This window comes from Uloborus diversus, chromosome 2 (assembly GCF_026930045.1).
Source record: "Uloborus diversus isolate 005 chromosome 2, Udiv.v.3.1, whole genome shotgun sequence".
NCBI classification, from domain to species: Eukaryota; Metazoa; Arthropoda; class Arachnida; order Araneae; family Uloboridae; genus Uloborus; species Uloborus diversus.
Genome location: NC_072732.1, coordinates 108,207,004 through 108,279,092, shown reverse-complemented (window position 1 = coordinate 108,279,092; position 72,089 = coordinate 108,207,004). Strand labels below are relative to the sequence as shown.

At 33.3% G+C, this 72,089-nt stretch overlaps 1 protein-coding gene and 1 long non-coding RNA gene across 2 annotated transcripts; both read left to right on the top strand.

Annotated features, from left to right (window-relative positions):
• Window positions 1-9,404: 9,404 nt before the first annotated feature.
• Window positions 9,405-18,665, top strand: LOC129217224 (uncharacterized). Its single transcript, XR_008580200.1, has 3 exons — window positions 9,405-9,755; window positions 12,846-12,950; window positions 18,469-18,665. It is a non-coding gene; the product is annotated as an uncharacterized LOC129217224 (long non-coding RNA).
• Window positions 18,666-43,973: 25,308 nt separating this feature from the next.
• On the top strand, window positions 43,974-66,935 carry LOC129216474 (leucine-zipper-like transcriptional regulator 1). Its single transcript, XM_054850689.1, has 9 exons — window positions 43,974-44,047; window positions 44,165-44,389; window positions 44,979-45,128; window positions 47,569-47,631; window positions 52,739-52,795; window positions 57,080-57,159; window positions 61,623-61,731; window positions 63,283-63,421; window positions 66,846-66,935. Exons 3-9 carry the CDS (start codon window positions 44,986-44,988, stop codon window positions 66,933-66,935), a joined length of 681 nt encoding a protein of 226 aa, XP_054706664.1. The 5' UTR covers window positions 43,974-44,047; window positions 44,165-44,389; window positions 44,979-44,985.
• Window positions 66,936-72,089: the final 5,154 nt, after the last annotated feature.

The window sequence follows — 72,089 nt, the reverse complement described above, 5'->3', positions numbered from 1 at the left end:
GCTATCTTTGACGGCATAAGTTTCCAAAAATGTTGTGAAGTCAGATGGTTTTTCCGTCTCTCCTTGAAACGTTTTGAAAATGACGTTCTAAAAACGCGACTTCAGCCGCTGTTTGACGGACAACGTTAGGAGAGAAAAGTTCGGAGGGAAGTTTCCCACCCGAAATCTTTTTCGAAAAAAAAAAAAAAAAACTGTTGCTAATTTTAAGCTCTTCACCACTCAGAAAAAAGGATTTGCGGCCTTCCATCAGAAATTTCTAAAAACGAAATTTGGAGCCAACTGTGATGACTTTAGGTGATTTCGTGCACATCTGGGGTCCCTACCGTAGAATTTTTCTGAAGTTTAAGTTTCAAAAACCCAACTTTAAGCTATTTTTGGAGACATTGGATGAGATGGGGATTTTAAAGTTCGAAGTTGATGTCCTAAATACACACTTTAGACCATCTTTAATCATTATACAGGAAGGGTCAGCACTTGATCGCCTTCAGGAATTTGTTGGTATTGCAGTTATGAAAACTTATTAATCAATGTTAAGCTTAAAAATGAGATGTGAAGGGATAGGGTGGGCGTTATCCCTTAGAAACGTGTCAAGACTCAAGGCCTAAAACTAAACTTTTGAGCTGTTGGTGACGTTAAGTGATAGGAAGATTCGGTTGCTCTTTCCGAAAAATGTGACTTTTATTGAGGGTTTAACAACGCAATTTTAAGCTGTCTTCGGTGGGTCAAAATTCTCCGGCCTCAAAACACATTTTAAAGCTATCTTGGGCTGAATTTAGATAGCAAAAAAAAAAAAGGGAGGGGGTGAAAATGAAGCCCCTCAAAACGCTTTTTTAGGCTATGTTTGGCCAAGTTAAGGGAGGAGGGGATGGCGAGTGGCTCTCCTCCGGACATTTTCCAAAATTAAAGTCCTGAAAATTCATTTTAAACTTTGTGAGGTCGGGGAAATTTTCCTAATTTTAAGTTTTAGAAACGCAATTTTAGGATCAATTTGGTTTCTGAAAGGAAGTTGTAACTCCTTTTTCGATCTGTGCTTGAGCGACTCACCTAATGTTGACAAACTCAGATGTTGACACTCCAGGGTACGAGCAAGACTCACCCCCTCCCCTTTCTCAGATCCAGTTCTGCTATATTACCAAATTTGGATGATTCTATTTTTCACTAATAGAGGTCGAAATATGAAAGGCTTTGCCTAGCGATCATTTAAAAACCTTTCCTTAAACTGGATGACTAAATGTAAAACTCATTGCATAAAGGAATTTGTTGATATAATACAGAAGTACAAGCAATTATTATTCGAGTTGCGAATTATTTTTTTTATAAAATGAACATAAAATTCATTCTGTCTTAGGGAAAATTTTGTAGCCAATGACCAATCAAAGCAATTGTTGGAAAAAATAACGCTATCCTGAAAATGAGCAAAGAAATCTCCCACCGTTTGAGAGCTCTCTCCTTTTATTCTTGTTGTCACTTGTGAACAACATGTTTTTTTTTTTTTCGAAGGAAGAGAAAAAACAAACAATAGTGCTGATATGTTCCAAGAAAAACACATGTTTTGTATTAGAGTAAGTTTATTATCATAGTCGTACTAAAACCTTACAATTCGAAGACCTTTTTTATTTCTTTTTTGCGTCCAGTAATATAGATCAAAAACATGATTTACTTATTGGGAAAACAAGTTAAATTTTTTCACACCAAAAGTGTGAAATTGCCGCCCCCCAAAAAGTGCCGCCCGGGACGTATCGCCCCCTCCGCCCCTCCCTAGCTACGCCACTGCTCCCACCCCTCCCGATGTAAAATAAAGACATTCTTCAACTAAAATGACTAAACACTCTTTAAAAACGAAAAATAATTATTTGCAATTTGAAATATTTAGCCAAATAAACAAAAAATACAATAAATTACATTAACAGTAGCTTTAAAATGTAAACAAATGATCACGCAACTCTATTGTTTATAGTCAAATTCGCCAAGCCACCACGTTACTGTAATCCAGCCGATCAATGAGCGAATCTAACTCCGACCGATTAGCGGTCCGATTTTTTGAACGAAAACTTTTAAAACTTCATTTGCCTAATTTGTTCTTTCCACCAAAGATAAAGATCTTCCACTGCGCTGATCTTTTGGGGGATATTTCGAAAATTGGGAATTTGGCTCGGTCGGCTCATTTTTGACGTGAATTATTTTATTTTGGTAACCCTGCTGATTTATAGTAACCCCATGTGAATAGATGTTTCGATTCTCTTTGTTGAGATTTGCAACGAAAAATACCTCTCACGCAGGCATTACAGCCAAAAATTGACGCCAATGAAGAAAGATCGCCAGATTCCCAATTATCGAAATCTTCCCATCTTTCGTATAGGGACTCTAGGAAAACCTAAAGCACCGATCCGATCACATGGTTCAACTACGACGACAGAACACACGTTTTGCTTGAACCTTCCAGTACTTTGCTTTTAAAATACGTATATCACGGACCTAAAATCGTTGCTTTTAAGAGAAATGTGAAGGCTTCTCTCTCTCTCTCTCTACGTTTTCTTCTATTCTCAATTGACATATCGCAGTAGGAAATTTCATTACAAAAAGCAGCCCAGTAAGCAAAATATCTTGCCACAGTATTGCATAAAAGTTGACATGCAAGAAAAATCATCTTGCATTAATGCTGCCTCAATGTTGTTATGTTACTCCATTTATGCTGTCAGCAGGCTGCCACAATATTGACTGACAAGGTGTATGCAGCATAATATCAGGAAAATATCAAGGTAGGCTGCTTTTGTAATATTGCATACGTATTGATATGACAGGATAACATCAAGATGTTGTCATGACAGCATGAAATCAAGGTCTAGGCAAGATGATCTTGCTTTTGTAATCTTGCATACGTATTGATATGACAGGATAATATCAAGATGTTGTCATGACAGCATGAAATCAAGGTCTAGTCAAGATGATCTTGCTTTTGTAATATTGCATACGTATTGATATGACAGGAAAATGTAAGGATACATTGACATGACAGTATTATATCAGCACGTTTGCAAGGTGATTTATATATTTATTTATTTGTATTATTTTCACTTTAAACTCGAAAATTAAATTTCATTCTTTAATTATTTCTGTTATTCTTCAAGATAGTTTTCTAGCCTAAGAATATTTCCTTAAAGCTGACATCTGATTGGAAATTCGTATAAAGGTATTAATAGTTACTCGCAATTTAATTTAAAAAATGAAAGTTTCTTCGTTTTGCGTAATACTTGACTTATTTTTTGAATTCATGCTTCTAATTGTATTATAAAGACATAAAATGCCTAGTTAGGAATTCGGAAATCCAGCGCTCGAATACGCTACCTTGCGGTGATTTATAAAACTGCGAATGCAACTAAAACTTTGCCACGTTGTGTTCCATGTGTTTCTGTTGACGCAAACTCAGGCAGTTTGTTCTGAGTATTTATTAACGCAATCGATGTGTCTTAGTTTGCTTTCAGCTACAGAAATTAATTCGTCCCTTAGTAGTATTCTCGAGCTCCTCAAAATAATGTTAGTTTTCATTATTTCCTTAATAATAGGTGAAAGCGAAAATTCTGGATTAACAAACTTGGATAACGTTCTACAAGGTAAAAAATTTTATTGTTTTGTATGAATTTGTAAGAATATGGGAGTTTTTTTAATGTTAAATTAATTAAACTTACCATATTTTACAGCAGCATTTAGTTGGAATGGACAGTATGCAAAATATTTTCTTGAATATATTATCTTAGAACAAAATGAATAACCGAGAAAGAATTTACTTTATTCCTTTTATTCTCAGCTGAATGGTATCGCCAAATTTGTTTAGGGTTATAATTTTTAGTATTGTGCGAGCAAAGTAGCCTTGGCGAGATTTCGCGTTTTTAGTTAAACCATTTTCAATTTTTATCATGAGTGGAATAAAATGGTAGTAAGATTACAGAATTCGATAAGTAAAAAGAAATAATTGTCAATCAACTGAAAAGAAAACTACCACCATATATCCGTGAGAATTTTGTTGATGATTTGCATAACATGACACAATTAAATCGTAACTCAGAAATTAGAAAAATCGAAACAGAAAATTTTTAAATTAACCGATTCGGGAATTCAAGAGAAATAACTCAGCTACAAATGGAAAACAAGCGCTAGCCAAAGCAAAGCAAAGAAGTATCATCTTCTTTTGGTAATAATTTGTAATGTCATATTAAATTTTCTAGCATTAATTGTTATTCTTGTCAGGCCACAATTATTATTTAGTTTTATCAAGAATTGATAAATATCGAATTCAACATCGTGAAAATGGCTGCTTAGAACTACGAACTACGTACTTTGCATTAATGTTTGACGTTTAGTAATGCTTCTTGAATTCTCATTTCTTTCTACGTGGGTCAGAATGTCAACAAGACTTTGAAAATTAATTTAAAAAGAATAAAGCGAAACAATCATACGTACGAACAAAAATCACAACACTTTTAGCATTTTCTTCGTTACCATGTGCGTTTGTTTTAGTTTTCAATTCCGCCATTAGACAGTGACTTCAGTGCCCCCTATAGTTCGTTGGAGTTGCGAATAATTGCGGAAGTTTTTACAACACATTTAAGAATAAAGAAAGCAAAATAATAAATAAGTAAATAAATACAATAAAGTACATTTCCAAATGGATGTCAGCATTGAAAATATCCCATGGACAAAACGCATGAATTTATCTTAAAGAATAACATAAATAACCATTGAATAAAATTAATCTTACTCATGAGATTGAAGTGATAAAACGAAATTCTGGGCTTCATGTCCTTTGTTTCAAAGTCTAGGGACGAAAAAAGTTATTTTCGGTCATTTCTAATATTGATCGCACATCGTCTGCGATATGACTTCTTTAGTACTATATCAATAAACAAATGCAGTTATCAGTCATTCATAAGTTATTCCTAAAATAATTCGCAACTCTAACGAACTATAGGGGGCACTGCAGTCACTGTCTAATGGCGGAATTGAAAACTAAAACAAACGCATGTGGTAACGAAGAAAATGCTAAAAGTGTTGTGATTTTTGTTGTTATGTATGATTTTTTCGCTTTATTCATTTGAAAAGATTTTTCAAAGTCTTTTGGTTATTCTGACCCATATAGAAAGAGATTGGAAACCAAAAAGTATTACGAAAGTAAACAATTAATGCAGAACACACAGTAAGTTGTTCTGAAGCAGCCATTTTCACGATGTTGAATTCGGAATTCATAAATTTTTGGTTCGCTTCGAACGGCATTTTCATTTTGTACCGTTTTTTCTATACATAAGTACATATTAAGTTCAGTTTCGTGACATTTCCGGCATTTGTTGACATTTTTGTCACATAGTGCACATACGTGGCAGACTGTCAAGAGTAACGTTTAACACAAGATAATTTATTTCTATGACAATATGATTGGATATCTAAAGAAATCATGCATTTAATTCATTCGTCATGGAAATGATTTACCTGATATGCGAAATCTTGTCAAGATACATTATTCTTTCACACAATTTTAAAACCATAACCTTATAAACAGATTTTTGGCGAACTTTTATTTTTTATTGTTCAAATTCTTAACGTTCTTTCTGGATTTTTCAATCTGTTCTGCGATAAATATTTTCAAGCAAATTTATTTGCATACTTTCTATTTCAGTAGGATACTGTAGTAACAAAGGTTATTTAAATCATTTATGTGGAATTAGGTTAAGGAAAAGTGTCCAGTCAATGTTGTTAAGTTCGTTTTTTTTTTCTTCATCGAATTGAAAAACTGATATTTATTCAAATTCACTCAGAACAAAATAAATAAAATGTGTACTCACAGTTTATATATGGTGGTAGTTTTCTTTTCAGTTGATTGACCATTATTTCTTTTTACTTATCGAATTCTGTAATCTTACTATCATTTTATTCCACTCATGATAAAAATTAAAAATGGTTTAACTAAAAACGCGAAATCTCGCCAAGGCTACTTTGCTCGCACAATTCCAAAACTATAACCCTAAACAAATTTGGCGAAACCTTTCAGCTGAGAATAAAAGGAATAAAGTAAATTCTTTCTCGGTTAAACATTTTTCATTTTGTTCTACGATAATAAATTCAAGAAAATATTTTGCATACTGTCCATTCCAACTAAATGCTGCTGTAAAATATGATTAGTTAAATTAATTTAAGATTAAAAAAAAACTCATATTCTTACAAATTCATACAAAACAATAAAAAATTTTACCTGGTATAACGTTATCCAATTTTGTTAATCCAGAGTTTTCTTGTTTACGCTTCCACCATTTAATACTTTTTTGAAAGAAATAAGGAAAACTAACATTACTAGGGGGCTATCGCCCCCTGCTCGCTATCGCTCGCCAACCCTCGGAACTGCTTACGCAGTTCCCTGTGGATCGCTTCGCGATCCATGCTCGCTTCGCTCGCTCGCTGTATGCCAATACATTAGCCTAGCTAAAATTTTCCGTAAAAATTAAAGTTGGTAATTGCATTTAGGTCACCATCCATTTAACCAATATGAAAATTACGTTCATAATGTTAATTTGTCTGCTTTAGCCAGATTTTCGACAGTTTAACTTTGCTGTATGTAAGATGACTGCCTTGGCAATGTGCACAACTTTACCATTATAGATACAAAAGTGTCTGTCATTGCTTTGGAGAGATTGCACTTCTACCTGTTGGTCCGCGGAAGGTATTTTATTTCCCTTCTACCACCCATTGGAAAACCAATGAAGGCATTCCCCTATCCGCCACCTGGGGACGCGCCCTCTAGGGGTTACAGGCTCCCCCAAGGGATGTATTTACATTATTTACACTCTTATATATTTACATATTTACACTCTTATATATTCTAATCTGAGAAAACTTCCTCATATACACAATTAAAAATGTCCCGTTTGGGAGCCACAACTGACACTGCTTCAAAAGATCTTGTTCTTGATAATGCCACATAGAGCTGGCCATGACTAAAAACAGGCTCAGAGAGCACCAAACATATTTTCTCAAACGTTTGTCCTTCTTGTTGTTATTCTGAATCCTTGCCACGTCACGAACAAAAAATGGTTTAACTAAAAACGCGAAAACTCGCCAAGGCTACTTTGCTTGCACAATACTAAAACTACTATAACCCTAAACAAATTTGGCGAAACCTTTCAGCTGAGAATAAAAGGAATAAAGTAAATTCTTTCTCGGTTATTCATTTTGAACTGAACTGTCGTACTGAAGCAGAGAATAGACGACGCTCAAAGCGCCTACGCGTTCAAAACAACATTGCCGATGAACATGATTGTGGAGCAATGTGTGAAGAATGCGAATTTTGTGGTGCTCTTTATTGGCAGAAAGAGCGTAATACTGCAAATAAATATACTAAATGTTGCCATGACGGAAAGGTGCGGTTACCGGCATTGTGTGACGCACCTGATCTGTTGAAGGAACTGCTGACTGAAAATTCCCCAGCCGCTAAAAATTATCGGCAGCGAATCAGAGAATACAACTCTGGAAATGGCTCGTCTTAAATTGGATTCAAGAACGGTTTCCTGCCTTCTTTGAGCTTTTCTTTGCTGATTAAGGTTGAAATGGGCCACAGCCCGACTCAAACTCATCTCAAAAAAAAAAAAAGTTCGTTGAGTATTCTGTGATTCAAGATTTCAAAACAACGTAGAAGTTTGTTTACATGATTTATCGGCGAAGTGTTGCCAACAGAGGTTTAGAAATTCACCCCTTCATTTGCCGGCACGTAAGAGAATTATATGTATAGATTTTGAGAAGCTCGAGAATACTAGGCCGAGACTTGGCTGCCGGCTGGCTGGCAGCCGAGTCTCCACAGCTAGGATGCCGGCTGGTTCACGTGACCCGTTTGACGAGTTTTTCACGTCACTGTACGGCAGCGGAAACCGAACAGATGTTTGTTTACAGATTGGAAGTCGTATTGTAGCTACGTATCAATTCGTATATATACTTCAATGTTACTTATTTAATAAAAATATCGACGAGTTCATGATAGTTTGAACCGATACCGATACAGGTTTGTACTCTGTGATTACCTACTGCTACCATTAAATTTGTTCTTTTGTTTGTGAACGAACGAGTCTATAAACTTGAAACTTCTCTTGAAGCCTATTTTTTTTCAATCCCTTTTATTAGTGCTGTCATGACACTAAAATGAAGCTTTCCGTTTGTTTGCTTGAATTGCTCACAGCAGGCTTCGTAATTGTCCTGATTATCCTGATAAAAAATATTTTGTCATGAGTATTAACTTTTTGTCCTGATGATCCCAACAGGTTTTCAGTTTGTTCCTTGGGAAAAGTACCTAATTTATTCAAGGTCCTTAATCTGAACTTCAAAAGGTTAAAATTAGCAGTTCCCTAGTTAACCAGCAGTAATTAGTAGACTCCGGCAGTAATTGGTAATCCACTGCTTTGCTGATTTACCTACCCGCCATTGGAAACTGATTAATCAGTACAAACATTTTCATGTTAAAAGCAGTGGTGTTCTCCATATACGTTATATACTCTCAAACATTTTTTAGACATATAACGTTTACCCTCAATCTTCAAAAATTTTCATACTGTGGTATATTATGTATATGATCGCATACACATTGTGCGTAATGGATTACTGGGAGTATATAAACATCTAAAGAAAAAACATGACTGGTTAAAGGTATTATCGCATAGAGGATGTATCAATGCTTATTGAATTTTAGCCGATTAATCGATAGATTCTGTTTTGTATTGTTTTGCTAAACACTAGAAATTATGCTGAATGAATTATTTACACCTAACCAATAGTTTTGAACTCCAGTTGGTATATTGCATCTAGCTGTTATCTCACCATTTGATTCATAACTTTCAAGTATGGTAATGTTATTAACAATATATTGATACTCAGGGGCTGATACAGAAAACTATTTGGGGGGGGAGGGTTAGCTGAAGAATGACGACCCCCGTGAACGAACCTACGGTTTTAGGTACGAAACATTTCAAAACCTGCTTGCGGGTAAATAAAAAGCATCAAATCAGCCTGGAATAAGACACCTAACTGGGGATAAACATTGCAAATTGATTTCATGAGGAATGGGATGAAGTAGTTCAAATGTTTACTTTTAAAAATAATAAATGAAGTGTTAAGATACTGTAATCATCTACATTTTACACATAAAGTTCTCGATTGTTTAGGGGGGTATGACCCTCCAGCTGCCCCTTGTATCTGCCACTGTTGATACTTTGTTTGAGAAAAAAATAGAAGGGGACAGAGGAATCACTGAGTAAAACTCGAAATGGAACAGATATTTTAAAGCTAACAAGGGCATGAATTTGAAAAAAAAATGGACTTTTAGAAACTTGTAACAGTGTCGAGTTGTGAGCCCTACAATTTGCATTGGTCTTTTTATGACAAATTTCCAGTGCAAAAAATAATAATAATAATAAATGAAAAACATGTGTACTAAACTTGTTTGCAATATCTGATGATATACATTTCATTTTGCTACTGAGTGCAATAGTATATATGTGCACTACTTTTTAAAAAATGTTAAGTGTTCTGATATTTTTGTAATTTTGTGTCCTGATTTTTTTTTTTTTTTTTTAAGCCACTACAAAGTCTCTAGAGATATTTCAAGATTTCTCTCCTCAGTCATGGATTAAAGAACAGAAATTCACTACATAATTGCCACAATAGTCGGAGCTTTCCCGAGTCTTGCTGTGCTATACTCTCCTGTTTGAACAGATATTTGACCATAAGTAAGCCTTACACTACCTATTTAGTGCCGATTTTTATGATATGGTTCTATAATAACCAAGGACGGATGCAAGGGAGTAACAATCGGCTCCTCCTTGAGCCGAGATGCAGGAACTGTCCCTCAACCTATTTTTGTTTCTCTAGTTCCAAAAATGTAATTTTAGATGATCTATAATGTTGTGAAAAAGTGGGCTCTCTATGGGAATTTTTTCAGAATTGTTGTCTTGAAAATGCAATCGTAGCATGTTGCTTAACACTTTAGTAATATTAATCGGAACACAGGTAGTTTTTCAAAGTTCCAAAAACTCTATTGTAGATGACATTATGTGGGATTCGGGAGATCCCCCCTAGAAAGTATAAATTGAAATTCAAAAAAGCAATTTTAGGACACCTTTGATGACGTTTAGTTAAAGGAAAGGGTTCAGGACGTCCCAATCCACGCCCAACAAATAGAAATAAAGCAAAAGAAACTTAATTTGTGAATCATCGGTGATGTTAAAGGGAGGAGGTTTTGGAATTTATTGAAAGGTAATCATCTGGATCCATCCATGGCAATAACCTACAGTTACCATTGACTGATAACCCATGATCTTACTATCATGTTTACTGACTTAATCTTAATTTTTTTATGATACTAACCATTTGACAAACTATTTCAGTTAGCACATCTGGAAAATGTATGTGTATAAAGAAGTGGTCATTTGTTGGTGCTAGGGGGTGGTGTTATTCAGAGGGGTTATGAAAAACCAGGCTTATTTTAAAAGAGGGTCACAAAAAAACCCTCATAAAGAAGGAGCATGAGAAGTTATCCAATTCATTACAGAAAAGGAATTAAAGCAATTATACATGTTATGCTGAATGTTTTTCGAATGAATTAGCAATAATTTTAGCATAAAGCCAAGATCTCTTCCAGCCTTCAAGTTTTTTAAGCGGCCTTGCCAGTCAATTACAATTTCTGCGGAAATTTTTTTAATCCTCATTGTATGCATTCAAAATCTTGCAGGTGACTAAACCAGCAATACCGGATTAGTAGCTGATAGGCTGCTTGCGGCCCATCAAGCTCTTTTGTTAAGCTAACTATAAAGACTAGTGATGGGCATAATCAAGATCTCGGGAATCAAGTACTTCTGATAATCGAGACTTTTTGAAATCGGGAACTCGAGTGATTGACTGCTGGGGTATTTTGAATTCATATCTCACAATGTTTCAAATTGAGATCTTGAAATGTTTCAACTGCGTTTTTGAGTAATTAAAACTCAAGTTTTTCAAAATTGAGTTGACTTCTATAGGGGTGCCCACTAAAAAGAGGGGGAGGGTCTATAGCACAAACAGCACCACTGAAATTTAAAGGGGCTTTTTATTGTGAGGGTTGTTTTGTCTTATTTTTCGGTGCGAGATCAGTCTCTTTCTAAATGAATAATCTGTAACATTTGAGAGGGTGTGCACCTTTGTAACTTGGGGGAGAGAGATGAATTGAATTCTTAAGTTGTTTCTGCAGTAGGGAGGGATGCCATCAACCTGTCATATAGGGACTGTGGTGGCCTGATTGGTGAAGCTTCTGACTTGTGACCAGAGCCCCTCCCCCCCCCCCCTCCTCATTCTTGAAACCAAAACTGGAAATCCACTGAGCGGTAAAGTCTGGAAACTTGCTACTTTGACGGAGTTTACTTTAGATGCGGAATTTAGTAATTATTCAGTTACAAGTTTTGCAAATTCAGCCTGCTGGTGTATATTAGTAATTTCGGTTTAAACACTGGCATTTTTAGTACCAAAGCTGACAACCATGGCTTAATTGTTTTCTTAACAGATCTTTATGATATGAAAGGGATAAGAGATTTAATCTCAATGGGTCCTTGCTCCAAATTAGTAAGCATTTCAGAAGTAAGGAATTAAGAAGTATTAGTTCTACAATTACATTCGTTCAAATTATTTCGATGAATATCAATGTGTGGTTATTATTTCTAATACTCACTATGCTAAATTTGTATGCTGTATCAAAGGTCAAATATGTATTTCGTTGAGTTATTTATAGTGCAAGGATAAAGGTTATGAAGATTTCAAGAATAGAATTATTTAGTAAGCACTAGAAAAATAAATTTTTGAAGTGTAATCAATGCTGTAGTTGAGAGAAACATGTTTGAGGGGGGACCACCTTTTTATATGTACTCTGCACTAATTTAAAGCCAAAGAAAAAAAATTTCTCTGAAATATTACCACACAGTAGCTTGTACAATTTATTTGTATATTTATGATGCAATGGGACTTGATGGCTTTTGGAAATAACTTTTATGTCAGTTTCAGTTTTTTTTTGGGGGGGGGGAGGTGTATTGATGTAAGCAATTAAGGTTAGTAAAACCGACCCCCCCCCACCCCTCCGAATCCTTCAATTCATTTTAATTTTTTACTGGAATTGTTTGCTATATATGTTGTTATGCCCTTTTCTTTAATTTCCATTTTTTACTCAGTAAAATTTTAATACTGGTCGAAATTTTAGATTTTATTAGTCACTGTTATTCTAATTGGAGCTCATTCAATTGCAAATGATTGACCAAGTACTATACCCATTGTAGAGACTGCAAGTTTTTTTTTCCTTGACTTGTCTCATTTGCAAAAAGAAGTTATTCTAAGCCATTTCATGAAAGTAAAAAGAATCATGTAACGTTACCACAACATAAAAATAAAGCTTATTTTCATCTAGTATTTATGCTGTGCATATATTGTGTTGTTAGCACTATAACTAAACAAACTAGTCAAATCTTATTCAGAAATAAAACACTCCTGATTGTAGTGTCTGGTTCTTACTATATCACATGCGATACATCCCCTCTAAGCCCACCCTCAAATAGAAAAAAAAACATTACTCTTTTCTACTTTGTACTAATCAAAACAATTATTCAAGTTCATTGTACAAAATATTAAGCTTTCATTCTTTGCTTGGGTCTGAAAGGGATAATTTGTAAACAATGTTACCAGGAGACACTTTAAGAAGAAATTCTGTCAGTGTAAGTGTATGCCGGATTTATTTCCTTACTAACATATTTATATCTATAATTGTATTTAAATTAAATATTCACTCTTTACTTTAATTGTAGAAAAATAAAACTGCTTCTTGTAATTTCCTGCAACAGTCAGATATCTCTACTAAAGGAATCTACTGCTGTGAATACTTGTAAAGAGGTCTCACACTCAAGAAAGGTGTAAGTGTAGTTTTTATTGCCTTAACATTGAAAACAGCTTTTTTTTTTCTAATTCAATTCTGGTCCAATTGACCTTTTTGCTAAGTGTTGACTTTTGAGCTGAAAGTTAAAATCTACTACTTACTTTAATAACATTGTCACAGGGTTGGCGAGGTTTTTGACACTATGGTAAATACCATGGTTTTTACCATTCTGTCCAAAACTGCATTTTTAATGAAACTATTTTGTGAGAAAGTATCAAAAACAGAGCAAAATGTGTCAAAATTATGTTTTAAATTGAATATTTATTCAATGTGGACTGGACATTCAAGTATAAATAATATATATATAACTTATTTGTACAGCTTAATCTATTCTAGGAACATAGAAGTTTAATTCTTTATTAAGAATTTTAATTTGTTCGTCCGCATGTTTTTTTTTCATAATAGTTCGACATTTATGCATGCATGCAAATGTAAGTGTTCAAAATATAGTGCAATAACTGACTTAAATACAATAAATGACGATTTTTTTGAAATTGCAAAATGTATTAAAAATATGAATTTCAAAAAGAAATTTTCACAAGTTAAAAAATATAAGTGCATATTAGGGTGGCCCTTATTTTTCAACTTTGTGAAAATGTAGCTCCCACCCCCCTATTTTGTTTCAATGGACAAAAAAATAATGTGTGCAAATTATTAGCTCAATCGGAAAAGTTTAAAGGGTGCCTCAAATAGCATGAAATTGTCGAAATTTCACCGAAAAAACATTTTATTCATATGTTTTCAAGTTTAAAAGCAAATTTCTAGCAGATCTGGATTTTTTATGGCCTTATTTCCTGTCACAAGTGTTATTTTATTCAAACTGCTTTTTCTTGAGATTTTGTTCAGCTTTCCTGCTTTTCATCTGATTATTTTCTGATTCTGACTCTTTCGAAGCTTTTTCCCCAAGACAACGCTAGTGACTCATGACGTTTTTGCAATCATTTCTACAACAATCTAACCAAAAGCTTCTCTGTGAATATTTAGCCGAGTTATTTTTGTAAGAACACATAAATTTATGAGTGTATTTAAAATTAAGTAGAAATTTAATTTAGTTTCAGTTTTATTAACTTCGTTAGCATGCAGTGTTTTCTATAACATGGCATTTACTTTTGTTGAGTGAATGTAAGAAAACACTTATGATTAATGTATAATTGATATTACAAAATAAATCTATATATTTTTTTTTCATGTGGTTAGATAAACTAAATTTGTAACTCTATTTTTATGAAATGTGTATCCTTTATTTAGTTTCTAACTAAGTATAACATTATCTTTTAACTTTAATTTTCACTTCGTGCGGAAACTCTGTTTTTACAAAATGTGCATTGTTGACTTATTTTCTAACCAAGTACAGCATTGTCTTTTATCACTAATTTTCACGCTGCTGGTAACTTTGGCCTGATTATTGTGACGATCAAACTAGGCTTGTAACATAGCACCAACATCTACAGGGTTCGTACTCGATTTCAAAAATAAAATGAAAGCATCTTGCAGGAGTAAAATGAGATTTTGAAGGAGTATTATAGTGCAGTGCATAAATATCACTTTTTTTCAACATATTTGACCCCCTTCCTTCTTTGTCAAAGTGTCACACTACACCTTACTCCTGGCCTAGTCACATGTCATATTTTTTGTAAACATATTGTGTTAATAACTGTCGTGTCACTTTTTCTCACCCTCTCTCTCCCCTTGTCACAATTTCATGAACCTGTCTCCCCTTCAATGACATCACTTGTGAAGGATCCCATTTATCATGTCAAAACTGCTATTTACTAAACAATTTTTTTTTAACACAATCACCAAAAAAACTTTCATGTATTTTTAAACATTTATACAGTAATTAGACAAACTGACTTTTACTGCTGAGAGTGTGGTAGGGAAAAAAGCAATAATCATAAAACTTTAAAATATAAGCGTATGAGAACTATAGTTTCATATAAGTCATCTTAGTCATCTAATGTAATATTTTCATTTTCAAATTTTATGACTTCTATAAGCAATTTGTAAATCACATCTTTATGAAAAATAAATAAATATGCGAAAATACTACATTAAAATTTCAAAATAAAAAGCTGTAATTTAATAGTAAAATACACTAAAACATTGATTTACTTTGTAAATCTTACTTGATCGACCTACTAAATTTGAAAAAAAAAAAAGTGTGAGCTGTTGACATTTGTTTCCTTTCAGTCTTCCTCAAACTGTTCGATTTCAGGAATACTTATATGTCTTTCTTAGTTTCAATGCCCTTTTTATGCTCAGTGATGTCTTTTTACAGGCAAATGTTTTTCTCCTACAAACAATTATTTCTTCCAGATAATATTACTTTTCAAATGACAACCTAAGAATTTCTCTTAACCTTCAAATTTTATGAACTCTGTTAATCAATCTGTAAATTACATCTATATAAAAATTAAATAGCAAAATATACAAAACTGCTACGTTACATTTATTTATTAAAAAAAAGAAAGTGTTTAATTTAACAATAAAATATGCCAAATCTCAACGTGTTTATTTTTCTTTCCCAGCTGCGATCAACTCAGTTGAGACAGAATCCCCCCCCCCCCTCTTTGCCCTTGTGGCGAAGCTAATAGTTCTTGATCAAAGTATTTTAAAAGACTGTCATAGAGGATGGTTATGGAGGAGTGATGAAGGAGTTTGAAGGGCCCTTCAAAACAATTTCCTAAATGAAGAAGTTTTGAAGGAGCGTACGAACCCTGGTCTACCAGTAGCTGTTCACGCAAGTTAAGAAGAGATTTTTATGTAGATCTTCTCGATTACCTCTCAAATTAAATTATTGTAGTAAAAATGCCATCAAATAGGCAAATTTTAAGCATTTTTTTTATTTTTTACAATGACAAAAAAGCAAGAAGTACAGCATTATTGCTTCAAGAATTTCTGTTTCCTGGCAAAAACTCACCAATTCCTACTAGAGGGATGGACACTGAATTGATAAGTTAGCCTAACTCTATAATGCATGAAATAATTACAGATTTTTTTTTTTTTTTTTTTCAATAATTTCAGGTTAAAAAAAGGAGGAGAAAAGATCTTTTTTAGGGGAGAGATTTGAAAATACGGATTATTTCTCTGACAGTGCATGTACATATGCTTTGAAAGACATCAAAAATGAAAATAATAGGAAATTCTGAATTCTTCAGTGCAAAAAAGGACCCCCGGGCTCCAAAAGCGCAAAGCACTTATGAAGAAATGGAATAACAATGGCTCATCAAAAGCTTATTATAGATGCATAAATATAAATATTAATTAAAACTAATTTATATTTATGCATCACGAATATTGCAGTAAATACGAATTGATTAGATTACACTTTAGTTCTAGCATACTTTTGGGCAGTTAAAGACACTTTCGGACAGTTTTAAACAGTTTTGGACAGTAAAAACCACTTGTCCTGTCCTAAACCAGTTTTGGACAGTCCAAAACCCAACCCTGATTGCAACACATACATACAGTCGGATCCCTCAACAACGCCATCCGACTTTCGCAAAATGACTATAAGGCGAGTTTTTTCCAAAGTAATGAATTTTTTTATTGCTGACGCAAAATGCTTGCCTGCAACATGAAATTTTTTGGAAAGGAGCTGCGTAGGCTTCGTTGACACTAAATATTGGTTTTGTGAATGGACTTTCATCCCTTTAACATCACTGAAATCAGAAGTTCACACACTGTATTAGTCTAAACCTAAGCAATGCTTTGTTTTAGTTTATACAAATAACCTGGGCCGGATTTAGACTTAGCGGGGCCCTAAGCTGTTTCAGGTATGGGGCCACCTGATGTAGTTTGGACAATGTTTCTCTCAGTGGTGTAAGATGCATTTTTTTAATTTTTTTCTCCTTTACTATGTTTGTCTCTTTCATCTGCTACATACAGCAATACTTTTGCTTTTTTGATTGCTTTTTCCCTGGTGTCCTTTTGGGATTGGCCTTAAGAGGGGGAATGATTTCAAGAGCTGGAGACCCAGGACTCCTCTTTAAGTTGAGTATAGAATATCCCCAATTGTAGGGGGTGCGGGTGTTTCTCCCCTGGAGGAAAGTTTGAAAAATAGATATTAAGTTCTGCATTTTGAAGCCTTATAAGATGTAGTTGGAACTACAAAAATAACAGGACAGAAATAGGCAAACAAAACTTTTTTAAAGTTATATACTTTAATTAAGATAATACGCAAATTAAGATAATGTACAGTAGAAATTGTTTTTGATTTGACGAATCAATGACAGAAGTTGACAGAGAAAAAGAGTGTGGGAAGAGAAAAGACAATACATTGGCTTTCGATACAGTTAGTTTTTAATTATCATTCCAACCCACCAACAAATACAACGAGTTAAATATAAAATGATCAATTGTAAAAAATGCTTTAAAACATATGGTGTACAGACTTAGAAAATAGGTAACAAGACAGTAACATACTGCCTATTTGAACAATTCCTAATGTATGCACTTGTTAAGAAATAAAATTGGAGCCCAACTTTGCTTCGGATTTTCAAAGACTTACTAATTATTTTCAAACGTTGATAAGATAGAATGGCTCCCAAACGCGCTTTTTCATCTAAAGTTGGCGAAAATGGAAAGAAAATGAGAAAGCTTCTGACCATTAAAGAAAATGTCAAGATTCTCAATATGCTTGAACAATTAATAAGTGGATTCAAAGTAGTACAGCAATCAGGTATGAGTGTATCTTTGATACGTGTAATTAAAATTCAAGAAAAGGAAATCCGTAAAAGTTCAGAACTTAGTTTTGATACTGAAACTCGCAGAGTAATGTCTGAGCAAAATACAATCATAAGAATAGAAACTGCTCTTTCATTGTGACTTAAAGAGGCCAGAAAGAGGGGTGCTCCTACACTTTCATAAACCATCATCTTCATCCTTTTCAAAATTATAATTACGTTTACGATATCTACTGTTCAGTGCTAATATAATGCAGCATGGTAAGACAAAACAACATTAGAAGAAGCACCAGTTTGCAAATTACAGCAGACACGTGTTTCGGCGTTACAGGGAATGCCTTTTTCAATGCAAAAAATAATGAGTTTATGGATGAAAAGACATCCGACAAAAGATGGTTTACAAAGATGCAGTATGGTTTGTACGGTACTTAATGTAAGTACCGTACTGTTTTAATTCATGTCTCTCATTGTTCATTGATTTTGTGCTTTGTAGTAGTAATTTATGTTAAATTGTAATGCTTTAATGCTTAGTTATTTAACGCTAAAATGCGGAAAAAAATCATTTCTTTATAACAGATACGGTAATATATAGTTAAGAAATGTTTTTAGACAATTTAAGGGGCGTTAACACTTGTCTGAAGTAATTAGGTATGCTTACAAAAAATTTCTAAACATGCGTTGTTCCACAACGCGAAATTTCGACTTGTGCGAGGGGTCTTGGAACGCATCCCTCGCATAAATCGGGATCCGACTGTATTTTTATTATAACTTGATGCCTTTTTAAAAAGAATTTATTTTCCTTTTAATTAGTTTATAGTTCTGCAAGAGATTTTGAATATTTTGGCCAAGCTTAAAAAGACGGCAAAAAGCTGAAAAGAGAAGCAAAGTTGCTACAGGAAAAGGTGGAGATGAATGTGATGTCCAAGAAGGCTCTCAAGTTGCAGCTGCAATTGGCGATATTAATGCTGCAGAACATGAATTTGTTTTGTGTCTGTCAAGCATTAATGGTTTGATGCAGTTAAAAGTTATGCATTCGTAAGTATAGCAAAATTCCTGAAATTGGTACCTTATAATTTTGTAACTTACCTTTTCTGAAAGTTGTGTAATAGTAAATATCTAAAAATTCCACTAACTTTTTAATGACGAGAGTTTATTCTAGGAATGCACCAATTCGTTGGTAATTAGTCATACTGCCGATTTTAATGGGCAGGAAAATTATTTTTTGAATAAAATTATATATTAAGTATGCCTAGAACAAGAAACTATGGGTGAATTTATTATACATAAGTAAATATTTTTTTTTATTGTTTAAGAACCATAGTAGGTGGTTATATGCAGCCTGACTCAGTTCCCCTCGCTTCCTCTCAAACTTTTGACAGAATACTCCTATTCAAGCAAAAAAAAAATGTTTTCCAGTTATTGTACTCTTATTTTATACACATAACTACAACATTTTACAATTTGCTTTCAAAATTACACCCTTTAATTGAGCAAAAATGTTATTGTGTCATATGTTTTTGTTTTTAATGCAGGTATTTTTTTTTTCAACTGAGAGAGCAGTAAAAGCCATTATGATTATAATTAATCAGCTAATGGTTAATTGGCCAATTTGCTTATCAGTGCATCCCTAGTTTATACACTAATGAACTATTTGATGGCCAAAATAGCAATATAACTTGCTTGAGCATGTTTTCAAAGTCACAAGGAATCTCTTTTTCAATAGAAACACATGTGAGCTTATGAATGAAGAGAAATTCTGCAAAAATAGATTATGCATATTTACGAAAGTCTCTGAACTGAAAGTTCTAGTGAAACATATCTTCATTAATTGTGACCCACCATGTTATCCTAATTGAAATTTAATAATATATGCCTATTTACTGATTGAGGAAATTAGGATCATTCAAAAAAAGATTTAGAACTTTTTTTGAAAAATGTGAAAGCCCATACAAATTTTTGAAAAAGAAAAAAGTATGTATTATGATGTAGATTTATTGCATACCAAAATATATATAATGACCTGTTGACAAAATGTATAATATACTCTTACTCACCAATAAAAGGTTTCTAAAAAACTTTGACTTTTGTCGGAGTCATATTTTTTATTTAAGTTTTAAAAGGGGCTCTCATTGGCTGTAAGTCTTTAAAAGAACTTCAGTTGCAAAAGTTTTCAAAATCTATTCAGGCAGTCAGGGCCGGATTTGGAAATGTGGAGGCCCTGGGGTAATGAAGGAGTGGAAGCCCCTAATCAGGGTTCCAAAAGATCATCATATTTTCGATAATATTAGATACTTTGATATATATATCCGAATATTTTGATATATATGTATATATCCGATATTTTCAACCCTTGCAAGTTAGGATATTTTGTAAAAATTTTATTGTGGGGGCCCCTTTGTTGTGGAGGTCCCGGAGCAGTAGCCCCGCCTGCCCTCCCTTAAATCTGGCCCTGTAGGCAGTATCCTTTACCTAGGAAAATAGTCCGTCTACTAGACCATCACTCACATAACTGGTTCCTTCATTTAACCAGTTACTATTTTCCTTGTTTGGCAACTGTTTTGCAGACTTTTTTATTTAAAATTCTACTTAAACCACTATTTTTAGACCATAACTTAGTGGCAGCCCTGTTTTGTTTATCTCGGCAGCATCAAAAACTTGGCAATCTGATATTTATCAATGGGAACAATGATATGATGAAAAAGGATGGCTTATAAAAATTGTTTTTGGTTGAGACATTTTTTTTTTTCCAATTCTGGTTCATATTTGATCTACCATCGTAAAAATGTTATTGAAGAAGGGCTTGATTTGGAAAACGTTCAGTTAGGCCTTAATCATCGATGAAACAATTTTATGATCTTAAATCATCTCTTGAGAATTTCTCAGCCAGGGATTTTACCTGGGTGGGAAGGCCGAAGGACCTAAGTTTTGTCATGTTTTTGACTACTATATTAGAATTGGTAATATATGTTATAACGAAAGGCTCTGGGGACTCAAAACTCTCTTTGCTGCCCCACTACTTAAGTCATATTAATAAATTTTGTTATACATAATTTGTATCTTTTGCTATGTGTAATATATAGTTCTTACTATGCATTTATTTAGCCTATTTCACTGTGTAAATTAATGTGTAATTATATCTTAAGTGACTAATTGTTTTTTTTCTTTAGCTAGTGTAAAAATTAAGTACTAACAAGCAGAGACTAATTCCATTAGCCATCAAGTCAGTAATGTGCTAGCTGGTGCTGCTGATTGGAACTTGCATCGTTCTAGAAAAATCGAAAAAGGATACTAGACTTGCAAATCCGAATAAGAAGAAGAAAATGTATAGATGCAAAAAAAAATGTATAAAACTTTTTTATTCATAATAAATTGGTAAATATATAAATTGCTCCAAAATATTCTTTTTGAAGAAAAGAAAACAAAGAAACAAACTTCCTAAAATAATTGGCTGCTTACCGTTGGAAGCTCCCTATTAGCCATTAGAAAAGATTTTATAATCTTGTAGCGCATGAATGCAACATGTTTCCTATTTTTTGTTTTAATGGCTTTACTTTTATCATTTAAAAAAAACATTCTTACAGAATTAAAATATCAATGAGTAGAATAGGATGTTCGCATCTGATACTTAATCTTAATACATTCAGGGCCTGGGTTAAGCGTAAGCATGAGAAGCACAGGCTTTAAGGACCCCAAAAATTACAAAAATATATATAAAAATTTCATAATGGGTGTTTAAATTTGTATTGCACTATAAAATTTTTCTAAACATTTTTATTCAAGTATAAGTTTATTGCTAGCTCTGTTTTAACAAGATTTACGAGTTCAGTGGAAACCTAACTCTCTCCCCATGGATTGATTAAACTATTTGGAGTGATGTCTACTCACTATCTGGAGTGATGTATGAGATCACTCAAATGTAACTGTGTTGGTACGGATCGAACTATTGCTGCTTAAGGCATTTATTTTGTTTCTGTTGATTTACAATGTTTCAAAATGTTTGAATCTTTTGTATTTTTTTTTTTTTAAATGTAAGTTTCAAGTTACAAATACAGAGCTGTTGATATTTATCCGGATTATACAGGCTGATAAATTGACTAGCACCTAATTTGCTGGGCCCAGAGCCTGTTCTGAGTTTTCACTTTTGTATCCGTAATGTAAAAACAATTTCTTATTACTATCTAGTGTTTCATTTAGTTAGAAGCAATACTTAACATGTAACTAACAAAATACATGCTGAGCTTGGAAACCAGTTTGGGGGAAGGAAAACACTTAGTTTAAGATATTCAGTGACATTATCAAAACAGATATACCCCGAAATTTTTTGAAATTGCAGTTACAAAAACCCAGTTTTGGGTAATGTTTGAGGGAAGAAAGATTGGGGCCAATCCCTGGGAATTTTTTGAAATTGAAATCTTCAAAACACAATTGTGATAATATCTTGGGTAACGTTTAGGGGACCGGCAATCTTTACCCATTGAAGCTCTAAAAACGTAATTTTGGTTGACTTTCAATGATGTTATGTGGAAGAATTTTCGGAAGCTCTTCTCCTGAAAATTTTCAAAATTTAAGCCCTAAAAACTAAATTTCAAACAATCGTTAATGGTAGAGAAGGGGGGGGGGGGCGAAGAAACATTCCGCCGAAAATTTTTTGAAGTTAGCTTTTGAAAAGGCAGGTTTTAGAGGATTTTCGGTACTGTTTGTGGGAGGAGAGATTTGGGGCCACTTTTCGGTAATTTTCGGCGACGCTCTGCCGGAATTTTTTCCAGAATTGAAGCCCTGAAAACGAAAGTTTGAACGATCTTTGGTAATATTGGAGGGGGAGTTCGAGCACAACTCGAATTTTTCCGAATTGAAGTCCGAAAAACGAAATTTTTCGCAATTTATTTTTGTGAAGGTTCGAAAATTTCCCCCCGCTGGCTGCGGCCTTGCTTGAAAAACATCCCCAGCATTTTAAGATATAGAATTAATCCTTCGGGGTGAATGACAGCCAAAATGTGTCTTAAGAGCGTACTAAAAAATACATGCTCAAAACTTGCTCCAATATTTAAAATTTATAGAATCCAACAAACGCAGTAGCATTACTACAAGAAGGGGGGTGCTACTTGAATGGGTTTAAAAGTTAATTAAAAGTATAAAAATTTCATTTCAGAAGTTATTTTCAGATTTTTTGGTTGTATTAAACGTTGCATATTTATTTTGATTAGGTAACATCCTTGCTTTAAATTTAGAATTCTCGCGAAAATCTTCAAAAATCCCGGAATAAACCCAGTTTTTTCTTTTCTTTGCAATACTACTTATGACTGAAAGGTGGAGGGTGAACGACCTTGGAAACTAATACGAACGAAAGCAATATTCCACAACAGTATTGCCCAATAATATATGCAGGGCCAATGTCACTTGGTTACCAAAGTATCTGCCAAAGTTGCGAAAAAACTTGCCGGCAGTATTGCCCAATATAATTACCCAACATTGAAAAACTTTACCGTTTGGTGGCGGCCGACCCAATTAGACCGATAATGACGAATTTTGTTCTACAAAATTGGCCAGCCCTGCATCTGCCAGTGTTGCAAAAAGCTTGCCGACATGCATTGACTAATTTTGTTCTGCCAGTATCAGCCAATACTGGCGTTGTGTAGTGCCCAGTATTGTATAAAGTAAACCGTTTGATGTCAGCTATCCTAACTTTACGTGATATTGGCCAGTCTTCCAAACATCTTGTTTGCGACATTTTTTCATTGCACACTCTTTGTCGTAGATGGAACAAAACCCAGCGCCGGAGCGGCAACTTATGAAGGAGAAAATTTTTAAGTGCACTGCGCACCTTGACGAGACCTGGGAGAGCATAAACATGCGTTTAAAGGCATTTAGTTTCGAAAAATTTCTGGGGAACAGCCTCCTGATTTCCTAGCCCCTCCCTCTCTTGTCAGAAAAAGAGCTAAAAACCCTAGTAGCACATGACGTACGACAATATCGTAAAAATACCAATGCTATATCGCTGTGTCATCGGGTCACAATACAAAACGATGTCTAATCTGACAGAGCGTGCGCTATTGTGACAGTATCGTTACGCGTCATTGTAACGATGACGCAAGTGTCATTATGCAGTCATCCTTTCCCATAGTTACGATATCTTCCTATATCGTTTATGCGTCATTGTAACCATAACGTAAGTGTCATCGTGTCGCAATGAGAGAGGGGTGTAAAATTTCAAAAATTTGAAATTTTTAAATAAAACTGGATTATTTTTTATTTATTCCATTTTATTCATAAAATAACAGTACAGCTTTGAAATATGACTATAATAAAAATAATTTTGTAAAATATCGTTTCTCGTAATATCGTGACGATGACGCGCTATACAGCAAAAACAGTATACGGCAATGACGTACAGATGACGCCGCGGTATGGTGTGCTACTACGGAAAGCTATCTTTTTAAAACTTGAACTTAGAAAGGTTTCGAAATGGCAAGTTTGAGCGACGAGCATGTTGGGTGCTGGGAACATTTTGGGCTCCCAGCACATTGGGCCCAATGATCCCATCGCCCAAAATGCTCGGCGCCCAAAGTTCCTAGATCGGAAAGGTTTACGCTGGAGAGTCACTTACCTTGCCTCTTCTTCTCTGACCTGGCTCAACAGAGCCTAAAATGGCGCTTTTGGGACATCAGTAATTTCTTACAATTTCCCAAGCGATTCCCCCTCCCCCGTCTTGTAATAAAGTCAAAGATAGCTTTAAAATGTTTTAAGGTGTAGGTATAAAGACTCCCAAAGTTAATTATTACCTAAAGATAGCTTTGTTTTTAGAGCTTAACTCTTCCTTGGACACCCCCAAACCCTTGTACGTTGAAAGGTGTCCGTAGGAGAGTACTCTCACCCTTCCAAAGTTTCGCTTATACAGGCTAAAATTGCGTTTTTAAAATTCAATATGAAAAAGTTTCAAGAGCAGCGCCAACCCTGACCTTTTAAGTAATACACTATAAAAATCATTTCTAGGCCTTGAATTTCAGAAGTTTTCCGGGGGAGGTGTTCCTTTATTCCACCTCCATTTCTCTTGCGTTAATACCAAAAAAAAAAGTCAGACATTGCATGCTTTTGATTTCCATTATGAAAATTTCCAAAGTAGATCCCCCTCTCATTTTTTTTTCAAAGATAGCGAAAGATATATAGCAGAAAATTGATTTCAGTTTCGATACCGTTACAAAACAAAGTCCCGTTTTAAGGTGCAATTTCAAAAAAAATTCCGGACTAGAGCCACTTAACTTCTCTTTCAGTAACAAGACATCCCCTTAACATCACCAAAAGATCATAGGCGGCTGTACCAAAAAAGGGGTTAAACGAAGTCTAGAGGTGGGGGGGGGGGGGGGTAACCACTGAAGCTTTTTTATTATTATTATTCGTGAAATTGGGCTATAGTATTCCTGGCTTCAGAGGCGTAGGAAGTCTATAAACGTAAGGGGAGCTGGGGCTCAAGATAGGGATCCAAGGGACAGAAGCAGTAGCGCCACCAGATTTTTTTTTTTGGCGGGGAAGGGGGGGGGGAGCACTTGAAAAAAATTTCTTATTTGAAACGATTGTCGATCCTTTCGTCTTCCTCTCCCTTTCCCAGTAATGTTTTCAATCATATCTAATATATAAATTGAGGCAGTGAGAAATAAAGGGATGTAAGTGGATATCTTCAACTTTTGAGTAAAACGCGTTTAAAGATAACGTCTCAGGTAAGCCTTCATTAATATTTTTTCTAAATCATGCTATACAGCAGCACCAACCAGTGCTACTAGTATTATCTCTCACCCCAAGACAGAGGAAAGGTTTCTCTACTATTTGTACTGGTTATCTCCAAATTTTTAATTTTGCTACTTACATCCTCTTGCTTCTCACCGCCTCAATAGTATATGGAGAGAATGAGGTGATAAAACTTCTGGTTTTTTTGGAAGGGGGTCGGTCAGTTCTCGAAGATGAGTACACATCAATAGGGGGGTCCTGGGGCTTCAGTCCCGGAAAATTTCCGAAATCTTAGTTCTAAAAACGTAGTTTAGACGGTCTTTGGTAATGTTAAAGAGAGAAAATGTTCGAATGCCCTCCATGGAAAATTTTCGGAATTTATGTCTTTAAAGCGCGAATTCAGAGCATATTTATGACGTTAGGGAAAATGATATGACTCAAGGATTGTCCTCAATCGCTTTACATCTCTTTCCCAATATTTCAAAATTTAAGTTCCAAAAACGCAATTGAAGACAGTCTTCAATGATGTCAGGGAAAGGGGGAGATTCTAGGGCTCTCTGGAATAAGACATAATTGGTACTTGGTAACTCGGCCGAGTAGTGAAAGGCCAAGTACTCTAATGAAAGGCCGAGTACTTGGTACTCGGCCAAAGTGCTACTCGGTATGTCTCTAGTTAGAGGCATAGCAATGTTTTGAAATTGAACGGAATATTATATAATCTATCATATTGTGGAGGGCAAGGTGTTCAGTCATGGGCTCTCTTCCGCGAATTTTCAGGATATTGCTCTCTAAAAACGAACATTGCAACGCTTTTTAATAATTTAGGAGGTAGGGGAGGGCTTCAGCAGCGTAGCATTTAGAAGACTTTCTTTTATGAGAACTAGAAACAAAGGAGAAGAGAAACAGTGCGCCTGAAATGTGTTTAAATAAAACGTTCGTTGTATAGTTCAGATAAATGTTAGTAAAAGTACTTCAGAGAAACTATGAAATATTGTTGGTGCTTTTTTCTAACAATAATAAGTGAAAAGGAACATTTTTAACCGTGAAAATGGATATGAAAAGTTTCCCAGAACCTCAAACATTTTGAGGGGTGCTCAAGTGCTCTCTTCCACATGCATTTTTTTTTTTAGCATGAAAACATATCTGTGACAAAAAAAAAGCCCTTAATTTTGAGAAAACAAAAAAAGAAGAATAAATATAACTTCATAAAGTCTAGATGTTCAAAAAAAAAAAAAATTTGTTTTCACTAAACTCGCAGTTTTTAACATCGTAACAGTATTATAAAAGTTTTTTTTTTTTTTTATAAATATTCTAATGGAGATTTGATTTCACTACCGATTTTGTTTAGTGAGAATTTTTGTTTCTATGTTGTAGTACCTTAGAATTCTTTAAATTATATTTATCTTTGCAAATTTTTAACTTCATGAAAAAAATCAATCCCTCACGGTTTAAATATAACAAAATAATGGATAAAAAGTTTTTTTTTTTTTTAGTTTCTACCGTGGGATAGTTCTGGATTTTTTTTTTTTTTTTTATTTTAAATTATTATCACAGCAATGCTATGTATCCGCAAAAGTAATTTCTGGGTATGTTACTGATTTACGTTGTTTCTTCTGACAATATTTTCAATCAAAAATAATAAATAAAACTTTTATAGAATTTTAAAAATTTGTTCGAAAAATATGTATATCAGGCTTTTAGTCTATGTCCCCTGACAGAAGATCACTTTTGGTTTCGATAGACCATCAAATAATGATATTTTCGCAATCTGATCGTATCTTTTGATCGGAACGTGGAATTTAACACCCGAAACATACGATCATAATCCCTCGAAAATTAGTTTAGAACTATTATTTGTTCTATAACTGCATTGCTAAACTTTTGAGAACTCGCTAAAGAATTTTCTTTGATCGGGGCTGAACTTTTTATGAAGAAATGAAAAAAATAAAAAAGAGAAAGAAACGATGGATAAAAATGCTAAATAAATTTGTTTGTAAATTGGACTTTTTTTCTTTTCTTCCTCTGCATTGTTTTTTTTTTTCTTTCTTTCCTTTTCTTTCTTTCTTTCTTTCATTTTTTCTTTTTTCTTTTTTTTTTGATAATTGCAATAAACAAAAATATTATATGACCACTCAGTATTTTAATCTAACTTTCGTTTCATATTTTGCAAGTTTGTTTTAATCAACGAATTTAAAAGGATTCGCCGGAGATTCTTTAGATAGCGTCCGGAAGGTCAGATGTTGTTTACCTTAGAAACCTTCTTTTTGATACGTGTCTGGAGCACCTTCATATTTAAATACAAAACTGGCTCACGATTATCTCTTTTTAGTGGAAGTGTGAGATACAAATGGCATGCAAAAGTAATAACATTAAACTGAGCTACAGTGTAATGTGTAATACACTTGCGAAAGACGAGCTCAAAGTGGAAAGGGCGGAAAACACCCCTAGGTAGATAACTTGTCTTCAATACTTTTCTTTTTCTTCCGGGAATCGAGAGGTTTGAACAGAGGGAAACACAAATGTACTGACCACTCCATCTCTCCCCTTTCTTTGTTGGTTATTATGTGGAAATTCCTAAAAAAGGTAGATCTCATTTTTGAAATCAGGTTTTTGAGATAGACAATGTACTGCAAAGAGCTATACGGTTAGAATTTTTCCGGGGGAGCTGAGCCGGTCTGAAATATTATAGAGGGAGCTCAAGCTCCCCCAGCTCCCCCGCTTCCGACGCCTATGCCTGGCTTTTAATACTACTGATTCAATTTACTTCTTAAACTGCAAAATATGGCCTCGAAATTCGGGGCGGAGAATCACTTTAGATTTTTCCTTTCAATTTTAAAATTCCATTTTTATGAAATAAGATGAGTAATGTCCCTTTATTTGGAATATTTAGTTCATACTTTCGTGAAATAAATCAATTTACTCTATAAAAAATTAAAAAATCATTTTTCAATCGGTGTCTTTGTTCATCCTCTTATATTAACGAAAACCACCAAAAATTGCAATTTTAGTTTAACTCGTTACCTTCAAATTACTAATAGATTCACCTCCCCCCTCCCTTTTTCCTGCGATTAAATCTTAAAATTTTATTAAAAAACTTGAAGGAATCAAAATGGTGGATTCAGGGCCTGGTTTTAGTGGTGATCCTTTCCAAAAAAGGAAGGGGGAGGCCGTCATTTAGAGATTCAGGAGGAGCAATTGCCCCCATCCCCCATGTGCTAGGTCGAATCTTTGTTTTTTTTTTTTTTTTTTTGAAGTTCGAAATTTTATGTCAATGAAACGTTGCCCCAGAGGCTGCGACTGGGACTGAAAAGTGCGGGGGGTGGGGGGGGGGGGCAAAAAGAAAAACCTAAAAGCCATAGGATTTTTAGCGGTAGCAAAAAAAATGAAAAAAAAAGTGTAAAATTTTGTTAGGGCTGGTTTTGAGAGCAGATGAGGGGTAATTGATGTGAACTCACTTATTTCTTAAGATGTTGATGAATTTTGTACACAATAACTTTCTTCGAAGAAACACTTAGACTTACAATAGTTACCAGAAGTTTTTTGAGATGTCACAAAAGGTTGGTAAAAATTTCATTAAACAACTACACTCCTGTTTGTGAACATTGCAACACCATGAAGGAAGCATCATAGTTGAATAAAATTCAATACCCAGTTGATTGATAATGGTACAAATAAATGATTACATTTTCAAACCAAACAAACAATAAAAAGAGATAGAAAATTTTGTGGGGCCACCACGCGTCGCAATAAGAGCTGCTACACGACTCGACATGGAGTGAAACAAAGTTTGAATATCTGCCTGCGGAAGAGTATTCCATATTGTTTGTATGCGCAACCAAAGTTCGTCTGTCGAAACAACAGGACGAGGATCACGAGCGAGACGCCGCCCAACGAAATCTCACACATGTTCAATCGGTGACATATCCGGGAAATATGCAGGCCAAGGAAGAAGTTGTACCTGCTGCGAATCAAGGTAGGATTTGACAGTCCTGGCGACATGTGAACGGGCATTATCCTGCTGGAATACAGCCCCTGGCAATCCTTCAGGAAAGGAATAACTTGGGGCTGTAAAACTTTGTTTATGTATCGAATACTGTTCAAATTGCCCACAATTCGTAGCAATTGTGATCGTCCATGATATGGCATCCCAGACCATAACTCCGAGTGTTCGTCCATGTGGCGTTCGATAATGCACTCCGGAATGTGCCGTTCACCGGTATAGCGCCTGACACGAATTCGGCCATCATGGTGCCACAAATTGAAGCGGGATTCGTCTGTAAAGACGAGCTGCTGCCAATCAGCACGCCAGCTCCTATGCACATTGACTCATTGTAGCCTCAGGCGGCGATGGTTTTGCGTAAGAGGAATCCTGTATAAAGGAATCCTTGCGCGCAGCCTACGCTGTAGCAAACGTCTCCGAATTGATTAAGCACACAATGAAACACCTGTAGCTGTTGACCACTGTGCTGCCAATTGTCTAGAAAAAGCTGTGCGGTCTGTCAGCGCCATACGCACCAGGTGTCTTTCATCGTGAGCTGACGTCACATTTCGGGATCCACTCCCAGATTTCCGAGCTGTCCGACCTTCGTCCGTCCACTGCTTCCAAACATGCATGATTGTGCTGCTGTTATGCTGCACAAGAGCGGCTACTGCACGATAAGACAATCCAGCTTCACGAAGGTGAACTATTCTGCTCCATTCAAACTCCGAAATTTGCTCAAATTTCGCTTTCTTTCGTCGAAGAGGCATAGTAAAGATTCAGTTACTCTAGCATATAACCACCGATAATCATACACGCCTCGCTACAGCCGTCTACTTATATTCGGTTCGATCCGCAGTTCAGAGGAAGCTGCTCAGCATACGCATGCGCTACCGGTCTGCAATTCTGATCATTTGCATATCATGCCGTACTTTACATTTCCTGCAATTTTCAGCTCACTCGCGTAAGTCATTCGTGGTGTTGCAATTTTCCCAAACGGGAGTGTATTTAAGTAAAACAATTGATTTACTAATATCTAAACAATGAATACATAAACCAGCGGTTCCCAACCCATGGGCCGCGGCCCACAAGTGGGCCGCGAACAATATGTTACTGGGCCGTGGACACTGGTAAAGAATATGAACCAGGACTGTTGGGGCCTTAATTTTCGTTTTTTGCAAAAATTCACTTATTAGATGTACCGTCACTCAAAAACTCCACCTGGCTTATCGACAATAAGGAACTGAAGAATTTTCATGTTTCTTAGGGACTTCTCCTATCATTGAAGATGAAATCTAATGAATCAGAAACTCCTTTAAAGAAAATAGCCAAACGAACTAGCATTAGCTTCAAGTTTAAAGTGCTCCTCCTTTGCTGAACTGGCATTACAATTCAGTGTAATTGAGAGACTAGAGCTGCTTTTCGACAACCTACTATTTGAATGAGACTTTTTATTGCAGTTTTCAAAAAATATTGTAGAAATGCATAGAATGTAGCGAGCTATTTAAGGCTATCCAGTTTCAATGCAGATATCAAGTCCTTCGTAACAGCATCAAAAATCCCATGGAGCTTTAACTTTGATGACTTGTTTTTGATTTTCCTTAGAGCTGTACCAGCTAAATGAATGCAATAAAAAGTTACTTTCTTCCTTAAAAATTATTTTAAAAATTGTTCTTGTATAGTAGTTATTTATATCAGTGGTGTAACATAAGGAGAGGAGGAAAATGACATCTCCAGAACTCGTTTTTAACACACTTTCAGTCCAAATACGGTATATTATTATTTACACTTAAGGACAGTTATGAGCAAATGCCCCCTCCCCGAAAAAGTAAATTTAGACTGTGCAAGTAATATATAGTAGTTATTGGGCCTCAATGGTATTTTCTTCAAACTTGGTGGGCCGCAGAACTAAAAAGGTTGGGAACCGCTGACATAAACTAAAAGTTACTGCTTGTGATAAATAATGTTCCGTAAACAGATATACAAAGTAAAACAAAGAATTATGTTCAAAAAATTTTGACATTTTTATTTTTTATTTTTAGATTTGGTTTCTAAATTGGAAAATAAAATAAATAAATGAACCATAGAAAAATAACCCCCATTCCCCCCCCCCCCCGAATCGCCGCCACTGCGTTGCCCTTATAACCTCACATGCGCCACGAAAATATTTAGGCGTCCAGCAAAAGGTATAAAATTTATAGTTCTTTTCAAAAAAGTTATTTAAATAAAATATCAAGTTCAAAATTTAACTTAAATTTGAAAAAGTCTATATATTGAGCACCATGTGGGAGACATTAATATATTGCAGGAGAACTAACATTTCTATTCAACGCTTATCGGCTTAACTGTTTATATTGTTCAGCTTGATAACTTTTTGAAGGAAATTTCAAAATATAGGTCTCTTACGTGTCACCTAAATATTTTTGTGGCACATGTGGGGCCAACTTTTTATCATCATGAAATTTCGAACTGCAAAAAACTTTTTTTTGTTTCGATACGGCCTAGTACAGTGCTGGTTCACACTTTCAGGCTCAAGTCGGCACGGATTGTTGTTGTTCAAATTATATGAAACTTTTTTTGCAATTGTTTTTGCCCAAAAGGAAAAACATGAGGCTGTTCGTCTTGAAAAATCTACTTTCGTTTTCTTTTTGGGACACCCCAAATACGCATGCGTGTGTGTACACAATGCGATATTGGCATTCTTTCCATCTTAAAATTTTGAAGCTTTTTTTTCGATTGGGTTCAAAGCCCCCCCCCCCCAAGAGAAAAACGTCCAATTCCCTCACCCCCCCCCCCCTCATGCGGGGAGGACAAGGCGATCAAGCGCTCTCTCGCGGAAATTTAACGTGGACCAAAACGCATTTTTAAGCAGGCTTTGCTTAGAGGATGAGATTATTATAGGGCACTTAGCCCTTGTAGCAAACATATAATATAGGGAAAGTGGGATCCATTCTCTTAAACTTATTAATAATACTTACTGCAAAAATTCCTATAGAAGTGTGCACTTTAGGTGAAAGTATAATTGAAGTTTAATGAGCATAAGTAATAAACACTAACCTGGAAACGCTTCTATGAAAAATGTTGCTTGAACTCCCTAAAACATTATTTTTTGGAATTCTGTGACGCAGAAAACGAAGCCCAAAAATGTGCAAAACCAACTATACTGTGATGACAGGATTGCCATTTGCCACTCACTTATAGGTAAAAAATTCTTCGAGTTTACCCTGTGTGAGTAGCAGCATCACAACTGAGCAAACACTAATCCAGTATAATTTCGATTTAACGATATCAAATTTACGGATTCCCTCAATTAAATGATACATTTCACTGGTTCGGATTTAACTTTATTGAATATATATATGCTGCTCGATTTAACGATAACTTTCTCCAGTCCCTTGGCAATTGTTAAATCGGTGTATTTGTATAAGAAAATGAATGTCCTAAAAGTTTCATAAAAACTTTTAGGACATTAATTTTAGGACGGAGGGAAAATATAAATTAATAAATTAAAGAGGAAATGAAGAATTCATTAAAACTGAAATAAATAGCATGGTGACTGAATATTTATATATTTAACTTTTTATTTTTTTTAAAAAAAAGCTCTCTTTAAATCATTCATTGCTTGTACCTTAAAAGAAAAACACTAAAAGTTAGCAGAACAGTATATTGAAGACTAATCTCATGATCTCTAAATTAAATTAGCATAAAATTCAAGATGCATGTCAAATAAAATATTCAAGACCATTTGATTTTACGATAGATATTTTAAAATTTACTCAAACAAAAACCTGGGGAAAAAATGTGTATGTTAAAGCAAAATTGATTTTTATTTTAGTCTATTCATTTAATTTTAACTTTTATTTAATTATTAGTAGCTTATACATTTAGCAATTTTTGCAACTTCCATTTCTGAAACGTCCTGCAATTTAAGAAAATTTGCAAAATTCCCTAGTTTTTTCCTTTTCTTCGCGGGAGGGGGGGGGGGAGATTTTGAATTCCTTGTATTTTCTGGTTTTTCTATGGTATGGCAACCCTGCATGACATGATTAGTGTAAATAAGTACAAAAGCTTGATGGATATTTAAGTTTTACGGGTGTGACCCACTTTCCCCAACGAACAAAATCTAAGAAGACATAATATAGTAAACTTTATTCTTCATTCTGTTTTTAATAACGTAGTTGACTCTCTTTTGTCCTAAATGATAAATAGCTGAAAAAAACTACCAATGAAAACAATTATTTATTTTTTATTATGTTATTTTTCCATTATATTGATTAAACTTTTTGGAAAACCAGAACTAGTTAGTGTTCCAAATATTTACTGGCGAGTTAGAAAACATAAAGCATAGTAGTGACAGAAATGTACATAATGTGATTTTGTAGAAATGGCAGTCTCTGGAACCTTGAAGTGAGAATCTTTACTTATCCTTATCAAAAGCTAAAATTGAAGGAAACTGACATCCTGAGTTTCCAGTCAAAAGAGTCATTGGGATTCTACCTTATTCCCGAAATATAGCAGCCAACTAATTGTTTTTTCGTTTATCTTGATGGTTGTGTAAAGTCATCCCTGGCTAATTGATAAAATTCTTGATAATTTAACTTTATCACTATCTTTTTGCACTGAGGAATTCTTTTCTCAACTTCTCTGATAAAGAAAAATTGTGACAACATAAAATAGGTCAGTTAGAATGAGTCAAAAAGCACAAGCAGAGGAAATGGCAGTTAATGAAACCCAATTTCTCTGCTATGTGCCATTCAGTGGGTACAAAAATATAAGCTTCTTGGGAAAGTGGAGTGAAAAAAAACATACATTATGAAATCAAATTTATTAATACATGAATACATTTTAACAGAATAGAATACAGTAACGGCTTTGCAACTTGTTCAATCAGAAAAAAGGTTTTTTAGTAGTAACTGCAACAAAACTATCTTTTTTTTCCTGCAATTGTTAGTAAACAAGTTCCTATACTAATTCATCCTTTACACTTCCAGTTAGTTCTAATTTGGTTACAGTACTTTTACTACTGTTGCATTTTTTCTCTTGCTAAAGCCTTTGGTAAATAAATTACCTTTCGTAGCTTTCTGCCATTTGCACCTATCATCATTATTGCATTTTTTAAAATATGTTTATCTACTTTAGAAAGTTTATACTTTCTACTTGGGGCTAATTTCTTCAATATTAGTGAAATTAATATTGCTTGGAGAGAATTATAACATAAAAAGATTTATAAACTAGTTCACACAATGATTGAAAATATTTTTTTCATCATACAACAAATAGATAAGTGTGAGGCATATAACTATATGATGTTTGCTGCAATATATTTAAAATGTGTTTCTGGAATTTCTAGAAATTTTTCTAGGTCAATCTTTATCTATCCAAAAATTAAAATTCAAGAAATTGATGCCAGTTATAGTAGCTTCAAGTTAAAAGGGTTTCTGATAATCGACATTCTTCCTTACTTCAAAACAGCTCAATAATCTAAACAACGCTAACTTTCTTACTAATCTAAACTCACCAACTTATAAAGCATTAATTGTAATTAAAAGAAATACATAGGATTAACGTAATTTAAAACATAGAGTACGAGTATTTAAAACACAGTATTATATTAATAGGAGTGACTTAACAGCATGCAGTAAAGTGAAATATAAACTGTTATAACAATAAATAAGATGATTTAGGACATGAAGACAGCTTTTTGATCCAGACCAAGAGCAGAACACGTCCAGGGGTACTGCAACAATACTTTGAATGTAAGGCACCAAGAGAAAATGTGTCGACGAGGATGCACTGAAAAATACAAGCAGAGGAAATAGTAGCTAAAATGAAACCAAATCTCTCCACTATGTGTCATTCAGTTTTGAGCAGTCACAAAATTTCAGGAACCTGGAGGGTAAAAAAGAAAGCATTCATTTTTCAGTTAAAATATATAATAAATATAAATCAATAACATATAGTTGATCTTAATTTGTTCAACCAGAATATTTTTTTTTTTGTAGTTTTTGCATTAAAATAGTTTTTTATCTGCTAATATCAGAAAACAAACCTTTTGTAAAATTTAATATTGATTCGAAAGATCTCTAGTTTGAAAAATACACAAAGAGAAATTAGAATGGAAACAATATCAACAAAACAAAGGTGTTATGCAATTCAGTAAATAATATAATTATTATTCAGTAAAGGCTTGGATTCCTGAACAAAAAATTTACTTCACCTATAAATGAAAGCAACACAGCACCATAAACTAGCATAGAAGGATACAATTTTGAAGCAATGCATTACATTTTGTAATCAAGGGTCCACTGTACATGGTTTAGGGCCCTGAAGACCACTGTTCCTTGATCCAGACCGAGAGCCGCGCACCCCTGGGGTAGAGAATAGAAGAATGTATGGCACCAACATAATATACGTCGATGAGGAAGCACTGAAAAACACAAGCAGAGGAAATGGTAGCTAAAATGAAACCAAGTCTCTCCACTACGTGTCATTCAGTTTTGAGCGGACACAAATTTCAGGAACCTGGAGGGTGGAAAAAAGCATTCATTTTAAAGTTAAAATACATGATAAATACAAATCAATAACATATAGTTGATCTTAATTTTTACAAACAGAACTTTTTCAATAAAATATTTTTTTATCTGCTAATATATATGTCAGAAAACAAACCCTTAAACAAAATCATTCTCTTCACTTCCAGTTGTTTTATTTATTTCATTATACCAGTTGAATTATGTTGCATTACTTTGATTTCAGTTATTCTTTTGCTTAAGAAAATTTCAGTAATTTGCACCTAACTCATGCTTTTGCAAATTTTTAATCCGATACTCTTCCTAGACCTAGAAACACTTCTTTGAGCCACTTTTTTCTATTCTAAAATTTAAACTTGATTCGAAACATCTGTAGTTGCAACACAAACTAGCAAAGAATCATACAATTTTGATGCAATACACTACATTTTATAATCAAGGGTCCACTGTATATGGTTTAGGGCCCTTTGAGACCTGCTACATGTTGCTGTGCTTGAGTCCCAAGTGGAGCTGATATTTTGTTCGACTCGGGTTGCACTTTCTGAAGAAGAAAGGCACCCTTTACGAGGAGAAACCCCTCGGCTCCCCTCATGTGCCAGTCCGTTAGCAACTTCATTTCCATAAACATTTACATGTGACGGTATCCACTGAAAAGTAATTTTAGGACGTCTGTAAAAGTAATGTCTGTCTACCTGTTACTATCAGAAAGATTTTCATAACATACAGCACTAGCCAAATGTATATAAAAACAGCACATTTAAGATCCGTTACAAAATGACATCACTATTCACAGAATACAGCAAATTTCTCATTAAAGAAAGTTGAAGAATTTACAAAATACAGCAAGAGAAACAAATTGAAAAGAAAAGAGTATTAACAGAACAAATTTATTTTCCAATAAAATAAATACACATGTATTCAGGAAGAATTGCTTTTTATAATCAATGACATTTTAGTAAATTAAGGTAGCACAAGTAAAGATTATGTATTAAAACAAGGATAAAATAATTACTAATGTACACACAATTGTTCATACTATATAATTCACATTTCAAAACTATTTCCCCCAGAAATATTCCAATTAAAAAATTTGTTTAATTAAGCTGCAATGTCTATAAAGTAACACACACAGGTAGGTTACAGGATTTTAAATTTCTCCTTATTAAAACACATAATTAAACAATAATATTATCGAGACAATTCATACGGAGTGACTTCCATTAAAATGCAGATACTACTAAATATTTCACTTTTTACACATATTAATTTCGTTTGAGATGTTAATAAGAGCAATTAAAATGACTTACATCGAAAAACTTTAAATTCTGGTTCATTCTTGAATTGCAAATATCAATTTCTTACTTCAGTCGTTACATCGGAATGACGGGTCATAATCAAGAAAAAACACACACTTGGTTTCGTAATTTGTTCAATCAGGTTTTTTGTATCTCTCACTATGAGATAACACAAACCCTTTAAAATAAAAACAATCCATTCTCTTCTCTTGAAATTGTTTTATTTGATGATACCAGTTGTAACTTGTGTTGCAGAACTTTGATTTCAGTTGATTCTTCTGCTAAGACAGTTTTCAGCAATAAGTACCTAACTACTGTTTCTGCAAATTTTCAATCTGATCCTCTTACTAGAGTAAAAATCAACTCTTGGAGCTACTTGTCTCTATACTTGAAAGACCTGCAGTTTATAAAATATACCAACAGAAATTAGAATGAAAAGAATAGCAACATAACAAAGGTATTAGGGAATTCAATAAACAATATAAATATCATTCCGTGAAACCTGATTATCTTAACATACAACATTTTCCAAAAATAAATAAAAGCAACACAGAAATATAAACTAGAAACACAGAGCATATAATTTTGAAGCAATACATTACATGACAATTCAAGGTCCACGTGCCACAGTTTAGTGCACCGAAGAATGCTGTTTTTTGATCCAGACCAGGAGCCGAGCACCCCCAGAGGTATTGCAGCGATATACGAATGGATGGTAACAAGAGAAAATACCTCGATCCATGGATGAGAAAACACTGAAAAAAACAAGCAGAGGAAATGGCAACTAAAATGAAACCAAATCCCCCTGCTGTGTTTCATTCAGTTTGGAGAGGACACAAAAAACGTACTTCAGGAACCTGGAGAGGAAAAAAAGCATTCAATATAAATCAAAATTTATAATCAAGAAAAAACACACACTTGGTTTCGTAATTTGTTCAATCAGGTTTTTTGTATCTCTCACTATGAGATAACACAAACCCTTTAAAATAAAAACAATCCATTCTCTTCTCTTGAAATTGTTTTATTTGATGATACCAGTTGTAACTTGTGTTACAGAACTTTGATTTCAGTTGATTCTTCTGCTAAGGCAGTTTTCAGCAATATGTACCTAACTACTGTTTCTGCAAATTTTCAATCTGATCCTCTTACTAGAGTAAAAATCAACTCTTGGAGCTACTTGTCTCTATACTTGAAAGACCTGCAGTTTATAAAATATACCAACAGAAATTAGAACGAAAAGAATAGCAACATAACAAAGGTATTAGGGAATTCAATAAACAATATAAATATCATTCAGTGAAACCTCATTATCTTAACATACAACATTTTCCAAAAACAAATAAAAGCAACACAGAAATATAAACTAGAAACACAGAGCATATAATTTTGAAGCAATACATTACATGACAATCCAAGGTCAAAGTGCCACAGTTTAGGGCACCGAAGAATGCTGTTTTTTGATCCAGACCAGGAGCCGAGCACCCCCAGAGGTATTGCAGCGATATACGAATGGATGGTAACAAGAGAAAATACCTCGATCCATGGATGAGAAAACACTGAAAAAAACAAGCAGAGGAAATGGCAACTAAAATGAAACCAAATCCCCCTGCTGTGTTTCATTCAGTTTGGAGAAGACACAAAAAACTTATTTCAGGAACATGGAGAGGAAAAAAAGCATTCACTATTAAGTCAAAATTTATAATTAAGAAAAAAAAAACACACATGGTTTCTTAATTTGTTCAATCAGGTTTTTTGTATCTCTCACTATCAGAAAACAAACCTTGTTTCATTTATTTCACTATACCAGTTGCATTTATGTTGCAGAACTTTGATTTCAGTTTTCATTAGTCTTTCGCTTAAGAAATTGAATAGAAAAGAGCATTAGCAGAGCAACAGTACATTTCAATACAATAAATACACGTAATTTCAGCAAGACTTGCTTTTTATAATCAATGACATTTTAGTAAATTAATATAGCATAAGTACAGGATTATGCATTAAAACTAAGATAAACTAATTACTAATGTACTACACATAATTGTTCAACGTTCATACTACATAATTCACATTTCAAAATTATTTCCCACAGAAATATTCCAATTAAGAAAATTTATCATTAAGCTGTAATGTCTATAAAGTAGCACACACAGAGGCTACAGGATCTTAAATTTCTTTTCATTGAAACACATAATTAAACAATAATTGAGACAATTCATATAAATTCTATTTAAATGCAGATACTAAATAGTTCACTTTTTCTACACATATTAAATTTGTTTGAGATGTTAATGCAAGTAATTAAAATAACTTACTTTGAATTACTTTACATTTTGATTCTTTCTTGAATTGCCAATAGCAATTTCTTACTTCTGTCGTTCGGGCAGGAATGGTACCTGGAAATAAAGAATATTTTAACAAAACAAATTCCAGAAATTGATTCCTCACCTAAATCAAGTCAGCAAAGAGAGCAATGAATTTTTTTTTTCTGATATCATAAAAGGCATAATAAAAGATAAGTAATTAATGCATTAAAATAAAAGAAGGTACCTTGCCGCTACCCTCATTGCACGTTGGACAAAACAAAGGTGTTTTACAATTCAGTAAATAATATAATTATTCAGTAAAAATTTGGATTCCTGAACAAAAAACACACTTCACCTATAAATAAAAGCAACATAAACTAGCATAGAAACATAATTTTGAAGCAATACATTGCATTATATAATCAAGGGTTCACAGTACATATTTTAGGGCCCTTTGAGACCTGCCACATGTTGCTGTGCTTGACTGTGTGCGCTTCGTAGTAAGGCTAGTACCATTTGATCTTCCAAGCTGATTGCCATAAGTAAAGCAAAAACAGGGTGGGTAGCTTTTTACCCATGTGCAGGAGTCCGTCTCTAAGCGGAGCTGATATTTTGCTTGACTCTGGTTGCAATTTCTGACGAAGAAAGGCACCCTTTACGAGGAGAAACCCCTCGGCTCCCCTCATGTGCCAGTCCGTTAGCAACTTCATTTCCATAAACATTTACATGTGACTAACCACTGAAAAGTATTTTTAGGACGTCTGTAAAAGTAACGTCTGTCTACCTGTTACTATCAGAAAACAAATCCCCCCCCCCTTTCTAAAATTTATCCTTTTCACTTCCGGTTGTTTTATTTATTTTACTTTTCCAGTTGCTTTACCCTCTGTATTACATTATTCTTTTGCTAAAGCAATTTTCTGAGACTTGATTTTCATAACAAACAGCACTAGCCAAATGTACATAAAAGAGCACATCCAAGGTACAAGATTAGTTACAAAATGACATCACTATTCACAGAATGCAGCAAATTTCTCATTAAAGAAGGTTGAATAATTTATAAAATACAGCAAGAGAAACAAATTGAATAGAAAATATTATTAACAGAACAAAGGTATTTTTCAATAAAATATATACACATATGTTCAGGAAGACTTGCTTTTTATAACCAACGACATTTTAGTAAATTAAGGTAGCATAAGTAAAGGATTATGATTAAAACAAGGATAAAATAATTAATAACGTACACACAATTGTTCATACTACATAATTCACATTCCAAAATTATTCCCCCCCCCCCCAAATATTCCAATTAAAAAAAATTCTTTAATTAGCTACAATGTCTATAAAGTAACACACACGCCTAGGTTACAGGATTTTAAATTTCTCCTTATTAAAGAACATAATTAAAACAATAATATCGAGACAATTCATATGGATTGGCTGCCATTAAAATGCAGATACTACAAAATCTTACACTTTTTCTACACATATTAATTTCGTTTGAGATGCTAATGAGAGGAATTAAAATGACTTACTTCGTATCACTTTAAATTTTGATTCTTTCTTTTGAATTGCAATTCTTACTTCACAGTATTCGTTACATCGGGATGAGGGTAACCTGGAAATAAAGAATATTTTAACAATACAAATTTCAGAAATCGATTTCTCACCCAAATCAAGTCAGCAAAGAAAGTGTTGAAGCTTTTTATTCTGAAATCAAAAAAGGCATAATTAAAGATAAGCAATTAATGCGTTAAAACAAAAGAACATACCTGACCATTACCCACGTTGCACGTTGGACGCTGGAAGATCCCATTCTTGAGCGGAAAATAGGGGGTATAGGAATAAGATGACATCACCGGCCGGCAGCATAAGAAATGTTTATATTTTTGGAGTCCGGGCAGCCGGCAGCGGAGTCACTTCGAGAATACTACTAAGGGACGAATTAATTTCTGTTGTTGAAGGCGTTCTTATTAGACATGTTGAATGCGTTACTCAGAACAAACTGACCGCGTTTACGTCAACAGATACACGTGGAGCGCAACGTGGCAATGTTTTAGTTGCATTCGCAGTTTTATAAATCACCGCAAGGTAACGTATTCGAGCGCTGGAGTTCCGAATACTATTCCACACTAATAACCAAATCCCGGTTATCACAAATTTGCCATTTCAACTGCGCTTGCGCACGGACTTTGCTTTTTGGGCTTTCTGTTTTAAGATTTCGTCAAAACTGATCGGAATATTACAAATATCCGTCTTTTGCGGATATTTTACGTTAGGCGTAAACAGCTTAGTATTATACATTTGTATTTAGGTTGAGGGTTCGGCTTTGTATTGGAAGTGATGCTGCAGGTCGAGTACGCTCTTCTGAGGTTAAAAATTTGGCCCTGAAAAGGGCCTTTGTTTGATAGAAAAATCAGACTCCGAATAAGTAAATAATTAAGACGCAAAACTCAATCTTTTCCGAGGCGTAAAAACTAAATCAAAGAAAGCTTTGTAATTTCTAATTTTTATCTGTTCTTATCTCATATTCGGAACTCCAGCGCTCGAATACGCTACCTTGCGGTGATTTACAAAACTGCAAATGGAACTTAAACATTGCCACGTTGCGTTCCACGTGTGTCTGTTGACGTAAACACAGGCAGTTTGTTCTGAGTATTTATTAACGCAATCGATGTGTCTTAGTTTGCTTTCAGCTACAGAAATTAATTCGTCCCTTAGTAGTATTCTCGAGTTTCTCAAAATAATGTTAGTTTTCCTTATTTCTTTCAAAAAAGTATTAAATGGTGGAAGCGTAAACAAGAAAACTCTGGATTAACAAAATTGGATAACGTTATACCAGGTAAAATTTTTTATTGTTTTGTATGAATTTGTAAGAATATGGGAGTTTTTTTAATCTTAAATTAATTAAACTTACCATATTTTACGGCAGCATTTAGTTGGAATGGACAGTATGCAAAATATTTTCTTGAATATATTATCGTAGAACAAAATGAATAACCGAGAAAGAATTTACTTTATTCCTTTTATTCCCAGCTGAAAGGTTTCGCCAAATTTGTTTAGGGTTATAATTTTTAGTATTGTGCGAGCAAAGTAGCCTTGGCGAGATTTCGCGTTTTTAGTTAAACCATTTTCAATTTTTATCATGAGTGGAATAAAATGGTAGTAAGATTACAGAATTCGATAAGTGAAAGGAAATAATGGTCAATCAACTGAAAAGAAAACTACCACCATATATCCGTGAGAATTTTGTTGATGATTTGCATAACATGGCGGCACAATTAAATCGTAACTCAGAAATTAGAAAAATCGAAACAGAAAATTTTTAAATGAACCGATTCGGGAATTCGAGAGAAATAACTCAGCTACAAATGGGAAAAAAAAAAGCGCTAGCCAAGCAAGGCAAAAAAGTATCATCTTCTTTCGATAACAATTTGTAATGTCACATTGAATTTTCTAGCATTAATTGTTATTCTTGTCAGGCCACAATTATTATTTACTTTTATCAAGAATTGATAAATATCGAATTCAACATCGTGGAAATAGCTGCTTAGAACTACGAACTACGTAGTTTGCATTAATCTTTGACGTTTAGTAATGCTTCTTGAATTCTCATTCCTTTCTACGTGTGCCAGAATATCCACAAGACTTTGAAAATTAATTTTAAAAGAATAAAGCAAAAAAATCATACGTACGAACAAAAATCACAACACTTTTAGCATTTTCTTCGTTACCATGTGCGTTTGTTTTAGTTTTCAATTCCGCCATTAGACAGTGACTTCAGTGCCCCCTATAGTTCGTTGGAGTTGCGAATTAACAAATTTAAATGTTTTTCATTAGTTTGAGCAAGAGTTTCGAAATCAGCGAAGTCCGCGCGCAAGCGCAGTTGAAATGGCAAATTTGTGATAACCGGGATTTAACGTCGAGTATCAGGAGGGAGGGGGGTTAACTGTATTTTGAAAACGTAATGTCATTATGCATTTTTACTCCTAATATAACGCTTTTTTCCCCCTGCAAAATGCATTTGAAATCAAACCCTTTGCCTCCCCCTATCCCTCGAAAATTTTGAAATGACAGACTGGATGCCAACAGAGGCGCCTTACAGAGTCTGTATAATTTTATATAGGGACACTAGGACTCCCTAATCGGAAGTCACTGTGACCTTCCCAAAAAATCCATATTCGGCAAATTTTGCATGACGATCGACGCATTCGACGCCTAGTGCCTTTCCTTATTAATTATGGCAATGTGTGTGCATGCTCATGTATTCAGTCAAATTTGTAGTTCATTCGGCAAGGCTGGCATGGCAAGTTGAGAATCCTCACCTCCCCCCCCCTTCCTTCAAAAAAATTTAACCTCGGAACGCCCACCATTTCCAAGGATTGTTAGTCAAAGCACATTTTTAAATCTACAAAGCAATCATTAATATTGATGCGGAAGCAAGTGTCACGTTCAGCCTTGGAAACTTAAAATTTTTAAAGATAGTGAACTCATTTTGGCAATTGTTTTGGGCATCATGTACACAAATATGTCGTCGAATCATTGAACCTGTCAAAATTTTGAGTTAGTAAAATTAGTTTCTTTGCTCATTATGTTTTGTACTGTTGTCACATACGATTCTTCAAATGCTTCTTGATGCTTTTCGTTGGTTTTAATTTGAGTATGTTTAAACTTTTTCAGATATCAACAAATCTTGACCGCACAATTTCATCAATGTTGATTTGCATCTTGGATGTACACATGCTCACTACCTTGGAATTATCCTGTTTCAGATTTTTTCCCAATGGCCTGAAGCAATTATTATTCTTTCTTAATGAAATAAATATTTCCACAGTAAAATAAATTTTCCTCGTCCCGTATTGAAATGAAATAGTCCGAGTTGTTCTTTGGAAACCCTAAAATAAGGTATGTATTTCTTGCCGTGTGTGTGGTTTTCAAAGCTATAATCTTAATTAACATCTTTTTCCATTTTTTGAAACTTATTTAGATTGCTTTATAAAAGCTAATTTTCAATTCAGGGCCAGAAAAAAAAAAAAAAAACATTTTTGAGGTTCTTTGTTAATTATTTCTCAATTTTCTCATTCCTTCTTTTGCATTTTCAATTCTTTCTTCTTCTTACCCATTGCTGTTTTTAGCATATTTTTCAAACAAAACATCAAAAATCTTTTTATTACTGAAACAAAACTACTATTGAAAAATACTTGGGTTTTGAATGCATATTCTGTAGATAAAAGTAAAAAAATCCTTTTCAACTTCAAAATGTTTGTTAAAAAGTGCCCTTTTAATTGACATAAAATGCCCTGGTATCTGGAACCACTCTTCTCTTAGTTCAGTGTGGGGGAAAGCACTTAAGTTTAGTTTCAAATGGCATTTCATTATCTGAACCCATCAGATCAAGCTATCAGTTTTTGTAGTTGCCTTTAGTGTCTTGTTTCAATTTTCTAAGCTAAAATTTTTTGAATTCTATAAATATTGAATACTGTTTTATTTCTAGTTTTAAAATGGCTATAGCTAAACCTCTTGGGATGGAGTTTGACAACAGCTGGCCAGAAAGTGCTGAGTGTCTTACCCTTGACTTTGGACCTTTTGAAACGGCTCATCGATGGAGACGTATGCCTGAGTGTGATGAGTTTGTTGGGGCTAGGTGGGTAATTTAATAAAAGTGAATCTTGTGACAAATTTGTTTCATTCATAACTGCTAAGTTTATTAACCAAAGGAAAAAAATGATGAGTTAACAATTTTAAGATTTTAAACTAATTTATAAAATGTATCACAATTTTGAATTAAGTAAAAGAGAGAAACATACATTATTTTAAATCAGAGTTCTTTGATATAAGTGAGAAGATTAAACTGTAATGTCTTAGGTTTATTCTCCAAGATTTTTGATTAAAGATGCACCAAATACTTGGTTAAAACTCAAACCAAATATGCGGCTGAATGCCATATATTTGGTTAAAATTTTAAAACTGTAAAATTGGTAGTGAACATCAGTATTCAGAAGCAGGCAAAAACGTAACAGGCTGCAACCTAAAAATGCATAACACCTAATGTTCTTTCACTATAACTTACTGTTGTTAAACCTTGATTACAGTGATTAATTGTTTAACTGTTACGTTGATTAGTTTTTTTTTTAACAGTCTATATATATAATTCTCTTACGTGCCGGCAAATGAAGGGGTGAATTTCTAAACCTCTGTTGGCAACACTTCGCCGATAAATCATGTAAACAAACTTCTACGTTGTTTTGAAATCTTGAATCACAGAATACTCAACAAACTTTTTTTTTTTTGAGATGAGTTTGAGTCGGGCTGTGGCCCATTTCAACCTTAATCAGCAAAGAAAAGCTCAAAGAAGGCAGGAAACCGTTCTTGAATCCAATTTAAGACGAGCCATTTCCAGAGTTGTATTCTCTGATTCGCTGCCGATAATTTTTAGCGGCTGGGGAATTTTCAGTCAGCAGTTCCTTCAACAGATCAGGTGCGTCACACAATGCCGGTAACCGCACCTTTCCGTCATGGCAACATTTAGTATATTTATTTGCAGTATTACGCTCTTTCTGCCAATAAAGAGCACCACAAAATTCGCATTCTTCACACATTGCTCCACAATCATGTTCATCGGCAATGTTGTTTTGAACACGTAGGCGCTTTGAGCGTCGTCTATTCTCTGCTTCAGTACGACAGTTCAGTTCAAAATGAATAACCGAGAAAGAATTTACTTTATTCCTTTTATTCTCAGCTGAAAGGTTTCGCCAAATTTGTTTAGGGTTATAGTAGTTTTAGTATTGTGCAAGCAAAGTAGCCTTGGCGAGTTTTCGCGTTTTTAGTTAAACCATTTTTTGTTCGTGACGTGGCAAGGATTCAGAATAACAACAAGAAGGACAAACGTTTGAGAAAATATGTTTGGTGCTCTCTGAGCCTGTTTTTAGTCATGGCCAGCTCTATGTGGCATTATCAAGAACAAGATCTTTTGAAGCAGTGTCAGTTGTGGCTCCCAAACGGGACATTTTTAATTGTGTATATGAGGAAGTTTTCTCAGATTAGAATATATAAGAGTGTAAATATGTAAATATATAAGAGTGTAAATAATGTAAATACATCCCTCGGGGGAGCCTGTAACCCCTAGAGGGCGCGTCCCCAGGTGGCGGATAGGGGAATGCCTTCATTGGTTTTCCAATGGGTGGTAGAAGGGAAATAAAATACCTTCCGCGGACCAACAGGTAGAAGTGCAATCTCTCCAAAGCAATGACAGACACTTTTGTATCTATAATGGTAAAGTTGTGCACATTGCCAAGGCAGTCATCTTACATACAGCAAAGTTAAACTGTCGAAAATCTGGCTAAAGCAGACAAATTAACATTATGAACGTAATTTTCATATTGGTTAAATGGATGGTGACCTAAATGCAATTACCAACTTTAATTTTTACGGAAAATTTTAGCTAGGCTAATGTATTGGCATACAGCGAGCGAGCGAAGCGAGCATGGATCGCGAAGCGATCCACAGGGAACTGCGTAAGCAGTTCCGGGGGTTGGCGAGCGATAGCGAGCAGGGGGTGATAGCCCCCTAGTATTTAATATTTCTTATGATGTAAAACTTCAGCAGTTAAAATATTACAACATTTAAGAAGTCCAGGAGTTTCCTTTAGTATTACTAGATGTAACGTGCCAATGTCCATACTAAACATTTAAAGGAAGTCCTTTGAATACCCCCCTCCCTCCCCTCTGATATAAAATGATAATTTTTCTTTAATTAAAATGCTTACACACCCTTTTCAAAAAAAAAAAAACTGTTGTTTTATTTTTCCTGCCTTTGAAGGATTAGAATTCTCTCACGGCTCCCTAGTCAATCTGTATTGTGTATAAATATACCATGGACACTTTGTGGGGCCCCACACCTTTTTCTGTGACACCCGATTTGAGAACACCTGTTATACATTGTTTCTTAATATTTATGTGTTTCAACTTTTTATACAATGTTGGTGTGTAGCTGAAATATGCAAAACAAAAGTGATTTATTCTCTCCATGTAATTTTTTATTGCAATTATTTTATTTATTTACTAATTTATTAATTTATTTTTTAGGAGAAGTAAACATACCGTCATAGCCTATAAAGATGCTGTATTTGTTTTTGGTGGAGATAATGGGTTAGTTTTTGCATAACTGTCAATAATGATTTATGTGTGAGAGTTCCACAAAAACTTTGTTGTATTATGTGCCTCATTTCTGTTTTATTTCAGATATTTCTTTTGTGAGTAATTGATTTGGTAAAATTAACATGGATGAAAAAGGGAAAAAAAATTGTAATAATGAGCAGGCCTTAGCAATAACTTTAATTCATTGTTCCCATATTTACCTTAATTCACTGTATTGCATGCAAACTAGTGTTTCTTCCAGATATTTTTAAGAGGGTACTGTGCAATGCCCCCTTTCAGGCAACCTTCAATGAGCCCTGCCCTCTTTTTTTTTGAATTTCTCAATGTGTCCTCGACCCTTTAAAATTTATCAAAACTTTGTCTCAAAAGCAAATTTTCTTGCTCAAAAGTTAAAGCTTCACTTCAGCGTGGCTTTAAAATTGATTGGAAATTATTCTACAATGGTTTGTACTTTTTTACTACAAAATTATTTTGAAAAAGTTCTCTTGAAAGTGAAAGTGTGCCCTTTTATCAGGTAGCAGCCTGCCCCTATTTATATCTAGGGGAAGCGTTACACACATTGCTACAAATCAAAGACAAGCAAGTGACTGGATGACCGAGTGATTAAGGTGCTGAACTGCAGCTCCGGAGGTCAACAGTTCGAACCTCGGCTTTGACTTTCAGAATCTTTTTAATTTGAAGTGCTTTCTCAAAGTTCTGAGAAAGTGACCAAATATGTTATTTGTGAATAACCCTAATGTACATGTTTCTGGCAGACCCTTCTTTTTTGCAATCAAGAGGGGGCGGAGAGATAGACTCCCCCCTCTGTGGATTTTAATGACTTGATGTACTAATTGTGCATTTTTGTTTATGTTTTTCCTATAAAATGCATAAAATTCTCATCCCCCTCCCCCCAAACTTTGAAAGGACTGGTCTGGTCTCTGAAATATTCTTACTAAGTTCTTCTCAAAAGTTTGTCTTGCACAGAGGGAAGTCAGTTGCGATCTTGCCAGCCTGATCTCTCATCTGGTTGAAATAATTACTGTTTCCATTTCCTACATTGTTTTCCTTTAAGGGACAATGTTAAGGGTTTATTGCTATTGCTTGCAGTTTTTATTTATCATGCTATTGGCCTGTTTCCTTTATGTTTTGAGTTAAATAATAATTTTTAAAAAAAGGTACAGTGAAACTTTATTTATCCCAACTAAATGGGAACAAAGCTAAACTGGAGAACCGAAAATGCGTATAATCTGAGTCATATGGATGATAAATAAAATAAGTCTTTAATTAGGCAGACTTACCAATTATTTTATTAAAAAAATTCTAACAAAATTACATTAAATCTTTTATGAGACATTTATGAATATAAAAAATTTTCACATTTCATAACAATAAGTCGGTCTTCAGTTTCAAACATGAGTATGGTTTGAATGAAGCTTATCTATATACGCATAAACATTTTTAAAAAGGTCTACAAATAAGATCCAGATCTACAAGCATTTCTTCTGTATCAAGATAGTTGCAAGATTATATAATAACAGGGTTCGTACGCTCCGGGAAAACCGGGAATTGTCAGGGAAAATGACACTGTCAAAAATGTCAGGGAGTTTTCAAATTTTGTCCTCCAAAAATTTTTTTTCCATTTTTTCCCAAGGAATTAAGTACCATGAGATCTAGTCTTCGTTTTTATTGTGATTTCACGAAAAAAATTGTAAATTTTTATCTAAACCGACGCTGGCACTTAAAAACTGCGATCGAAAAATGAACGTTTTTTTTTTCACAACGAAACATGCGCCAAAAGAGCGAAGATTTTCTTGCATGGATTCAGTGAGGGGAACGCATTTCTTTCTACTGCCTAAAGTTTTAAATGGGTTGCCACAACATTCTGTTCAGTTCAGGGCTCGTACGCTCCGGGAAAATTTGGAATTATCAGGGAAAATGACATAGTCAAAAATGTCAGGGAATTTTCCAAATATGTCCCCAAAATTTTTCTTTTCCCAATTTTTTCCCAGGGAATTTTGTTTTATGAGATCCAATCTTCATTTTCATCGATGTATTTAAAAAAAAATTGTAACAATTTTAAAGCAATGAAAAAAGTGGCGATCCAAAAAATCTTCAGCAGCCGCTATTTTTGGCTCTCAGTAGTTCCCAAAGAAAAAAAAAATCAGGTGAACAGCAATTATGCACAAACTCAACAGGAGAGAAGACAATTTACTGCTTCGGAAGCACAACCTGTAGATGGGAGGGTCGATCGGGGAAAATCGTTTTTTTTTTTTTTTGATCGGAAAATCATTTCAGCTACGTGTGAAACGTAGTCGCCATCTTTGGTCATTCACAAGATGGAAGTAGATACGATCCTAAAATGCCTAAGTTTCTAAAAACAAAGCAGAACTGGATGTTTTCTTTAATTGAAAACTGATGAAAATAAAAAAAAATGGTCTGCAAATTGTTTTTCTATTATTATTTAAAATAGTTTTCTTGAGAAATGAAAATTTTTGTTCTTAAAACTTAATCTTATCCTCACTGCCTCGGACGCAAATGTGATAAAAACTTTTCAATGAATTTTAGTTTCATGAAGATTTATTATTTTTTAATTTTCTTCATGCGACAAATTAAAAAAGTTATTTCTTACTATTTTTGGGTATAGCCGCCATATTTGGTCATTCCCAAGATGGAAGTACACAAGACTTTTTAAGTGCCTAAGTTCCCGAAAACGGCATTGGATGTTAATTTCAATGCAAATTATTGAAAACAACACAAATTGTGCTTTTTTTTCCGGATAATTTGTAATTATTTTCTGGAAAAATGCAAAATTTAATCTTCATAACATTTTTTTGTTTTAATTGATTTAGACTCTTATGTGCTAAATACTGACTATTTTGCTTTTATTGTAGTTTTTTAAGGATTATTAATTATTTATTACTACTTTTATACTACAAATCCAAAAATCTATTTATTATTTTAAAATTTTCACTTTGTCGCCATATTTGATCGTTTGCACAATGGAAGTAGACTTAAACTTCCAGAAACAGAATTGGATGTTTATATCAATGTGTAATATTGAAAATAACATTAAATGTGCAAAAATTTATGAATTTTTAAAAAGTAACTATTACTTTCTGGAAAAGAAAATTTGAAATTTTAATGTAAGCGTCCTTTAATATGTGAAAAAAAAAAAAAAAGATTATTGGCATTGGCCTATGATCGGCGGATGTTGATTTTTGTTACTATGCATTACATGGTATGCCAATTGATGCAACAAGTTGATCATATTTATACTGAAATTTAGCTTTGCATTTTGCTCAATATGTTTTGTGTAACCTACTTATAAGAAATTAAAATGTATTGTAAACCAAAAGCGGATGCTAAAAGGTTGCTGCAGGACTACAGCAAAACGCTATAATATTACGCGTGACATCAAAGAAACGCTAAAATAAGTTGAAAGTACTCTGTTTTCAACAAATAGTAAACAAATTAAAACAATTTAGAATAAAATGGGAACTGATGTGATATACCCCACTCTTGGCGACTTTTTCCTGTTGGCGCCAAGAAAGCGTCGCCAAGAAAACGATGTATGACGACATATGTCATACATCGTTCTTAGCGATGCTTTTTTAGCGCCAACAGGAAAAAATCAGATAAAAAAACATGATCAAAGCACTTCAGAACACAATATATATAAAAACAACATAAAAGCACAACAAAAAACATCACGAATATGTGCTTTAAAAATGTACAGGGCCGGGGTTTTTTGTAAACATATTAAAATACAATGAAATAAATTATTGTATTAATTACAAGTCGAAATTAATGCATTAATTTTTTTTTCATCATTTCTCCGGGATACGAGCCCTCGGTCTCATAGTACTTTCGTAATGAGACCTCGGCTCGCCGGCCCTGCCTCGGTCTCAGTACGAAAGTACTATGAGACCTCTGGCTCGCCAGGACCTCGCTCCGCTCGGTCCGTTATCCCTCCGACTGTTAATATACATTACAGTCGGAGTATGGTCACAGTTATGTATATTTTCATGGAGACACCCAAGGGTGGCTCCTTCCGTTCAGTGTACAATAATGACACAGTTTTAAGTGTGAAATATGCACCATTATTGTGCAGATTTATTAATAAAATTCAGCATTTTTAAGAGTACAACCGAAAGAACTTTCAATTGTTAACATAAAATTCAGTACCTAAAGGAGGCACGTTAATAGAATGTCTAAATAATTCGTGGCACCGATAAGAATTAACTTTTAGAACAAAATAACCATACTATTTCTGTAAAATTAATTTACATACAGTAAAAATAAAGTTAAAAACTACAAGAACCCCTCAAGGATTTGTAAAAACAAAGAATTTTGGAAGTGAGAGGTTTAACTTTTAATTAACCTTCAAGTTTAAAGAAACTGGCATTTTCTAATGTTTTTACTTCAAAACACAACTACTGAATTTAAGCTAACACAAAATAAGCATTCCTGTAAGGTATATCGCACGAAACAACACCACGTATCTCTTCTGCGTGAAACCCAAACAACCCAAGTAAACAAGTTTGAACAGATCTGTAAGATTGCCTTCGGGTTGCTAAACACAGGTTAGTTTGGCCAGGGATGCCATGCATAAAAAATTATCGCCTCATTGGCGAGAAAAATATTTTAATTTTGTGCAAAAAAATCGAATGTCGCCAAATGGGGGGCATATCACATCTGTACCATAAAATGTTTAAAAAAAAACTTAAAATTTTGACAGAGAAAACAAAGGGGAAAAAAATCCAAGATTTTTTTTTTTTTAATCTAAGGGGAGAAATTTCAGTTCTTCTGCATTCCTACTTTAAACAATTTTAATTATTTTGAAAATATTACTATTTAAACTTAAATTTTGAATGAAGAGAGTAACCTGGAATTTTCTAAAAAATAACCTGGAAAACCTGGAAAAGTCAGGGAACTTTTTTTTAACCAAAAGTGTATGAACCCTGAATAATCAAAACCACATTAATTTAATGCAACACTATTTTGCTCATAAATTACTGTAGTATAGTTCATAATTTTTATCTCAATGAATTTTGCTAAAAAGTATTTTTATTTATTTATTTTCATGCTTCAAAAATTTAATGCTTTGCTTTTGCAGGAAACATATGTTGAATGACCTCTTAAGATTTGATGTGAAAGATAATTCTTGGGGAAGGTAAGCTATATTACGTTTTACTTAAACTTGGAAATCAAAAAGATTCTCAGTTCGAAGTTTCAATTCTGTACTTCAGAGCCAGAAGGACGCAAGTCCAAAAATTGCAATTTTCTGTTTATTGGTGCATTATAAGTAGAAGCCTATTCCACATCGAGCCATGTGTGCGCAATTCTTTAAAAAAAAAAAAAAAAAACTCTCAATTTTTTAGCAGGTTTAAAAGAGCCCATCCTTTGCATGGGCAAGAAAAAAGTTTTGCCTCTCTACGGTAAAATTATCATAATGTTGCTTACATTCCTCTGTCTCTGAGGTACAGAATTGATGCTTGCAATGAATTTTTTTTAAGGTGTGTGGTAAAAAACTCAAAAGTTCACTGGTTTTCACTGCTATAATATGAACTGTTAATACAACTCCAAAAATTACGTAAAAATTTAAAAAATAATAAAAATAATATTTGCAATATGTTCAGTAAGTTACCACGATAGCCTTTTGCAATATGCTTTAAGGTTTGACCATTTGCTCCATGTAACTTTTTGTCCATTGTTCTGAAACAATCCTTTCATAACTTTTAGTTTGTGATACTGTAGCCTCTACTTATTTAAATCACAGTTAATTTTATTACTCACTAAATCATGTATAAATTGTTCAATCATCTCAATAGATTTTTACAATGAAATAAATAATCTCTTTTTTGTAGACGATAATAGAACAATGCACAAATTTGCAGACACATGTTTCCTGGTTACATAGAGCCCCTTTATCAATGCAAAAGATAGAAATGGAGAAAAGATACGTGACAAAAGCTACCTTTTGCTAGATATTTTTTCATTCAATAAATTATCTTCTTTTGCATTAAAAAAGGGGTTCCTTGTGAACCCGAAACTCAAGTCTGAAGTTTCCTGCACATTTGTGCAGTTTAATATTTCATTATTATCTAACTTTTCAGCACAAAGGCATTTACTGATTTTGTGTGTGTGTGGGGGGGGGGGTACTTAGTGTGCAGTGCATCCTGTAGAAAATGAAGTTAAGAGAAGAATCCATAAAGCAATGTACAGAAGATTTTACAGTTGGAATTGCGGAAGATTATGCACAATGCATGATAAACCGTAAAAACTTCCGTAACTTTAATGTAAGCAGAATCCGAAATTTACAGGGCAATTATAGAGTAAGAAAATATACTTCATGTACCCGACTACTCTGAAATGAAATAGAAAGGATATCTCAAAATGGGTTCTTTATAGATTTAAAGACTGAGAATCAGTGTTCGCGCTCAACTATCCGTAACTTGGGTCCCAAGGACCCATTAATGAAATAGATTTGGGTCCTTTGGCGGAAAAAATGAGTCCCTTAAATTTTAAACAGAAAATCTTAGCACATAATTGAATAATATACAACTATTTATACTTAGGGAAAAGAAACTATCCACATAGTTATTTAAAAAAGGTATGAAATAAACTAAATTGGTTAATTTTGCCCTTTTTTTCTGTGATTATCATATGTTCAAATAATACACTTGCAAGATTTAGTTATTTGAGAAACTATTTAGTCAGTTACAAAGAGGTAAACTCAAAATTTACTTTCAAGTTGGATTTTACCATGAAATAAAAAATAAATGCCTTTGATTGATCAAGCAGAAAGCACTTCCTTAACCTTTGCTTTCATGAACATTTTTCTAGGTGAAAAAAAGCAACTAGCCCCCCCCCCCCCCTCCATCAATTATCAATGGCAATTTCTTAGAAATAGAAAAAAATCGCAAGCGAATTAACACAACGCAAAAATCGCGATCGCAAAAACGAAACATTTTCTCACATGAGTATGAAAATTGCTCATTTGCAATCTTAAATTGGAAAATTTGACTTCATTGTGACTCTTTTAAAATATCTGTGTTGGCTTTGGTGCTACTTTTAAAATTTCGCCATTTTCAAAATGGCGCGATCGATTAATACGTGACTTTTGCAAGTCCAAATAAAAATAGCCCCTCAGAAATAGGTGAATTACTAGAAAATGAACAAGGTTAAAGTGCTTTTGTATGAAATTCATATTCATAAGTAATTTAACAAGAAAAATGTTAAGTTCAGAACTTTGTGTTTTGCGCGATCGGGAAAATGTTCGCCATTTTTTTTTCACCCATCCTTTTATTGAGGATGCAAGATAATAATTTTCAAAAGTAATTCTGGTTAGGTGAATGCAAAATAGATAAGCTTTTACTACTCAGTTGTCCTGTATCAATCCTGAAGATTGCATTGAAACCACTCTTAATTTTGATCTTTATTGTTGTTTTCAGGAATTTCCCCAAGATAAAAGTTGAGGGAGAACTTATTCTTAGAATACAGTACAATGGGCTATTTATGAACTTCCAATATTTTGCTCCTTGAGCTCTGCCCAGGAGGTCACTGTAAGCTCCAGTCTTATCACTAAAATTGCATTGACTGGTCAACAGTAGGGGTGTGTTTGAATAGCTGATACAGAGATAGGGTCATTTTAATCCTTTTCTGTTGATTCTTCTGGTCATTGAAGCTTAAAAGCATTCACTAGATAGATCTTCAGCATTTTCCACAATTTTTTTTCTGGTTTTTATCTTTTGGGTGTTCTGGGTCCCTAGGACCCGAATTTTCGCGGAAGTTGCGTCCCTTTCCCGCGAATTTGCGTAAAAAACCCGCTATAGCGCGTAAACGCGAACCCTGGAGAATAAATAAGATTTTGAAAAGCAGCTCAGCTTTTCTCTGAAGAATTCTAAACAATATCATGGGTCTATGAAAAAAGATACATTAAACTTGAGAAAGTTTTAAAAACCAGAGACTGTGCTGGTTCTTTTAAAAATAAATGTTTTGATGTAAAGGTGACTTATTTTTACTTTCTTCTATATCTAATATATAGAAGAAAGTATTGGATTCGTGCAAATTTTCGAATTTCGAATTTTGACGGATTCGAACGTTTTGAGGTGTGCTGAGTTCATTTCGACTATTTTTGGAAAATGTCTGTCTGTGTGTGTGTGTGTATGTATGTATGTGTGTGTGTATGTATGTGTGTCACGTCTGTGTGTGACCAGTTTTTTGTGGCCGCTCTACAGCAAAAAACTACCGCATGAAATCGAACGAAATTTGGTACACATATGTGCCCGTATGTGAACTTGTGCTCATTAGTTTTTGGCGCGAATTCCTCCAAGGGCGGTGGAGCAATGGGACGTTTTTTGAGTTACGCGTGCTTGCTATTCCTCAGGAAGTAACTGGCGGAATCAAACAAAATTTGGTCCATATGTTGCCATTAACAGGAGCAGGTGCTGATTCAATTTTGGTGTCAATAACTCAAAGGGGGGTTGAGCTATAGAACGTTTTTTGTCGTCAATTGTGACTGCTGTATCTCAAGAAATAACGAACGGAATCAAACAAAATTTTTTTGACAAGTAGCCCTTAGTGGGTATAAGAGCTGATTTTATTTTGGTGTCAACAGCTAAAAAGGGGGTAGCGCAATCGCCCGTTCTTTTTTTCCATTGTGAGTGCCCTATCTCAAGAAGTAATGCTGCGTTCTGGTTGAAATTTGGAATATATGTGAATCCATACGTAAACAGGCTTTGGTTCAATTTTGACTCCAATCGCTCCAAGAGGTGTTGATTTTTTTTTTTTTTTTTTTGCGAATAAAAATAGTTTTATTAATGCAACAATAAGAAAGATAAATCGTAATAGATTGTCGTCTGCGTATTTCTCGTGATTTTAATTGTATGGAAATGATCGGAAATATTATCTCAATGATTTAAAATTTTTAACTGTTGCCACTAATGTTTGTTAATAAATAAAATATTTGTAATTAATTCAAGTAAGGCTTTTAAAGTAACTTTCAATTTTCGCTCTTTGTTTTGTTTTTACAATAATTCAGACATTGGGATGGTCGTCAAGTTTTTGCATGTGTAATTCTGTTTCTGTTAGGAATATTGCTTCCTCGTCAAGCATGGGGAGGGATCAGAAAAAGGAAAAATATAGAAGAAAGTTTCGTGATGGCCACAACATACTAGTTTCAAGTTTTGTTTTCTGAAATAAAAACACTATTTCATGTTTCTATCTTAAATTTATCAGAATGTGTATGTATACTGTTGTCACTTGCTTAATGTTAAGAAATTTTTTAAAATTTAATTAAACAAAATCTTCTCTGTGCTTAGATTATCAAAAAAAAAAAGAAAAGAAAAAAAAGGAGTATATACATGTATGTAAAGACCCATCAATTATTTCCTGTATCTGTAACAAAGAATTCATATTTTCTACAACCATTTCATGTTAGATTCTTTTCTTCCAGAGCTTTTACTACTGGAGCTCCTCCAGCACCCAGATATCATCACTCTGCTGTGATTCATGAAAACAGCATGTTTGTTTTTGGTAAATATTTCCTTTTTTTTCCTTCATTAATTTTTCATTTTTCTCATTCCATTTAGGTTTTTATGTGCAAATAATAGTCTAATTTAAAATTAAGTAGCCTTAATTTCATAGACAACTGGCAATATTTGACTCACCATTTTGAAATGGGGTCATTTTGTTATTGCAATAATTAGAATCCGGGTCAACGAGTGCCAAGGCAGGCAACTTGTCAGTTTGGTCACTTCCCCCCTCCTCTCATAAAAATTATAAGACTTACACTATTCTGATTCTGATCCGGGCCCCAAGTCTCCAACTGGGCTGACGTGTCCTCTTGTCGGTCTTGTTTTGAATTAGATTTATTTTGAAGCTGGAACCAGAGTCATCTTTGGAAGGGGAGGGGGCGTGCAATTGCTGACTTTCTAAAATGTTTCCTTTTTTGACAAATTTTAAAACAATAGAGTCATTCCATTCCAAATCAGGCTGGCAGGTATGAAAAGTGTCATACGAGCATCACCTATTTTTTTTGAAAAAAATACAGTAGTTACAACTAAGGTACGTATGAACTATCCCAAAAGGATTTTGCAAGAAAATTTTTTTTTCTTCAGTTACAGCCTATTAAAATTCTGCACAAAATCCGCCATTTTGGAAAAACCGGCAAAAACACTCCATTTGAAATGGACACTATTTCAAAAGTATTTAACCTATTCGAATAATTATTTTTTCTAAAAATAAATAAGGACCCATATATCCTCTAGACATCGTTTTTGAAAGTTTAGTTAGGTTTTTTGATAAAGAAAAAAATTCATTTTTGCCGCCAAAAAACTGCATTTTTACCAATTTTATGATTTTTTTTCTCCATGAAAAATTTTTTTTTTACTAAACGGAGATGGCGGTCTAAAGCCCTTATATGATAGTTTCATAACATATTTTATTAGAATCCTTGGATGCATACAGCCTCGTAAATAAAATTTGAAATTTTGAAAATTTTCAAAAATTAGCGATTTTTTAAGTGATTTTACTCAAAAAACCCATTTTTTAAAAATCTAAAAATTGGCTCATTTGAACCCCATATAATGCTTAACTAGTGGATAGACACTGCATCGGGTATTTTTTCCCATAAAATGTTTTATGATTTTTTGAAAGTGACCTTATCGCCCATGGCATGCATGTAAAATAAAAATGTCTCATAATTTCAGTCACTGAAAATCTGATTATATTAATGCCTAATAGCTACAAAAACGGTGCACTTTATCAGGAACAACTAAAATCTTACTGACTTTTAATAATATATCAGTAACAAACTGCTTTTGATGATCCAGTCAATTCGTCTTTTTGTAAGACTCTGTGTGTAGCCTATAGATAGAAGAGCCTTTGGTGATTATATTAATGACTAGCTATGATAATGATGTACTTTATCAGTAACAGTTAAAATCTTTCCTTTTTTTTAAATAAATATTAGTTTATTTTGTCTCCAAAGCTATGCATTCACCGTTACTTTCATATGCAGCAACAAATCATATTTTTTCTCTTTCAATAGTCATTCTCTTCAACTCAATTACATGACAGGGGAAATCATCAAAGGGAAGAACAATACAATGCATTTAAAACGATTAATTTTAATTTCGTGAATTGGTTGTCATTGGCGGATGTTGTCACATAATTTTTGGATCCTACCTCGTATGATTACTTTTATATGTAAGAATATTTATACTAAATTCAAACCGCAAAACTCACTCGTAGTTTAAGAATTTAAAAAGCCCACCTGTTTTATGAGAGAAGTAATCAATTGAACATGGTTGTAAGTTGAGGTAACTAAACAGATCTCACCAACGGTGACTATTATAGCCAGGGATCCAATTTCTAACAAAAGAAGTGCAGGATCCCTATAGTCTTCAGAACTTGTTTTAATGCTTAAGTGGCCTGAATTCGGTCAAAAATACAAAAATTCGAGTAAAACAAATAAGGAAGTATGGGAGCTCAGCTCCCATAACAATTAGGCGCTGATCAACAGAAAAATATATTTATATAACGAAATACAAAAAGGCGAATTGACTGGGTCAACAGATATTTTGAAAAAAACTGCTGGGTTTTATTCAGAATGGCATAGGAATGATGTGAAAAAAAATTGGACTTCATATTCGAATTCAGTTTTGCGTTATTTTGGTTTTACTACAAAATTTCAAGGTGTACGAACGCTTTTGTGAGCCACTGAATTAGTCATTAATATAATCACCAAAGGCTCTTCTATCTAAAGCCTACACACAGAGTCTTACAAAAAGACGAATTGACTGGGTCATCAAAAGCGGTTTGATATTGCTATATTACTAAAAGTCAGTAAAATTTTATTTGTTGCTGATAAAGTGCAACATCATTGTAGCTATTAGGCATTAATCCATTAATATAATCAGATTTTCAGTGACTGAAATTATTAGAAATTTTTATTTTACATGCATGCCATGGGCGATAAGGTCACTTTCAAAAAATCATAAAACATTTTATGGGAAAAAATACTGGATGCGGTGTCTATCCACTTCTTAAGCATTAATATGGGGTTCAAATGAGCCAATTTTTAGATTTTTAAAAAATGGGTTTTTTGAGTAAAATCACCTCAAAAATCGCTAATTTTTGAAAATTTTCAAAATTTCAAATTTTATTTCCGAGGCTGTATGCATCCAAGGATTCTAATAAAATATGTTATGAAACTATTATGTAAGGGCTTTAGACTGCCATCTCCGTTTAGTAAAAAAAAAACTTTTTTTTCATGGAGAAAAAAAATCTTAAAATCGGTAAAAATGCAGTTTTTTCGCGGCAAAAATGAATTTTTTTCTTTATCAAACAAAACCTAATTAAACTTTCAAAAATAATGTCTAGAGGATATATGGGTCCTTATTTATTTTTAGAAAAAAAGAATTATTTGAATAGGTTAAATACTTTTAAAATAGTGTCCATTTCAAATGGAGTGTTTTGCCGTTTTTTTCCAAAATGGCGGATTTTGTGCAGAATTTTAATAGGCTGTAACTGAAGAAAAAAGAATTTCTTGCAAAATCCTTTTGGGATATTTCATATGTCCCTTAGTTGTAACTACTGTAATTTTTTCAAAAAATCGGTGATGGTCATGTGACAGACCCTGCCTGATCTGAAATGGAATGGCTCAATACTGTAATATTGATTTTATTTATTTATTTTATTTTATTTTATTTTTTTTTTCAGTTTTTACTGAATTATTACAATGTTTCAAATCATGATTATAGATGCTCCAAATTCCCCAGCCTCTTCAAGACTGTTCTGGTGAAGTATCAAGTCAATCTGAACAGTTGTTTTTAAATTCATGCATTTTGAAACCAAACAAGGGGCCTGCACTGAAATTTTGGGATCTGTCACAAATGAATTTTACTGCCCCCCTCCGTATTGTCTACCCCTACACCTTTACATATATTTCACCTCCAGTATAAAATCTCAGTTGCCCTTCAGACTCGGGCCCAGGCCAACAGGTGTCCCTTCTGTACCCCTCTCTCCCCCTTTGCATGCCCCTTATTATAACTACCCTGTATAAATACGAGGTAAAATTTGCTGACTCGAAATATTTGTCAGTGTAGATAGCTGCATACTCTCCTTACTTAGAAAATTTTCTCTGACTATTCAAGAACATAAGTCTTTCAATAATAACAGAATTTTATTTTTCTTCAGAATGTCTTTTCATTTTCCCTTGTCCTTTAAATTGAAATAATATTTTTTCAAGATAACTCAACTGTAAAATAAGTTTCATAAAAAGGGGAGTTAATATGTACTGCTTTATAACATCTTTCACTGTCTCTTCTTAAATTTTTACTTTCTTCAATTATGGAATTGAGAAGCTAAGAGATTTAAGTGAACTTTCTTAAGTTTGGAGAAAAACGCATTTGAAGTTCAGATCCTAGGTAGCCTTTCATTGATTTTTTTTCTAAATCATGCCGTAAAGCAGAACCTACAAGGGCTACTAGTACTATTACATCTTTTGCTCCAAGACAGATGAGATGTCTATTTATTTTTATGAGCACTTTCAGTAAATTTAAAAGTAAAGTACATTGCATTATTTGTAAGAAATTCCATGTACAGTAAAACCTTTCCTAATGGACACCCCTCAAATGTGGACACTCCTCTTATGCGGACATTTTTCAATACCCCCGATTCCAAGACAAGTAACATTATTAAACCCCTATCCTGCGGACAAAAAAAATTTGTCCCGTTAGTGCTCGCATTTGAGGGATTTTACTGTATTTCAATTTGTAAATATATGAATTGTCTTTCAATGCTTTTAAAGTTGCTTTATTTTTGTTTAAACTTTTTCTAGAATTTTTTTCAAAACTTTGCTTTATTATTGCTGACCGAAATTAATGCAGCAGCACACTGTATATGTGCAGCATTTCCTCTCTCTCTTTTTTTTTTGCTTATTTATTTTGTTTATTACTGACTGTAACTATAAAGATTTTCCCTTGTATTTTCAGGAGGATATACTGGTGATATTCATTCAAATTCCAATCTTACAAATAAAAATGATCTTTTTGAGTATAAGTTTACATCTGGTCAATGGGTTGAATGGAAATTTGAAGGAAAGTAAGTTTACAGTAAACTTACTATTACAGTATATGAGTAAATTACTCATATTTTCAATGTATATTTAGCTTTTGTGATGCGTGTTAGAGTTTTCTTTTGTTACCTTCTTAGACTTGTAAAAAAGAAATAATTGATGTTTAATTTTTAGAGTCCTAGCATAGAAATATAATGCTGTTGTAAAATTAAGAGAAAATGAAAGGAAAGTTCTGTTCATTTACCATGTAAAAATGTCAAAAGTTCTAAGCTACACCTGTAATAAAGAGTGGTACTGAAGCAAAAAAGAGAGGAAAACTGAATAATTTTAAATTTAACTAATAAGACAGATATCTTGGAAAACTGTTGTTTAATTAACTAAAATAATACTTTTAGAAGTGAAATTGATTGGAACATAAACAAAGTAATGTGTAATAACTTTGCAGAGTTGCCAATTGCTCCGCATTTTATGGAGTTGCTCCGCAAAAATGGTCCAACTCCGCGACTCCACAAAGAAGTTATTTTTCTCTGCATCTTCCGGCCGAACATTTTAAAGCTTATATTTTGCTCTTTTTGTGTCAAACATGTTAATATGGAAATTAAAGAGGCTTATACTCTAAAAGATTGAAGCTGGTTTTTTTTTTTTTTTTTTTTTGGAATTTAAGAATAACTATTTCTATACTAGTGCTTAAAATTATTATTAAAGCTCTAAAACAATTTTAATTTAGTGGTTTTAGTTACCGTTTTATTGATTTTTATGCAAAATACTGAACTGCTCCGCAAAATTTCAAATTGCTCCTCAAAATCTCCGCAGATGCTCCTCAAATTGTTCCTCCAAGGTTGGAACCCTGACTTTGTAAAATCACTATTATCATTTTAAGGTTCTCCCCTCACAAAAAATTGACATTTTTTCATTCATACATTTTAGAGGCACATTAGTCTCTCCTCCGCTTCAAGATTTGAATTTTAGCCTTTAGCATCTGTTTTGATTTTTCATATATCTTCTGTTTTAAAGAGTTGTTCGAATAAAGGGCAAGTTGTTTTTTAAGTATCATTATTTTTGAAATAATAATAATAATAATGGGAGGAGCTATTGTTAATTTGAAGCAAATTTATTTAGATCTACAATTTTTACCACTTTAGGGTAAGTATATTTGCATTTACACATCATTACAAGTAGTAATTGATAGAAGTATTTCATTTTTATGAATAATTTTTAGAACTGAGGAAGTGAGAAGCAAAGGGATGTAAGTGGACATTTTTAAGTTTTCAGTAAAATACATTTAAAGGTAAGGTCCTAGATAGGCTTTCATTGCAAAGTTTTTGTAAATCAAGCTGTATAGCCACACCTACCAGAGCTACGAATACTATCGCTTGCCCCAAGACAGAGGAGGGGTTCACCTACCATTTGTACTGGTTTGTATCTCCAAATTTTATTTTTCTCACTTATATTCCTTTGCTTCTTATTGCCTTAATGGTTTACTTTTAGTTACTTTCACCCCTGTTTTAAAAATTATTCAAAAATGAATTAAGTATTTGATACTGTTGCCAATTCCATGCAAAGAAAACTTCTTTTAGGAGACCTGTACCTAGATCTGCTCATGGTGCTGCTGTTTATGATGGAAAATTATGGATTTTTGCAGGGTATGATGGCAATGCTAGATTAAATGATATGTGGACCATATCTTTACTTGGTGACTCTCGAGTCTGGGAAGAAGTAAGTAATTGTCTAATTTAAATAACTACTCTTCCATAATACATAATTGCTTTTGCCCTTTATTATTATTATTAATGATATTTGTAATACAATTGTTTTTTCGTTTAAAAGTAGTTAAATAATGATTTATTTGAACTGTTGTCCTCTACTTTAATATGAAATGAGATTATTTCTTTCATATTTCGTGGCTGATAATGATAATATGTGTGTTTAAAGGAAGTATTTTTAAGTATCATTTGCTTCAGCTATGCTGAAAAGTAATGCATCAAACAAAAAAAATGATATTTAATTCCTTGTTTTGATGTAACATACGCTATTAAATTATTCTAATTGCTAACCCCTCCCCTCATGCATTCGCTGAAGAAAAGTTTCTTTGTTGTGTATATTTCTATAAAATCCTTCTATTTTTTATCATTTCTTTTGTTCAACATCATTTTTCATGCAATGCTTGATTTAAATATCTACCTTTTTTTAATAATAATGTTATTGCCAGCTTTAAAAATAAGAACAGTTTCGGTCAATTCGAAAGGAAATAATGTTAATGTTGATAGCGGAAACCAGAATCAATGATAGCAAGAATTAAAAGAGGAATTGCGATGCTACTTGAAAAGTGTTTAAAACCATTGCAGAAACAACCCTGTTTAAAAAATTAAAATAAATTTAAAAAAAAAAACTAAAAAGCAAATAAAATAAATTTGAGTTTTTGTTCACTTTAGAAGAAAACTATGAATTTATTCAAACATTTCAGAGTCAGACTTTGATTTTGAATTGTCATTCGAATTGCACGAGTAATCTACTTTTGGGCTAAGAGATTCTTCACTTTTAAATAGTTGTTCTTTTCTCTTCTTTCTTTTTTTTCTGATACATTTCAAATGAGCTAAGCTACTTTATAACACTTGTTCCTCACAAACTTTTCCACCATACTAGTAAACTCATGCTCTCTTCTATAATCTTATGCTGAACAATCGTATAATGTGTTCAGCTGAACACTGTCTAATTTCAAATGCTTCTGTCCTTCATAAACAAAAGGTAAACCATCAAGATAGGTTGAATTGTTTTTTTTCCAATGTTACATCCAATGATGTATTTCTTTACGTCATTAGATTGAATCACCAATATTTTTTTAGACTGCAAGTGAGTGGATTCACAATTTATTATTTAATAATTTCATCAACTTTTTCAATAAAAATGGCATAATTTGTATACTACATAAGTATATATCAATTTTTACACATTTTGTTTCATTATTATTTATTCACCTTTTACTTTTTTCCCAAAATGCCCAGTTTTCGGATATTTACCCAGGTCTAGGGTGATTACCCAAAAAATATTTACCTACCCAATGGGTATTTACCTGATCCACATCACTGATTGTCTGTACAGTTTTTTAATTTTGTTAAAATATTTTTCCTTTTGTAACTGTGTTCATGAATAATACTAGAAAAATGCTTTGTATCAAAAGATAAATATAAAAAATATTCAGTGTAAGTAAAACACAAATTTTCATAACAGCAAGGCTAAAATTAAGCCAGTTCATCAGTGTAGAAATGCTCAACACACAACAGCCAAGACACATAGTATGTGTTCCAACCAAATCAGAATATAAGTGGTTCTTTTAATATGTTTAACACAGAGCAAGAGACAAAAGTGACCAATCAGTTGCCAAAGAAAAGGGAAAACAAAACACTAACAGAAACTCAGTTATAGTCAGAGCCTTCCGAAGAGCTGACGGCGCCCTGGGCAAAAGTTTCCTGCCAGAAAAATCAAGTTAGTTGTAACATCAGTGCATAATACATACTTCATTTTTTTTTTAAATATTAATAAACAGAATAATCAGAGGGCTGTGCATAATACAAAATAAAATACAAGCAATGAATCTGTTTCTAGTATTTGTCAAACATTAATGCCCCAAAATCTTTTCAAAAAATGGAAATGTTAAAAATCAAAATATTAATCTAGTAAAATGTTATCCCACTAGATAAAAAACAAACAATTAAAACTGAATTGGTTATTCATATTAATCAAATTAAGAACACAAATGAATAATTTGCTGGTTATAAATAGAAAATGTAATTATCAAAGTAAATTACATCAAAATTAAATTTCGATCTGGGCTCATCCAATGATTATTTTCAAGAGTTATTTGGTTTTACTTGTACCAACTTACTACCAGATTTCATATCTTATATCTTTAAACGAGCAATTCTTGTAGGTATGTATATATTTCGTATCTCGGAAACGACTCTAACGATTTGGATGAAATTTTGGATTTAATTGTAGTTTAGCATACTAAGTTCATTTACATCAGCATTTTTACAGAAAAAACGCTATTTTTTACAAAAACGAGTTTTTTAATATAAAGTCTAATTGAGTTAAGCCTTGAAGTAAACTGTGAATTGACGCATTAGGCAGACGATTTGCAACCATAACAATGTAATTTTGTCTCTTCTCGCTTTAAAATTTTAAACTTGTTTAGGGTTGCCAGGTTTGGCTGATATTGGGCACTTTGGCTAATTTCAAACACATTTGGCTGAAAATGAATTCAAAAGCATTATGTAAGTTAATGTAAGGCTTTTTTCTTTTTTAAGTGAAACTATTGCTTGACCGTCCTATTTTATTTATTTATTTTCTTTTTACACTTCAAATAGTTTAACATGTTTTTTAAATTTTGCATCTAAATTTTATTTTGAAGAAACGTATGTCTTGAGACTATTTATGTTTTGTTAAGACAGTTATCATTTGATGGAATAGGTTTGTGGATCAACAGTTTTGATGGACATCAAAACTGTTGTATGTAGCATTTTCTGGCGTAAAGTGACCAACTACACTAAAAGTACTTGTTCAAAAGGAAAATTTCGATTGGGATAAAATCGTGAAACGCAAAACCGATTTCACCATAGCAAAACTGGCTCCAAGGTCAAAATATTTTAATTACTGACAAGAAAAATTGTATAGTAGAAACAAATGTAACAGATAGTTTAAAGCAAAATGTTGATTTATTTACATTCAGAATTTTCTTTGTTTGGTACTTTAGTGTTATAAGAAGGTCGAGTACTTAATATTTTGTTAAGGTGAAGCTTTTCAAGTAGATTTGGAAAAGTATTGAACCTTAAAAAAACATGAGTTGACAAAAAATAATTCTTTTAAAGCCGAGCGAGGCTCGGTCGTCCAGGTACTCTATACTAATACAGTGAAACCTCAATAAGTAGTCGACCGGTTAAGTGGTCACTCCGTTTAAGTGGTTGTTTTTCTTTGGTCCCGAAAAAGGTCTCATTCACAGTAATGTAAAATGATCCTCCTTTACTGGTCACCAAATTTAATTTTACCCGGTTAACTAGTCACTCAAAATTTTTTTTCTAAAATTCCTTTTCCTTATCGGATCTTAGAACATAGTGTCAGACTTAGTTGAAAGGTTGTTTAATAGTCATTTTTCCTTGAAATCTCGATCCTCTATTCTGGTCATTCAGAGCATACTTCTTGCTGTGACTCTGCCGAGTGCCAAGAGTATGAATGAAACTCCTTTCAGGAAGACATACAAAATCTAATGCCCAGAGAAAGTTAGTCAGTATTTAACATCCGTTCAAGGAACTACAAACACAGAATTTAAAGCTTGATGTATGTTAGAAGAGATCATTCTTTTCCGTAAGCAACAACTTCATGAGTTAACATTGAAGGATTGTATTAATGTACTGTAACTACATTAAAATAAGTTGTTGTTATTTAGTAATAAGAGAAAATGAAACAAAGTAACTATCATTAGTATTTTTCCTCCTTTTTAATATTTCTACTAATTTATAGACATTGATTACATAAGCTATTGTTTTTTTCACAGAATTCTACTGCTATTCATGAATATTTGTAAGGCTTTTTTTTTCTTCCTTAATTTCCCACTCCACATAAGTAGTCACTCTGCATAAGTGGTGAAAAATTTTGGATCCCTTGAGTGACGACTTAACGAGGTTTTACTGTATTATAAAGAGAGAGGGCGGATTTTTGTGTGTTTATATGTTCGAGGTAATCTCCAGAACCGCTGCACCTATTTGAAAAATTCCTTCACTATATGAAAGGTGCTTTCTTACTGAGTAACATAGGCTATAATTCGAAAAAAAATCCAATAAATACAGTGGCTCCCAAAAGTGTTCGTACACTTTGAACTTTTTTAGTAAAACCAAATAACGCGAAACTGAATTCGAAAATGAAGTCCAATATTTTTTTTACATCATTCCTCTGTCATTCTAAATAAAATCCTGTAGTTTTTAAAAAATATTGACGGATCTTCTTTTTGAAATGAGTCAAAAAATGAAAAGACAGAGAAATAATACGCCACAAAAGTCATCATACCTCAAACATTTTCGAATGTATTCATGATTAAAACTATCATATGTCGCTTTTTTTTGTTATTTTTGCATTGTGTTGACCCTTAAAAGTCATTTGGCTTGAAATTTTTGTTTATTTATTCTTTATTATTGTGCTTATTACTTTAAAATGGCTGGTATTTGTAAAAAACCACAAACACCATTCGAAATTTGAATTTTTTCCCCACAGTAGCGCTAAATTGGTTTGAAATGCCTCTAAATTAGTTATTTTATTCCATTTTATAGTAAAGTGCTTGATAAAATGCTTTAAAGAAAAGAATCGGACCGAAAATAAGGTAAGAAAAGGTCAACCAGCAAAGTTGACAAAGCGTGATCGGAGATTTACAGTTAAAAAATTTATGAAAAATACACATTTGAGTGCTGTAAAAGTTTCTGCAGAGTTAAATGAAAATTTTTACATTTAATTTTCCCCTAAAATTGTTCGTCAAGTTCTCTGATTAGCTGGATTAAATGGGACCTCTTCCTGCAGAAATTTTCTTGGCTGCGCGAAAAACAGAAAGCTTATGCTTTTCGTCTCAAAATCAATGATAAATAAGCTCAAAACGTTTTGGAATTACGTCTTACTTTCAGATAAAAATAAATTTGACATTTTTGGTTAAATTATTGTATAATTTTAAGTAGAAGAAAAAATTAGGAACTTAATCTTAAGAACTTAGACCAGTTAATCAGGACGGTGAAGGTGTTCTTCTGTGAGGGTGCATATCAGCATTAGGACTTGGTAGTTTGGAATTTTTTGATGAAATAACGAATAATGCTCTTCGTTTAAATGTTTTAAAAACCAATTTTAAACTCTTAGCCAAAAATTTGGTTATCGGAAATAACTTTGTTTTTATCAAGATAACACAAAGAAGCACACGGTTTTCAACGTTTGCGTCGAGTGCTTCAAAAATTGTCCTAAAGTTTAGAAAATATCCCTTCAATCTCCAGATTTGAACTTAATGTTCCATATTTAGAGCTATCTGGAGGCTAGATTACGAAAATACGACTTTGAAACGAAAATAGAGCTTGAAACAGTAAGACTCGAAGTGTGGTTGAGCACTTACTCAGAAATTACGCAAAAAAAAAAAGGTGTTTTAAAGGTGTTGTTGATACTGCATGATATTCTACTAAATAATAACTTAATACAGGGTGGCGACAGATCAGGGAAATCAGGGAGATCAGGGAAAAGTCAGGGAACTTTATTAATCAGGGAAAAGTCAGGGAAATAACAGGGAATTTTGAAAAAATAACAAAAAATCAGGAAAAATTGATTTTATGAAGAAAAAAAAATTTTTTTTTTGCTTTACAAAATTAAGTATCCTAATTCCCTACGCATTTTCCGCCAATTATCTGTTCAAAAAAAAATAAATAAATAAAAATAAATAAATAAAATTAATGAGGTGCGATTATACACTGCCGCACATTTTTGCATCTTTTTTCCTCAACGTCAAGGTATTGAATCTTACTTATTAGCCATGAGATGAACTTCCTAAGTATGCTTCTGTGTTTGTTAGGCTGTTTATTTTACCAAGCTTGAAATTTCCTTTCATGCTTTCAATGCGATGTAAAATAAACAACCACACAGGCAAAGATTAAAAGTGATTAGCGTACTGTAATCACGATTTCAAAAAGAAATCTTTGGTTTTTGAATTAATACTGATAAAAGCTTAAAAGTTATTACTTCTTCGCGTTTTTAATTTAATTGCTAAAATTGAACTTTCAATAAAATCTTTGTTTTTTGCCGTTATACTATTTGCTGTCGCCGCAGATTATAGAGGTTTTCTTTTCTTCAGACTTGAATAATTCTTTTATTTTATAACCAAGTTGTACTCTTCTTTTATATATTTTGAAATTAACTAATTGCTTTTCTTTTTCTTGCATTTCAAAGTTGTTTGTTATAAAAGCAATCTAAGATTTTTTTCGTTACATACTGAAATCATTTGAAATAGAGTTAACCTGTGTACTTAAGTAAATATCTTTATTTTTTTATTGTTAAAATGCTGTGTACATTCATTAAAACCTATGTTCTTGATTAGAGAAAAGCTCCCTATGAATGGATGTCAAAAGATTTCATTTGTTTTGCATAAATATGTCAATTAGTTATATAAGAATAACTACATTACTTCTGTTATTTCACTATTACTTATTATTCTTGCAACAATTATTATGCTGTTTAAAAATTTAGTTCAAAATAATTTCAATTACTTTTTAGTTCTACCATAAATACACATATGTTTTTAAGAGTGATTTTAATAGTTCCTTAAAATTCTTATGCTAAGGGATTTTTTGAAGTAAAGTATTTTTTTTTAAATTTTCTATAATCTTTCCATGTAGAAACATTTAATATACTGTTTTGTTGTTTTTTTTCCCAAAAAATTGACTTAATATGTTTTTTTTTACCATTTTGTTAAAAAAGTAGCATTTTAAAAAAATAGATCTTGAGTTCAACAACTTTACACAACTTAAAACGTTTAAAATATTGCATTTTATACAAACATACAATGGATTCTAAGTAGAGCAAAGAAAGGAAACCATTATCATTGGTAACGCAAATCAGGGAAATTTGGTGAACTTAATCAGGGAAATCAGGGAAGTCAGGGACCTTTTTTTCAGAGTTTCTGTCACCACCCTGTATAAAAAGTTAGATTATTCAATAATATATAGACATTTTTTAAAGTGTACGAAGACTTTTGTGACATAAAATTTCCGGCACTTTTTGGTTTTTGGTTTTTAAAAAATTAAGTTTTAATATTTTCTAAAAAAATGTCATGTAGTTTTGTTGAATATTGATCTTAGATCTTATAATTAAATACCTATTCCGAAATATTAATTCTAACTACAGGGTTCGTACGGGTCATGGAAATCCTGGAAAGTCATGGAAAAAAAATTACAAAATTTCAGACCTGGAAAAGTCATGGAAAATTGAAATTTTCATTGAAAGTCATGGAAATTTATTTCAAGTCATGGAAAAATGTCCTGGACAAAGAGAAAGGAACAGTAGCTAAAGGAGCATTTGAAATCTTGAGTGATCTAACAGTATAGCATATAAAAGCTATTAAAAGTGGAAAATTGAACGTTCCAAAAATCAAATCGGAATTTTGAAATCCCTTTACATCCACTTCTGCAACAGTTGTTTGCCATTTTTTGCGATGTGATTTTACTGCCTGGACATCACTTATTTTGAATTTTCTGTTATTTTCAATACTTCTTATGTTTCATATTCTGTAGTAGCAAAATTTCACATTCTTAGTTTTGCCATGCCCACTCAAAAAAAAGCAATTCAATTGCATGCAAGTTCGATTCCATCACTCGTAAGGACTTTATTATTAAATTTATCAGAGTTTATCTTAATTTGTTGAATGTTTTGAAAATAAAGATCTTAAGTCAGGCGATAGAATACAGAAAAAGAGGAATTTTTAATGCTCTAAAACAGTAGTGCCCAACATACGGCATGCAAAACTAATCCATGCGACCCACTACTACGTTCAATGTCAGGAATTAAACGTATTCTGGAATTTCTGAACCTATTAATTTATATGCATTTGAAAATATGCAAATTTGTAAACAAAACAAATATACTTTTGTATCAGGAGATTGATTCATTACTGACTAATTTTTTTCAAAAAAGACCTGGTTTAGAAACATAAAGAACTAAACTATGTGGCTTTACTTTAAAGAACCAAAATACTGTCAAGTTACGTGGATGATTAAAGGCACTGTTGACTCTAAAAAGTAACTTTTGAAGCAAATTTATTGAATCTTAGTGATTACTCATTCAACCTTTGTCCCATTCAATTTCATTCTGCCTGTTTTAAAAAAAAAATCAGACATTTAAGCATCATCATATTCGTTTTACTGCATTTTTACTTTACGAAAATTTATATGATGAAGACAAATAAGAATAGTTTAGTTTTTTAAGTGTGCACTTATATTTTTTCCATTACGAGTAAGTGCTTCAATGAGGCTGTGACATTTATATAGACGTTTTGCTAATGCTCATTTCCAAATATTACCAAGTTTGAGATTAAATAGTGCTATTCTCTTCGTATAAAGAGGTCATGAAAATTTTCATTGAAGTCATGAAAAAGTCTTGGAAAAGTCATGGAGTTTTTTCATTCAAATAGAGTATGAACCCTGTAACTAATGGAGAGGGTCCTAGTTCAGTGAAAGTCGTAGGTGTACGAACAACTTTTGGAAGCCACTGTAGTTCTTTTTTTAAAATTCCAATTTATGCCCAAATTTCACGTAAATTGCCTATTATTGGCTATTAAAGGGGTGAAAGATTATTTGCACATATTAATATTATGTATTGT

Coding starts and splice junctions, on each gene's coding strand:
- LOC129216474 (XM_054850689.1), top strand. CDS start 44,986: ATGGCTATAGCTAAACCTCTTGGGATGGAGTTTGACAACAGCTGGCCA. Junction 57,160..61,622: donor AAACAGCATGTTTGTTTTTG/GTAAATATTTCC, acceptor TTGTATTTTCAG/GAGGATATACTGGTGATATT. Junction 63,422..66,845: donor ACTCTCGAGTCTGGGAAGAA/GTAAGTAATTGT, acceptor GTTGTTTAATAG/TCATTTTTCCTTGAAATCTC.